The sequence below is a fragment of the Oryza glaberrima genome, chromosome 5 (assembly GCF_000147395.1).
Source record: "Oryza glaberrima chromosome 5, OglaRS2, whole genome shotgun sequence".
NCBI lineage: Eukaryota > Viridiplantae > Streptophyta > Magnoliopsida > Poales > Poaceae > Oryza > Oryza glaberrima.
In genome coordinates this window covers 16,156,805-16,226,365 of record NC_068330.1, presented here as the reverse complement: position 1 = coordinate 16,226,365, position 69,561 = coordinate 16,156,805, and the positions used below count along the sequence as shown (strand labels likewise).

The following is a 69,561-nucleotide window of genomic DNA, read 5'->3' as shown; positions in this document are numbered from 1 at the left end:
GTTTTGTGAAATTTACTCTCAGAAAATGTATGTTAGGCAATGTAGATGATTGTTGTGGAAAATGTTATAAGAGTCGGCATGTTTCTCATGTTAGAATTTGGTACTTCACAATGACAAGGAAGCTACGACCGGGATTCTTCGGTGATATACAAATACAATAGAGCACAACTAGTAGTTCTAATTTAGATTTACAAATAGGAGAGATCATGTGATTTCATAAAGATTTTAGAATAGTATCCAACAAAAAAAATGATAGACATGTCCAACAGTCAAGAAGTGAGCAGCTAACATTTGAGCTACCCTTTTCATCAGGTAAAATGAACAGATATTTATATTCGTGGGAATTAATGTATAAACAAATATATGTGTTACCTGAGGTTACTGGAAACGGCCATGTATACACCATAGGCAACACTAGTTGATACAATTGGAATATCCTCGCTTTCCCCTTCAAAATCCTTACTAACAGCCTTTCGTGCTTTTATCAGTGCATTGGTCACACCAGTTCCAATCTGAAAATTAAATTGGATACACAGTGTAAGCTTTCCTAGTAGTCTTGGAAAGCAGATGAATAAAAGTGACAAATGACCCAAAAGTTGTGTTAAGACAAAGTAGTACAATGTATCATCAATAAATCATACATTTTAATGTCTGAAGTGCCATCTACCTTTAAAAATATATATATGGCATTCTGGAAGGCATAATTGCTCTTTCCTTTCTTTTAACATTAACAAAAAGAACAGTGATATTCCAATGCCCTGGAGTCATTACATTTGTACAGCCAACTTAACAGCATCAACAAACTAATTGAGTCGTACATTCCAGGCCTTAAGGTTTTCGAATAAACAACTAGGCGGCACTTTGAATATGCATGAAAAGGACCAAGCAGATCCTACAGTCTCCTATATATTACTTTATTGTATTATTTTATCAATGAAACATTACTTCTCACACATCACAAACAAGTCGAGAATCTAAGCAATTTGTTCTACTAATGCCAATTAATAATAAGGAAAATAGACTGTCGTTTTTTTGTCTGAAATCACAACTATGACAAACTTACCAGGGATGCACTAGTTCCCACTGCAAAAAGTTTTGCACCATTCCTCTGAAAGAAGCAAAATTGTTAGATAATAGGAACAACCTGCTAAAATAATGCAATTTCAACTGTGAGGGCCACAATATGGCCCAGAAAGATACCATAATAGCTCCTACGCGCTGCAAAAGGGAGTATGATGTACCAGCCAAAGCAACCTGCAGGAGAAGTTACTAAGTTCATTTTCAAGTTTTAAATAAAGGGTAAACATTTTTCCTTCTGAAAAGGAAAATTTACATCTATGCCGAAAGGAAAAGGAGGAAATAAGCTTAAAACATGCCCAGATCAATGTGAGGTTATTGTTATGTCACCTGGAAGGCATTATCTGGGCAATTGTGGAAGAATTTAGCAATAGATCCTGCATTTACTGCTAGTGGTGGCTGCAGAGACACTGTTGGAGCAGGAAGCCAAACCAACATAAAGTCTGCAACTATTGCCATGACCTGGAAAGTATTAAAACTACAGATTAGGACTCTAGTGACTAATTGCAAGTAATAACAATTCAGCTTGAAATGACTTGGATAACATTGGCATAGTTTATATAATCACAAGGGGTGAATAAGAAAAAAGTAGTAAGAAACTAAGAGTCACCATTTATATAATTTACCATGCGCATATTTTGGAGAACATCTACAATTGAAGTGGAAAAAATCAATTGGTGGTAGTAAGAAATGGAATTATTTGTTGTTGATTAGTACTATTTCGGAAATTAAATGTGACAAGACTTTCTAACATTGTTGTAGTAGTTCGTGGCACAACTGGTACAAAGTAGGCATGAACGTTTTCCTACATTTAAGAAACTTATAACACCTTCTCTGTATGCAACATAAATGATCATGTAGTGTGAAGGTTGAGAACAGCACAATATGTTTAACTAAACAGAAACTTATCCAGCCACAACAGTTAGCTAAGTTGTAACATTTGATTGTAAGATACATATCCAGTGCTAGACCTTGACTCAGTACTAACATTCTAACTCAATTAGTTTGGGCAATCTACTTGCAAAATTCAAAGGAAAAAAAGGTGGAGGTATCACTTAGAATCATCTGCAAAATGTCATGTTCATACTTAATTATGCTTTAAGATAAACAAAAGGAAAAAAATATGAAATGAAAATAGGCCATTATCCAAAGAGGGGAAAAAAAAACATTTTCCCTGTTTCTCAGCATGCATATAATGTACAGTTGAGATTGAAATTTTACATGATTGACCATTGGACCTAGCCAAAGACTTTGCAGCTACTTTTACCTTTCCTTTCTTGCAAATATCCAAGTTCACTAATACCAGTTTAAAATTTTATATGATTGATCTTGTTGAATACTTTGCAGGCAACTTTTACGGGTTTCCTTCCAAGTATAAACATATTTGCACCAAGAGTTACCACTAGACATGACGCCATAAAAGAAAAGATATTTTCTTTCTTTCAGACAACTGTTGTCCATGCTTTTATAAATTAAGCAACAATGAATCATATATTGGTTGCATTTGAAATGTTAATTTGACCTTGTAAGTGCAGATGAAACAGGGAGGCAAGAGGGTGCTTAATTATCTCCCCAAAAAATTACATGTTTACGATTTTTTCCACAATCTGAAACCATCTTGCTGCACCCTTGGACAGTGAACCCTCTAGTTCTGAAGGCACAGCGGCAAGCAACTCGACAGAATAAACTAGCTTCTAGAATTGCAGAAGAAAAAGAATGGCAATATCCAAAATGATAATAGAAGCATACCACATCTGCAATCACAAAGTCAAGCTCTTTGACAAAGTTTTCCCTCCTTCGCTCATACTCTGCTGCAGTCTACAAGAATTAGAGAGGATATACCAAATCAGCAGTAAGAAATCTGTACAAGCATTGTGAACTGAATCACAGAGCCATAAAATGTATTCATGGTAAAAGGAAGAACTCCAAGAGAAACAATTTCAGACAAAGAAAGTAGGGGGGTAGAAAGGTGCGGTACTGTAAAGTCCAAGTGAAAATATCACACTGTCTCTAAAAACAATGTATTCAATTCAAGTGATATACCCCTGCATGGCATGTACTTTCTCTTCTGCCAGCAGATGGGCAAGTTTCTTCATATCTCGAAGTAACTCAAGTTCTCCATGCGCTTGCTAGTGGATTGTCTGAAGGATAGGACCACATATAGCCAACAGAAGGTGACCATTCCATATTGGCCAGTGGTCCATGTAAAGCAGAAGAATGCCACTCTAGTCATTTGCATAAATACTTTTATTTCCAGCAACAGAAATGCTCTTTTATTCCACTCTAATCTAATAAACCTTTTTTAAAATATCTTTTCTGAAAGGTTATATTCACCATTTTTTTATATGGTAATCCAGCATCTGCTTTGTTTGTTGAATAAATCCTTCTGATCAGGCATCTAAACCAAGCATAAATATTCCAGGTCCATTCATCGCAGAAGCTTCCAGCCAAACACAGCCAGTTGTGAGCAAACAACCTTACCATCTCGGAAGCGACGGAGCAATGCAAGAGTTAGACACGCATCGCCATCAAACCAAACCCCGACTACTAAAACAATCTAAGCCAGGGAATCAGTCGGAATCTCATCTCTAAGACAGCTAGCTAGACCACAGAAGATTTGACAGTAAAGGTAGTCAAATCCACAGCGAACCAAACCAAACCAAACCACCACATCTGTATGATCCGAAGTACGAGCCACATAATAACACAACCAAAAACTAAAAAAACTAAAAAATGGTAATGTTGGAATAATTCCTCACGGACCTTGGTGAAGATTCCGACGCCGCACTCCATGGCGACCTTGGCGAGGAAGAGGTCGTCGGCGAGGAGGCGCTCCTTGAAGCCGCCGAACTGGAGCAGCCAGCGGAAGAGTCCCGACTTCTCGAGGTCGGCGAACCGCTGCACGATCTCCCCGGGGACGCGGCCGCCCTCGATGGCCGCGGCGAGGTCGGCCGGGAGGCTCTCGAGCTTCCGCCCCAGCTGCGCCAGCACGAACAGCGCCTCCCTCCTGTTGACCGACGCGTCGTCGTCGCCGCCGTCTCCTCCGCCCGCGTTGTCGCGACCCTCGTCGTCATCGCCTCCGCCGCCGATGCCGATGCCGCCGCTTCCGGAGGAGGCTAGCGGGGCGGGAGGGAGGAGGGGGCGGGCGAGGCGGAGGACGGGGAGGTTGAGCGGGAGGGAGCGCGGGAAGGGGAGGTGGGGGACGGGTTGCTGCAGCTGCAGGTGGAGGTGGAAGAAGGAGGAGGAGGAGGACGTAGGGTGGGACGCCGCGGAGAGGGAGTTCGGCGACGGGAACGCCATGGCCGCCGGGAGGGAGAAGGGTTTTGGGCGGCGGCGGCGGCGGGTGGTGGTGGAGGGCGTGGACCGGAGTGTGGTGGTGGGTTGGTTGCTTGGTTGGTTTGAGGTTGGTGGCGAACAACCGCGCGAGACCACCGCGATGAGTAAACAAACACAAGTAGTGGTACAGCCTCGCGCGACGGAGGGGAAACGGCAGGTGGGGCCATTGACGCTGCGAGGCTGCGATGGAGGTGGGTCGACGAATCGACGGCTCAAAATCGCTGGAAGAAAAAATATTTGGACTTTGGAGGTTGGGAAACCTCTCCAACGAAGTCGGAAAGTGTTCGGCGGCGAATGGGTACGCATGGCGTGGTGCACGGTTCACTTCCCAACCGAATTCTACGCTACTACTCAGGGAGTATAAAACACAGCTCTTGACTCGACTCGATCGAGTCGGAAAGTTAATGAGTCAAGTTAAGTCTAAATTTTTCTTGTCTACTCACCGAGTTAGCTCGAGCTAGCTCGTGAGTTGCTCACTTAAAGCAAGTTTAGATGGTGTTTGGTTTATGGCCATACTTTACCACACTACATTTTTTTTAGCCACAGTTTATTAGGTATTTGTTTGGTTCACTATCACAGTGGTGGTTTGCCACACTTTTTCAATATTATATTCTACATGTAATAAACTTAATTTTCTTGTCAACTTTGTCACACTTTGTAGCTAGAAATTTGTCCACCACAATTTTGTGGCTGCCACAACTTGCATAACGTTAGTTGTGGCAAAGTGTGGCCGCTAACCAAACACACCAATAATATAGCCTACTACCAGCTCCAAAATTTAGAACATCATCTATAATCAATTTAATAGCTCACTCATACAATAATTAGCTATAGAAATATAGTACATCATTAATGCGTAATCCACCCATCTCTCTCACATAGTTTATTGGAGCTCGTGCTGCAGCTGGCTAAAAATTTGTAGCCCGCTTTTGTTCTCTCTCCTCTCATCTCTCCTCCACACAAGCACAAATCTGATGTGGCAACTTGTATAGCCCACTTATGTCACTTTATTGCACTCGCTCTTAGGCTGGAGGTGTGGTTGGAAACTCACCTCCCGCGCACGCAAAACGAAGCGACACATTTTCTTACGATTAATTAAGCATTTACTAATTTTTGTTTGAAAAATAGACTAACATGATTTTTAAAGCAACTTTCGTATAAAAATTTCTTGAAAAAAAAAAAGATTGTTTAACAGTTTGAAAAGTGTGCGTGTGAAAATTGAGTGACATGAGTTATAAAAATTGGGGAGAGAGGTTAGCCTAAAGCTCATTTAGCTCACGATGCATTAAAATTTAAGTCTATTATCCATACTTTTTAGACTTATTAAAGAATGTAACTCCATAATTATATGCTGTAACGTAATCTTTTAATCCAAGATGCATATAGATTTTAAACCATATATTATATCATAACAAATTTAGTGAATTTAGAGTAACTCCCGCTTTCGTTAACTTAATGAGTTTTTACGGGTTGCTTATTGCTCATCCCTTAATCTGGTGTGACGGTGTGTCCCGCAGCACATGGTTACGTGCAACCATCGATCAAATAAGATTAACTCTATACATGATACAAGATAAATATTTTAATAAATATATAAGTGGGAGAAATATAGGTAAAAACAACCTTATAACTAATTTGTTGTACGTGGCTTATAGCTAGTATAACTCCTATTAAAGTCGTTGTTGTAAGATACTTAACTGTTCCAGTGATTCTCCGCTTTTGTACATGTGGTCGTTAAAGCTTGGTCAAGTGGTTCTTTTCTATCAGTATGCTATCGGTTGACTTTCTGTTTTGTACTTTTGTTGATGTAAGCATCAATTTACTGTTCATTGTTAACCAAAGGCCAAGTTGTTCTTAACTTATTCATCGGACTATTAAAATATTTATTCCACGCTTTGAAATACATGTTTCTTTTAAAAAAAACTTTTTTCTACAGTATTGTTTAGATTAGACTACTTATCTCAATTTTTAAGTTTATTTGCACATATTAAATTTATCACTATAATTAAATCAATAATCCGTAAACCAAACGAGATATTTATCATCGTAGTTCTATATTCCCACTAATAACAATCGCTCTGATATTAAATTTCTAATGAATGTAAACATGGACGTTGAATCTAGTTGGCAACAAATCTATACGCATACGTGTCCAGATTCATTATACTAGATTGTATCCCATCCCAACTAGGTTAGCCACTATCTAGATTAATCATATTAGATTAGGCAACATATCCTATGCACACATGCCCTCACGTGTACACACGTGCACACCAACTAAAAAATGTCACCAAAAAATCTAGAAAAAATCATACACATACTTTCAATTGTATTACACCTAGGGTTAAAATCTTAACGTCAAATTCATTATATTTTAGCCGTAACAAAAAAAACAAAAAATCTGACAGTTTTAAGGTTACAATTTTGTCAGAATTTTATCTTTTTTGTTATTCTCTATGTAGAATGAATTTGAAGATGCGACTTTGCACGTAGATGTAATACTATTGAAAGTATATGTATGAATTTTCCTAGAATTTTTTGTGATAATTTTTAGTTGGTGTACATGGTGTGTACACGCGAGGGCCTGTATGCATAGGATACGCTCCCATTAGATTATGTCTCATCCCTAACTAGGTTGGATTTTTTTTAGACATCCCAACCGAATGGAGTAGACTATAGTTATGTTAGACTATTAGTACTACTTGTTTTTAAGATGGAAGACAGTAATATTTTGAAACTAAGAAAATACAGAGTACTCCGTATCGAAATCATTAGCATCATATCCTAGTTTCCGCTATACGACTGCCTCCGTTTTAAAATGTAGCAGGTTAATACTAAATGAAACATATTTTATTCTTTTTTAAAATATAGCAAGTTAATACTACATAAAACATTTTATCGTACCATTAATATAGATATCTATATTTATATTGCTATGGTAAGATAGTACTTCCTCCGTTTGAGTGTCTAATACATTAACATCTATATAAACGGAGGTAGTAGTAGATTCTAGTCCCGAATGTGCTCGAGTGATACATAGCTTGCTTTCAGAAAATTTTCATAAGAGCTTCAGATAGTACTTGTATTACTATTCTCGCATAAATCGAACCGCTGCTGCTATCATTCAAAAATGGCACAATGCAAACTTGCAACGATTCAGGAACCGCAAGTACTGGTGAGAATAAACTGCTGTCGTAAGCTCAAGGATGACTATGGACAAAATATTGATCATTACAACAAACATCTCAGAAAACACATCTATAAGTCCGTAAATAATTTGCTCGTAAGTACAAATGACCAACAAGATCACCCCTTCGTCGACTTGGGCATCGTGTAACTGCTGGATGGATGCAGGTGAGACTGAAAAAAAAAACTGTACCTAAGCACCTCCCTTGCCTTCCCCCACCATGTTTCCCGGTTCATTTATCGCTAAGGGTGGATGGTTAATTTTGTGAAGGTGGTAGCAAACACCAGATTTCTTAACTGGTGCTTTTCGTGGCATTTAGTCTGATGATTCTGAGCCATAGTCAAGCATTTCTTTGATGTTTAACTTGATTGAAGGCCCCATTGATGAGCATAAGTATGCCGTTTTCCAGTATATCCCCTTTGCACCAGATGGTTTGTTCCTTTCGACAGAGCGCTGTAAAGATATAGCAGAAGGCAGGTCAGCATAGGTTTTAAGTTACATCAATAAAGATGCTTATAGGAGCAGATATCTTACAACAACAGCCATGAAGTTTGCAATAAGGTCTTCTTCAGGAAAATCAACCTTCCCAAAGGGAATGTGAACAATCCCTGTCTTGTCAACTCTGTATTCAACTTTACCTTTCTTGAACTCTTCGATAGCCTGAAACCATTTCCACAGTTAACATAATTAACATAATCAATCTCTAGGGGCGGAGCTAGCACAAAATGAAGGGGGGTTCCACTTGCTTGCTTTACTCTAGTTTGAATCAAATTTAGCTTGATACGGGTGTCTAAATTTGAACTGACAGAGTATATATATGGTGAAAATGGACAAACTATAGCTAAAAAAAATTTTCAACCGGGTTCCTGGGCACCCCCCTAGCTCTATGTAGCTCCGCCCCTGTCAATCTCCATTTACAACTTAATACTTCAAGCAAAATGTTCAAATACTTCAGTTTTGTACTGGTACAACAATCACAAATGACATTATATGACATCCTTTTACATGTGTGTCAATGGCAAAAGTTAGAATTTCTCTACATGTAGAAACATGAATAGAACAAGATGACTGGTACACAACTTCAACCATTGTTGGCATTAGGCAGACTTGATTTGAAGAACAATTTATAGAGACAACGAGGATTGACAAGATTTAGAGGTTCCCATGTTCATTTGAAAATAGCTGTATGAGCATTAATCAATTATTGTAGTCATGGCTGATGCTAAGGTTACATTTGTATATTGCAGCCTTGAATCTATCTACTGAAGTATTAAATTAGAGAAATTGGGCCCTTTTCATAGATATATGAGCACAATATAGCCCAGTTCATTACCTAAAGGGCTAGATTTTTCACAAATGCTCCCACTCCTGTCCTTCAGTTAACCGTTATAAATGATGGTTGTTCCTAACAATCAAGTAGCCTACTTTACCTGTTTTCTCTATTTTGCAGATTTGTTGTGATGCTTTACATAACTGTTACGGAGGCACTATGCAGGCTAAGTAGCAGATTACCATCATCATCAGTCATTACACGATCATTTGCTCTATGGCTGATAAGCCGTGGAAAAATGACGAAGCAACCAAAAATAACTTTTGAGTAAAACGTCTATATCTATGTTCTTAGCGATTCAAAAGCCAGCACTGGAGAAAAAAGCACAATAAAAAAAACCCCTCAAAATCAATTCTAAATTAAGTTTCAAAATCCAGATTTTGGCTGCCGTTGATAAGCCAACAAACGAACGATGGAGCTATGCATCCATGCATATCCTCAAATTCAGTTGGCACAAACAAAATTTCAAACCTTCTATCTACGAATACCAAGGTTAAAAAAATGTCTATCAACATGTCTGAAAATCGAACCACTGAAATATATTGCACACACAATGAAGACTACTAAACAAGGTAGCAATATATCAGTAGGTTTTCTCCCAGAAGTGCATCTATGAGGTAAGTACTGAGATGACGTAAATGGACAACTTCTTTGAACAAAAGGGCAGGAGTTCTGCCTATTGCATTGAACGAGGATGAAACAGAAGTTCACCAAGGATCAAAGAAGGTAAATGGACAGTTACCCACCTTTCACTCAGGGTCACAATAACCAAGCAAATGGGAGAGAAAACCACAAGCAACAGTGTCAATACATATAGTAATCTGTAGAATTTCCATTGTACCTGAGTTATGTTTGGAGAAACAGTCCCAGCTTTGGGGTTAGGCATAAGTCCTCTCGGTCCTAGAATCTTTCCCAATCCGGCGACCTGTGAAGCAAAAGACCAAAATCAACAACATAATATGCCGAGCCAGTAGCACACCTTTAAAACTTCCATGCAGGTCTTGCATGGAGCTCAACACTTATTGCAGAACTGCATCCAAACTTCCGAAGAATGTACCAATTCAAAACAGTAGAACCTTATTTGCTTATCGAATCTATTTTCTCTGAGTGAACCAAATTTGCATATCTCCATTATGGCTCAAATCATAATCGTAAATGCTAGACACTTGTAATATGAAGGGATGGATCAGATATGGCAGGTAATGATAAGAAAACAATATCTGATCAATACAACTAAATGTTGCCTGGTTTTGTGGTTCCTAATAACACTGAAACATAACGTGTTCATTTGGATGTGGGATACACTATGTCAGAGACATGCAAAAAGACAAGTCTTCATAATGCTTGGAATTGTTTTAGACATGAGTTATGCAGCTAATGCCATACCTTAGGCATCATATCAGGTGATGCAATCAACTTGTCAAATTCCATAAATCCTCCTTTTATTTGGTCAATCAGGTCATCTCCACCGACAATATCAGCTCCTGCAGCTCTTGCTTGATCTATCTTCTCACCTGCAAGGATATTTGACAATAGCCATTACATAGTGCTAGTGATTAGTGCACCACTTTAGTGACTAGCGCGCATTCATATACTTCCATTTCAATTCACTATATAACAGCGTGCTTCCAATTTAATGAACCGTAAATAACCACATGATCAAGCAGGCAAACCACACCTAAAAGACACAACTAGCAGTGACCTAATCAATCCATGCACCAAAGATTGCAATTGGCATTGGTGCTGCGATAACAATCTCCAAAATGTAATTGCAACCCACCTTGTGTGAGGACCGCAATCTTCACCGACTGGCCCGTCCCCTTGGGCAAATTAACCTGCACATCATCACCAAAACCGATCCAATATCATCAAAAACGATTGATAAAACACAAGCCAGAACAGAACGTACGTAACAATGGCAACAGCAGAGAGAAAGAGCAATAACCGTGGCGCGGAGCTGCTGGTCGTTGTACTTGGGGTCGAGGTTCATGCGGAAGTGCGCCTCAGCGGACTCGACGAATCGGGCGCTGGCCATCTGCTTCACCAGCGAGATGGCCGTGGGCACGTCGTGCTCCTTCTTGCTCTCCCTCAGCTTCTGTATCTCCAGGAATCGCTTCGACCTCGTCTGCAAACCCATCAAAAAAAAGGCGAACGCGGCGTCAGCGTCAATCCAAAAATCAACACGAATGGATGAACACGCGGGGGGGAGGCTGGATTCGGGGGGGGGGCATACGCGGTCGCGCTTGAGCGGAAGGGCGGCCTTGCCGGTGCGCGGGCGGGTGGGGGGCGTGAACGCGGGGCCGCGTCCGCCCTCGTACCCGTCGTCGTAGTCGTCGTCGTCGTACTGCTCCTGCCCCTCGTCCTGCTGCTCCCCCTGCTCCTCCTCGAGCACGGCGCCCTGCGGGTCTGCGACGGCGGCGACGGCGGGGCGGCGGAACGCGAGGAGCAGGCGCGGGTAGTAGGCGCGCAGCGACGGGACGGGGGTGGGGAACAGCGCGGTGGACGAGGAGGAGCAGCACTGCGCCGCCGCGGCGCCGGTGGTGGCGGGGGCGGGGGCGAGGAGGGAGGAGGCGGTGGCGGAGAGGGAAGCGGCTGTGGCCATGGTGGTGGTGGTGGTGGGGAAGGGGGAGGAGATAAGCCGAGGTGGAGGATAGAAAGGGGAGGAAAAGGCGAAGTGGCAGCGCGAGAGTGTTATAATAGCCGGTGAGGCGAGGGCGAGGCGAGCGGGCGAAGCGCGCAGCGGATAGGGCTCTCTCTCGCTCGCGCGTCGCGGGGGACGGGGGAGGACTCGTGCGATTTGGGCTATTTTGGATTAGCCGAGCCGTGTGTGCCCGCGCGCGCGGGGGAGACGGTTGGGGGAGGGTGGTGCGCTGCGGCGCCGCGGGCGTCGGATTGGGCCCAAAAGCTCACGATTTCGCCGTTACTGGGTACGGTCCCAAAGAACCACCGATAATGTAGTGCTATTTACTTTTTAAAAATACTACGAACCATTACCCATAATCTGTTAGTTGCGAGAGTACCAGAAATGTCTGGCCGTACCATCACAGTACCTACACTCCCTGTCCCAAAAGATACAACTTCTAAGAGTGTTCACAGTAGAAGGATGTGACGTTCAGCCCCATAGCCAAGAACTGAATATTCGGCGCCGCATTGACAGTACGCAGAGCCAAATGAGGTTCTCGTACCCAAATATGGATACTCGTTCTTCAAACGAAGAAAGCAGGGAGAAAGGTGAGTTGTCGTGTTGTGGAGGGCGGAGCCTCACACGAGTGGCTTCGCACAGCGTCGACAGCGAGCGCATTGTCGCCACAGCCACGGGGAGAGAGAGAGAGAGAGGAAGGCGCCATCGACGATGAGGCTGCGACTGCCAATGTATCCAATGATGAGGATGGGAGCTCGCCGTCCGGCACCGTCGCAGCTCGGGCTGCCCTGAAAGCCGCCGCCGCTCAGCCCCAGCGCCTCGGATGCCCTGGTGAGAAAAGAAATAGAGTGAGAGATTGGGAGATGAAAGATTTCGGATGAGAAAAGAAACAGAGGAGAGAGAGAGATTGAGAGATGAAAATTGAAAAAACTGTACTGGTGGGACCCACTACTAGTACTTGCATTGTAGAGGACGAAGCTTAACAGGTTCTTCGTCTACGTGGCATATGAGGAACGGCAAAAATATGTGGCGCACTGTGAATGTCCTAAGAATGTTGTCCGGATTCATTCCTAGAAATTGATTTTTTATGGGACGAAGGAAATAGGAACCAATACGAGAGTCTGATAATGTGATATTAATGGATATCGTGTCTGGTAGTACCAGATCCAGTGCACACAAATATGATACCTACGATCCTGTGCTGATGTTAGCACCATAAGCTATTCTGTTGTAACATTATAGTGTTATGTAGTAGTTCTTTTTTTTTTGTCACATGCAAACTTTACAAGATCTCTTTTAGAAAGAATATTGGAAGAAACTGGACTGAATGTCTGAATCTTATGCAATTCCTGGGTTCTGAGAGCATCAACAATGCGTGTCTCTAGGGCGTCCCCCCACCCGACGCCGTCTCCTTCCGTTTGAAAAAGCAAACAAAGTGTTCTCTCGCAAGACCGCATGATGCCTCGCTGGGGGACGCACCCCAGCTCGTTTTCACCCAGGCGTCGGTCGAAGCGTTGCGTGGGTACGGTTGCTTCAGGCGACACGCTCTAGCGAGGATTTCCTCTTCCACCCCTTTCCCCTCTCTCTTGCGCCCGTCCCCTAAATCCTCGAGGTCGTTGGCGGCTATTTGGGCCGAGACACCCACTGTGGTATGCGTGTCTTCAACTGGTGCCTTTAAATTTCCTTAGATTTTGAAGCTATTAGGTATGGGTATCCTCCACTGTGAGGACAGATCTCCAGAGTTAGTCTATGGATGTCTTTAGTTAGTGAGGGTATTCTAGTAGTGTCTTTGATTGTCGATGTCCTGAAGGAGAGCCTACTTGCGGCAGGATTGCAGGAAGGAAAGAACGGCTGGTTCGGCTGGACAAAGCAGCGCGCCGAGGGGCGCGGCCTCGGCGCGGGGAAGCCGGACAAGTATGTGGAGGGTGAGACGGGGAGACGGTGTGGCTGCAGCTGAGAGCCATATGTAATAGCAATCAGGGCAAGTTTTATAGTAGGAGTAGTTGTTACATCTAATTTTATCCATGTAAGATAAGAGGTAACATATACAACACACCATATCTACACCACCTCTATCATACCAACCCAAATAATTATATTTTATTTGTTTGTCCAATCCCCTCTTTCTTTCATCTCCTTTTTCTTGGGGTTTATATGGAGGTTGCTCCTTGCATGAGAGGTAGCTCACCTTCTCTTTCCTCACTTGTTACTTCCACCTCATCATTCAATTCTATATGGCATTTTTAGGGGCAACACATCAAGCATCATAATAGTACTTGCCCTCATGCGTTGCTCGTTCTGGAACTCTCCTTACGAATGTTCTGTACCTTGGCAGGTACTTGCTCGTTTGGTTTTTTTCAACGCCAGGAGTGACTAGTGTCTAGTGAGAGCGTGACAGACAGATTCAGACATATATCTCTCCGTTTCAAGGGGAAGAAATTGTGGTTTTGGAGCGGACCTTATCCGTGGTCGTTTCTTTTTTTATTGTGGAGTTTGTAGACGGTGTCAGTTCTCGGTTTCACCATTTTCGTGTGATGCAGAGCAGTTGGTAGTAGCACCGCTCTCCAGCTCGAGAGGCGTTCAGTTCAGTTCAGCATCGCATTCGCACGTGATAGGCAGGAGGCAGCGTGGTAATCGTGAACGTTTTGTTTACTAGCGTTAGGCAGCCGCGATCAGGTCTGGCCATTTACGATTTAGACTGCGTGTGATACGTACTTCTGGAGAAATTTTGCATGGCACAAGGGACGTCACTACACGGGTATTCCCTGATCATTAGGCATCAACAGTTCAGCACCACAGAATTACAAAAATGGTTATTGCACGTCTGCGTTAATACATTAATCTATGGAGAAGATTTAATTTATTTATTCATATATTTTTGTGAAGAAGAAAATAGCAGTGAAGAAGTCTGCTCAATTGCTTCTTGTACAAAGACTCTTCATCATGTAAAAGCGCTTTACATGGACATGGTGGGCATGCCTTTGGACTCTGCACAGACCTATAAGCCCAAAATATACTAGAAACAGTACAAATCTTGTGTACAGAGAATGGTAAAGGAGATGATCTGTTAGACAATTAACGGCATAACTGACGTAGGTACATACATCTGATTAGGGTTATTTTTTTTTCTCTTTCTCTTGGACTGTTGAGGAGATGCTTTGAAATACCACATCTACCAATTCAACAGACGCATCGAATTTTCCAGACCAGAAGTTCATTGATCATGCAACAGGGCCATCAAACGACTGGCTCTTCCTCAGGTTCCAGTGGAGGCCCTCATGGATGCTTCGCAGGAAGTCAGTTGTTGAGTCCACCAGGCAGGCAGTGGGCACAGGCCATGGAGAAATGCTGCAGATGAGTGCATCACCTGGCCCTAGCTGCTTCCTGCCCTTGCCGTCGAAGGATGCCCATGCCTGCCCTCTGCTATTGATTGGCACTTGCACACGCAATGTCACATATTCAGGTAGTATCAAAGGCCTGAATGATAATGAATGGGGACAGATTGGCGTGAAAAGGATCCCTGGGACCTGAGCATGGTAGCAAAACGTAGCATCAAAATTACAGATAACTTAAATGAGAAACAATCGGAAGAACTAATCCTTGCTTAAATACACCTCAGGGGGGGGGGGGGGGGGGGGGGTTGAAAATATGATAAGATCATTGACCAGGAAGTAACAAAAAGTGCACATTAATACACCTTTCTTATTTTCTTTCAAAAAATTAAGCCAATTCTGGATATTTATTCATGTTAACTACATTTCATCAGATATGATGAGCTTTGCAACAGTTTTGGTCATCTGTTCAGGCATGTTGCCCTCAGTAGAGGGGGGCAAGTAGTACTCAAAGTCACTTATATTTGTTGACAAATGGAGAGGTTCAAAGTCCCTTTGTGGTTGGAGGAAGTAGGTCAATTTACACATAGTACAGAACATGACATGAATAATTTCACTTCAAAACCTTTGGAGTAACTAAAAACGAAATATTTTAGTTCCAAAGACAAGAGACCTAGTGTAGAGTGGAGATGTACCTGTGGATGAACCATCGATCCCCCAGCTGCCAATGAATAAGCTGTGCTTCCAGATGTTGTTGATATTATTAACCCATCTCCTTGAACACGTGTGACAAAAGAACTGTCACAATAGCATTCTAAGTAGGTAAGGTACGATGACATCCCACGGTCAATTGTAACCTCATTCAGCACTAGAATTGGCTCCTCCGTATCAACTTCATTTTTAGCTGAATCGTAGATTACATGACACTGCAGACGACTCCTTAGTGTGATGCCAAATGGCCTTTTCAGCACATGGTCCAAACACTCACGATACAGCTCACTTGCTTAGCTTAAGTCAAGGGCATCAACATGGCTCCATGGACAAAAAGATATTGTTAATCGACAATGTGCTCCAGCATGAAATATGTAAATGATCTTGCTATCAAGAGAGTTTTAATTATTTTGAACATTTGATACCAAACACGGCCACCCAGCTAAGACCAGTTGCAGACTGATCAAATATGTCATGCATATCCTATGCCACATTGACAGAGAGAGAAGTGTGGCCAGAGAGAGAAGTGTGGCACTCGGGCACTTTTCAAACTTGGATCTCTAATGTCTAGTATATTAATCAAGTGCATAAAGTTATGCCATTGGATTTTTCGTGAAAAATACTTTCAAAATACATAAGTTCTATTATTTTGGTTAGTGTAATATTTTCTTTCAAAGAAGTCATATCCAATGTGTTGTAGTGGCGACTGTGAAAAGACAGATGGCACACATTTGTGGACTGGGTATAATAAGTAACATGCGAAACTGCCATATAGTTTAGCAACATGATTACCAAGATTCCAACACCAACGATTAAGGATACAGAAGGGGGTCATGAATCCCAATGATCCAAGAGAGAACGCAACAACAGGGGGTACTGGTCCTTTGAACAATGATGCTGCCTGTTGAGAGATAATTAACGCATTGTCTAGCTCAAGAACATTACAAAAGAGACAAGCCATAAATATGATACATAGAGAGCAACAAAACAAGGACAGCAGTTATTTAAATATCACATAGAAGAAAAACATGATATTATTTGTTATAAACAACCATAATAACTAGGTACTAGGTCTATGTGATCACTGCAACGAAAGTTTGTCCATGCATTAATCTTAGAAAGGACATTTCAAATATCTGTTTACTCAAAAGACGTTTCCAAGAACTTGATGCTACTGACAGCAGAACTATACTTTGCTAACTATCCCAAAAAAGCGGCAAAGTATTACGTTCAAAAAAAGAAAGATACCCAATCCCTGTTGTCAATTTGAACTTTGAAGTGGAGCTACTAATCTTCTTTCAGCCAAGCAATATTTATTAGTGTGGTACACTTCTTGTGCATAACACTATTCAACCAATCAACTGCATTCCACAATCTATATTCTAGGTCTATCACTTTGCACACATATAGCCTGTTTATCTGTACGTATATCTGACAATTAATCAGCTTCCAGCATTTTATATGCTACTGGTTCCAATTTTGGGTGTTATACTAATAGGCCCCGGAAAATGAGTAAATTTCTTGAAACTGCACAGACTTTCCGGAATTATCAGAAAACTACATTGTTAGGAAACTTTTTAAAAAAGTTACAAATTGTTTGACATATATATATCACAAAAAAAAAACACCTTTAACAATTCCTAACCTAGTGAATGAACTGTGGTAAACTTGGATCCACAAGTAGGTGAGACACTAGTTTCAACTTTGCATCGACAAAATGCATTAGACCATCAGCATTTCTTGGATGGCATTTCATCTCTTTGTATACCATCAGAGTGTTAGTTATTTCCAAACTCATATTTATAGCTTAAATTTCAAAATTAACCACACAGTATTCAGATTCAGTAAATTGTCATGTAGTTTGGACCACATACCCATAAAACTGTTCCATCACCTCCAAGAGTTACAATGAGATCAACCTTCGTGTGTAATGTCTTCATTTCCTCATCTGTCAAAGATTTCCAGTAAGTTGGACACCAAAAACAAAGGGGCATATTTCTAAGGGCATAGGTTAACAAAACAAGTATATTATGGAATGGGGACATTTTAAACCACAGAGAGACAGTGCAAGGGAACTCTATTGACAGAACTCATCAACAGAAAAGGAGCTATTTAATGATAGACGATCCATTCGAGCACTAATAGAAACTCAAGCAACTGTTGAGAGTTGAGACACTAGACTGTTTTTTTTTAGTATTTTATCGGTAAAGGAAATTAACATTAACCAACTTAATGTATAATGCTAAAGGAAAGGATACATTTCTCGTAGTAGATATTAGACCACTGTAATGAATTTATCACATTAACAAACACACAGCCACCAGCAGCAGCATGTCATTAGGTATGAAAGAAGAACTTCATTGCAAGGGTTATTAGGTATGAAAGAAGAACTTCATTGCAAGGGCCAATGAGAAGAAATTTAGCAGGTTACTTAAAAGTAGAGGAGAATGTCTATTGGTTGTCCATGAGTTAAATGAACCAATGTAGTCCTTAAATTATGAAATTATCACAGCATACTGCTTTTCATTCTCATAAACAGTGACCATAACCATTTATTTCAGTGCCAGATTATTGATATTTAAAAAAATAAATCAGATATCAGGTTATCTAGGTTGTGACAAGATATTCTTCACACCCTGACGTTCCAAGATACAAAGTCTAATGATTCTAATATAGGCAAAAATAATTACCATTATCCCATGTTTGGATAAAGTTGAAGTATGAATCTTCAGTCGCTAGTTCCTTGCTAACTCGTGGCTCTACAAAGATATTTATATTATTGTGCTCTTTAAGCCATCTGTGGAGAACGGCAGACATTAGCACAAGTGAAACAACGATATTGAATGAAAAATATACAATTCCATGCAACATTATTTATCAACAAAATCTGCTTAACATAAGTAAATTAGGAGAGGACAAGTTCCAGAAACAAAAAAGAAGCTATTTTTAATGCCGAACTCAGATGATTGATAAAATATAAAACCTTTGACATACCTGACCATGTTGGCACACAGAGCAGAAAGAAAACATACCTAACCATTTCAGCACAGAGAGCGTGCACGGAGTTGGAATTAGGTTTAGTCACGAAAAGAACAGTTTGTGGAGGGGATTCCCACTTTAGCAAAATCTGAGGCACGGTAATTTTTTGCCATTAAAAAAATACGGCAGCAATGGAATTATCCAACAATCATTTCCAACTAGTTAAGACAATTTTTTTTAAAAATGGATCATATAGCTCAAACCTCAAATAGCTACCTGCTTATTGCTGCGTTCAGCTGTTGTTATATCCCCTTTTTCGAAGGATACAAAATCATGCTTGTGCTGACCATTATTATCCCCATTGCATCCCCATGAAAGTTTAAATGGTGCCTGCAAAAAAAAGGTGTTTCTTAATAAATTGGCTATGATTGGAAGATATTCCTCTTTTCGGTGTAACAAAATAAAATAAAACGCCATAATAGACTACTTGTGCTCATGAAGAAATTTCTCTCCAACTTGAAGATATTGAGTGCATATAGAATAAGAAGTCAAGCAAATGATATAAAAATATCTAATTTTGCAAATTCAACATTGCATCGTAAATGTTCAAAAAAGGCCCACAGATTTTTCATGAACTAAATATATAATATACAAAGAGACAAAAGGCCATCCAAACATGGTTCCATTACAGTGTAAGTACCAACCTCAGTCCTCACCAAGGATGGTACTCACCACGTCCATATTAGTTGAGTCTTGAATATGTGAATCAAGCTATACAAGCAATTGTCTTTTGATATTAGTTGAGCTGCCAATACTAAGTTCAGGAAATAAGGAGATCAAGATAACAGAGTAGGCAGACATACTGAAACAGATATGTTACAGCAAAACAACGACCAACCTACGGACAGAACAAGACCAGATTTTCTTTCCAGCAATTTGACTTATTTCATCCTTCAATACATTTTTATCAGTTCCTTTTCATTATTCTAGGCATTAACAGAAGGATGGAAGCCTGGGTGTGAGTTGGTTTCAGCAGCACATCATGTTATATAAAAAAAAACATCTAGCAGGGTTGTAACTATCCGTTGCAGAAAAAATGTATTCGATATTCTTGCCTAAAGGATACCTTTCTTGCAGCAATCTTGTCATGCGAAATTTTATTAGTTCCAGGGCATTCGTCCTGGAGAATTTGACGTGAACAGATCTCATGATTTCCGCAGCAACTTGTTGGATCAACCGACGTGGTCTCCAATGTCAGCTGACTAGCCAACTTCTCTAACTTTTCCTTGTCACAGTTACTGCAGCCTGCACATATTACACTTCATATTTATTGTAGAAATCCATGTGCATGGTAAGAGAAAAAGATCAATTTGCTAATTAGCTGGAGAATAGTACTACTGTATATCCAACCCAATCTTTGATGTAATTTGTAAGGTTGCTCATGTAATATGTTTACTATGTTTAGAATTTTATATGGAGTTAATTACCGCTGAGTTCTTCACTTGTGACTTCTTATTTGAAGATACAAGATTAGAAGGAATTAAAACTCAACTTATATAATCATAAAACCATGTAACAAACGCAAGGACATATATATATACATCCTTGCCTGAGCAACAAATAATACTTGATGGTTGACTATTTCCATGATCACAGATGCAAAATGAATGTAGGGTGGCCAATACCTTTTATTGGGTGGTAAACAGTTAATATAGAGGTCATTTTGAGATTCAGATAGGTTTCAACGAGAACTTCAGTGCTAATGGCAATAACAGAACAAGAACCAAGATGAGATATTTAATATTTATTGTCTTGCTCGCAGAATTGCATGACTGACCTATTTGCAAGTTTCTAGAGCATTTTGCTCACAAAATCATAGTGGTAGAATAGGAACTAGGAAGGCACGTAATGAATTGGTTCATTTTCTGAAAATGATGATCATGATGAATCAAATTTTGAATATTAAATAGTACTGCCGATAACCTGTGCACTGAAACTGATCTCGGATGAACAAACTACTATATCACAAGTTGCATACTCAGAAAACGAATGTGCGGTAGAAATTCTCTAAATATGAAAACTGCATGAGTGATTCGTGCAGTTTCTATGTTAAACAGGATCTTAGCACAAACCACACGCGTGGATGATTCAATCATCCACAGCATGTGCATAAACTTTGTCACAAAAGATTACACCAACTCAATTTTTCAGGGGAGGTGGGAAGACAACCACCACCATCATCATCACAAATTCTAATATCTTAAAAATTGTGTTGAAGGCTATATGTGATGGAGCATTCAGAAGCATAAATGTTGCATGCCACTCTTCATCTAACATTTCAAAATTGTAAACTGCACAATACTCATGTAGAAATGATTCCACAGTAATTTATTTCTTCCCATGTAAACTAGATGTATGCCCATCAAACTCAGATGCATACCGGTATATTACAGGATAGGGATCAGCAATTTATAAATCTTAGGAAAATGAAATGGAGATCATGCTCTTATTTGTTGACAGCTTTTCGAGCAAGATGATATCAAACTAAGAGTCAACCACTTTCTTAGCATATTTATGTCTGGTAACAGCAATGAAGAAATAGTAAAACTGAAGCTTCAATGTGTAAATCAGACCTTTGGTTACAGTATTATGCCTGTGTGCCTTGACTGCCTTTTCTAATTCATACTTGTGCTTCCACTCAGCTGCCTCTGCTTGAGCAGCAGCTTTCCCTTCTGCAACTTGTCGCAATGTTTTCGCAACAGCTTCCACATGCAAATTGTGAGTCATGTTGTGCCCATCAGTATGGTACATGCACGCACAAGTATATTAAACAATAGAGTGAAAAGCTTCAAATGACACCTAAGTGTTTGTATTATCACCTCTCATAGCCTCCGAGAACTCAACGAGGTGTGCATCGGTTGACTTGATTGGAGTTTGGGGAAGAAACGCATAAGCTGCCCTCTCTGATTCCATTGAACTATCTAAGGTCTGATCTGAGGTAGCCACACTAAGGTTTACTCTCCCATCACAATCCTAAAATATACAAAACACCATTAAGAAAACAGGAAATCTGACAAGGAAAACATATATTAATTTGAAATCTTATGTTTTGATTTTATTTTTATTTTTTATTTTTGGGTGAACACTTCACTGTAACTATGAATACTATAGGTAAAACAGAAAATTTCGGGAGAACTTTGCAGGCACGTTTAACTGCATTTTTTAAGTGTACCATCTCCAACAACAACACTACTTTCATCTGCACATTTGGGATTTGGAAGTGATGATGTGATCTACACCGACCCAAGAATCTCCCTTCCACTCCAAGCAGCAATTAAGCAAAGCAAAAGCAGAGGTACCAACCAAGCGCCGGCCATCCATAGCCTCGGGCGGCGACGGGGAGCCTGGAGGTGGATGAGGGAGGGAGGGAGGGACCCTCGACGCGGCCACGCGGGGCCCGCGCTGTCGTGGCTGGTCGAGCGAAGCACCGTACGTCCAGCGACGAGATCACCGCCACCGGAGGAGGGACCGTCGCCGACTGCGGGCTGCGGCACGAGGGGGGCAGTGCGTGCGCGGGCACTGCGGTGGGGCGGGGCGGGGCGGACGGCGGTTCGCCGGCGGCGAGGCGCGCGGATCCGCGACGGGGTCGATCGGCGGCGCTGTGCGGGTGCGGCTGCGCGAGCGTCGGCGAGGATGGGTGGCGCGGTTGGGGATGGATCGAAGGCCCGCAATGGATGGATGGATGGATGGACGCGACAAACTGATGGGCAGGCTGGGCCTTTTAGCTTCCACGGTATATATAGAGTTCATGTAAAATTTGTTGTTTGAAATTACGTTTTTACTCCCTCCGTTTCAATTTATTTACAACAAGACATCTCTAAAAAGAATTATTTAGAATGTTAGAATGGTGTTAACGAAAAAATCGAACACACTGGACTGGGAGATCTGCTTAGCTCCTGTGCAGGTCCAAATCTTGATGAGAAGCGGGCGTGCCAGTCAGTTTGATCCTGCAACTGACAAAATATGCAAATAGTTTATCAAAACAGCCGATCGGCTGATAAGCTGATGGAGTAGTTCCAGCTGATAGCCGATGCCGATACTAGCCAATAGCGATAGGGTTTAAGCAATCGGCTATATGTCCAATGTAGATAATGATATAAAGGCAATCGGCTGATGATGATGTAATAAAATAACAGTATAATCCAGTATAAACCAATCGGCAAATAATGATATGATAAATAAGCATCGATCCGAAGGTTAAAGCACACATCGGCTGGAGGTCCGATGTCATGAAATTCACAAGATTAGATTAAACAGTGAAACATTTGTTGTCATCGGCTAAATTCAACTTATATGTATATGCAATCCTTATGAGCCGATGCAACGTCCAGATAACTCACCGGCTAAAACCCCGATGAAACCCTTATTGGCAATCAAGAAGCAGGCTAAAGATTATGGTTCTAAGCACGATTTAGTAGATCAAACTTAACTGATGTAGCACTAAGTATGAAAAGAAACATAATATCTAGACAATCAAGCCATTGAGTGAGTTTTCAGGGTGGTAGATGTCTAAGCTAATCTAATCTAGCAACGCGATTTAGCCGATACCGGCAGAAACCCTAAAACGAGAAGCAGCCGATAGAGCTAAATTGATATGCTAAGACTAGATTAACAGAGACATATGATAAATAGGTAGGCAAATATATCATCCAAACTAGAGCAATCCAAGAGGTCGAATGTACTGATGCAACCTTGAACGACGCCGACGTAAACGATACAATTGCCCGGGCCGGCGGAACATTGGACTTACCCCTTAGCCGGAGATCGAACACCGATGCAGCCCGCGTCAGGTGCCAAGTCCCGCCGAACGATAAAATAAAATAGAAAAAGTAAAAGGTGGCGATGCGCCGAATTGTATTGATCATAAAGATAGATTACATAGACCCCGGGTGTACATATTTATACCCATGGGTTGATATAAGTCCTTGTTGGACAAGAAAGAAACTTTCCTAAAGATAAAAGGAAAAGATAAAGTCCTTATAGGACACTAAACATACTTTCTTAAAGATAAAAGGAAACTAACAAACTATTTATAATTAATAGATAACTTGCCATGCCGCATTCTCTTTGAACTCGGTCTCTTCTGGATAAGCTTCCTTTAGTAGATCAATTTCCTTAACCGAATATAGCAAGAATCCGACAACTGACGACTTGACAACTCTCAACGGCTAATCTCAGGACTTCGAAGCCGATGCTGACTCTAAGCCGATGACTACTCCGGACTTACCAAATTTCACTGTTAACAAATGGAAAAGTTGTTTGAAACGGAAGAGGCATGTAATCTTCGACTATGTGTAGAAAACATCATTATTTTATCCCATTATACGAATGACGTAAATACATATATACCACCATAACCAGTATTTTGGTTTTATAAGGTCATGTTTTTTGCACGGCCTCATATCTCATATTCTCATTTTATTTGAAGTTTATAAATTAAATTACTATGGTTTAAAATTTCATATTTTCTCTAAAATAAAAATAAGATGATTTACCTAAATATTATCAATAATGAAGATCCAGATCCATACATTTCTAGAGCTAGTAATATCCAATCCAAAAAATTAAAAGATAAGGAGTTGTGCCAAACAAAGACTAAAGTCAGCTTAACTTATAAAAGCCATGTGCGTCGTTACAAAAAAGTCCACATTAGTACGAATAAGGCTTATGGTAGATTTACTTTGTAGCTAGGCGGTTTGACTTTATATGTTTTATTTAATTTATATTTTTGGCCAATCATATAAAAGCTGCAAATAATTAAGCTGATGTAGTCTTATGAGAAATGAAAAGGAAAGATGCAAATGAATAGTACCAGTTGAACTAAAAATATCAAAGATACCGTTGACATGGCAAGAACAGAACCATATATACGAAATATACCAACATAAAAGGTTGCAGTCAGTTTGGCTACCAACACCACTGGATCCACTACATAATTGAGCTGCCAAGAGTGGTCTATTCATGAAAAGGAAATCCATATACCGTGGAACTATAGTGCGATGTCTAAATCAGTAGTAACGTGCATATCCTTTTTGCTACAGGGTCTAGATTGTCCCCGCCCTTTTTTATTCTACATAACAAAATACACCAAACCGGCTGTACAGACAATAATGCGCTCATCTCATGCATGAGAAAGTGATAATTTATATGACATGCATGAGGCTAATTAATTTTCATGGAGAAAATACGATGTAAACGATCATTTAAAGTTTAAATTTTATTTTTCAAATATCAGCGAAAGTAATATAATATCTTCAAATGGATCATACGTTTTAGAGTACCACCTCCATTCTCATATATATAAAAAATAAATTTAAGATTTGATATTTCGAAACAACATCACTAGATAAACGCTGAACATATTTCTATTATTGTCCACCGATGCGCTAAAATGCACTCAGACTGTACAATAGTAACTAAAACACACTATTCATATAGTAAACCTTTTCTTGTGAATTACATCGTTTTCAAATACTTAATCCTAAAAATTTTACAAATAGATTTAATAAGGATATTTCTCGATGATTTCTATTTCAATAAAAATTACTAATGTTGAACGTGTTTTAACTATACCGCTACATAGTATAGTATGTCTAATAAATTAACAAATATATTAATTGTGTTGATACGTGCTCAGTGCATGTGCACCGCGTATATACCGTGTCTCTTAATAAAAGTGATATTTTCAGATTTGTAATCAAAAGTACTACCGTACTACTATTCTATATATTTAGAGCTATTTAATTTTACAACACTTTTTCCAGTGCGGAGGAGAGCCCGGCTTTGATGCCGATGGAAAAAGTACACCGAAGGTCCCTCAACTTGTCATCGAGTTACAAAATCATCCCTCAACCGCAAAACCGGATACAACGCATTCCTTAACTTACAAAACCAGTGTAAAATAGTTCCCTTGGTGGTTTTGACTCCGGTTTTATCCGACGTGGCAACTGACTCAGTATGGGACCCACACGAGCCCCACACGTCAGGGTGTCCCTGTCAGCACCTACTCACTTTTCCCCTCTTCTCCTTCTCTGTTTCTCTCCTTCCTCTCGCTCTCTGCTCTCGCACAGGGACGGCGCTAGGGCTGCCGCCCACAGTGGCGCGCGCCGCCGGAGGGTGGTGCGGCTGGCGCGTGGGCTCAGGGCGGCGCGAGCTAGCCGGCCTTCCCGCTCCCCTCGTGCGGGCCGGCCGGCAGGGCGAGGCAGGAAACAGGCGGCGGGGTGGCGTGGCGACACGGCAGCGACGGGCCGGGCACAGGCAGGCGCCGCGGCGATTGGCGCAGAGGTGGAAGCAAGCGCGGGCGGCGGCCTGCGACGGAGCAGCGGGGCACGGGCGGCAGTGGGAGGAGTCGCGCGCGGGCGTGTCAGGAGCGGCGCTGATGGCGGCGCGGTAGCTAGCTTTATGCCGTCGTTGATCTCATCGATGCGTGGGACACGTTCATGCAACGAGAGACGCATTTTCAGTATTGTAGTTAAAGTATTCAACCATGAAGAATATATGCTCAAATTAAAAGGTATCGCATTTGTGCTTACATGGCATGGGGACGTGCTCCTCGAGGTCACCGCAGACGGGGCGCTCGACGGTGACTGGCGACTACAGCGCGACGATGGTCAGGGAGTCCTTGGTCTCTACGCCCGACATGCCGCGCATGTCCCGACAGCGCATGTCCTGACCTTGCGGGCTGCCACGGTGGCATCGCTCCTCCCGTCAGTCACCTTCATCGCGCTGGGGCCTTCCACGCCGGCGCCGGCGCGGAAGCCATTGCGCCCGGCCTTGGTCGTCGTTGTGCCCTGCATCCCTCCGCTCCCGCTTGGCACGGCACAAACAACCCAAACACACTCGATTCCTTGTGAGAGCTCGTGATCTTGAGAGATCGATGAGATCATACTGGTCTTGAGCTAGCTGCTCGGATCGCCGTCGCCAAGAGCGGCTTCAGGGGAAACCCACCTGAACGAACCACCCTTCTCCTCACCCGCCGCCGCTGAGGGCGGAGCGCGAGGGCGCGCCATCTTCCCACCCCGCGTCGGCCGTGGCGCCGCCTCCTCTCGCCGCCCTATCTCTCTCCCTATCTCCGTTTCCTTCCCCTTCTCCTGTTGTTGAAGTCGTGTGTGTTCTGTGCCTGCTGGGTGCCGTGGTGGCGACAGCGGCGGTGGAGGGAGGAAGCGGAAGGGCGCGGTGGACGGACCGCGACCTCTGCGCGGGGGCAGCATTGTGCGCGCGCGGCGTCGCTGGGACACGTGGACGCGCTTCGGGAGCTTGGGCACTGCCCGCAGGAGGGCTACGGCGTGCGCTGCTTCGTGCTCGACGGTCATCGCCTCCTCATCCAGGGCAACACCCGTGAGCTCGCCGCCACGGTCACCGCATCGGCCTCACTCCTCCGCGCCACCAACAAGCTGGCTGCCTCCCGCGCGGCACTCGTGCCTCCTCTGCGACTTCGGCTGCCACACCGCGGCCAAGGCACCCAGCTGCTCCCCCGTCGCCACCCGTGGAGAGGAGAGGAGAGAGAAGAGAAGAGAGGTAGGGAGGGGGAGGAATAAGAGGCTGACATGTGGGACCCACGTGAGTCCCACGCTGAGTCAGCTGTCATGTCGGATAAAACCGAAGTCAAAATCACCGAGGGACCTAGTTTGCACTAGTTTTATAAGTTAAGGGATGCGTTGTATCCGGTTTTACGGTTAAGGGACGATTTCGTAACTCGATGACAATTGAGGGATCTTCGGTGTACTTTTTCCGATGCCGATTGAAGGCTTTATTGCCGCTTCAGAAAATAATGCTCAAAATTGCTGTAAAGTTTGTGGTTGGATGCGTCCTCAGATTGACGGGCCGGTGCACTTGTGGGCCGTTGCCCATTGAGGCCCACTAGGCCGTACGATGAAGCCTGGAGGCCGTCCTGGCCTTAATCTCGAGTCCGGCAGCCCCTCGGCCAGCCCCAGCCGCCGCCACCGCCGCCGCCGCCGTCCTCCATGGCCGACGACCGAGTAGCCGGCGGCGCAACCCCGCCGCCACCTCCTCCTTCCCCTCCTCTCGAAGCCTCCGCGTTCACGCACACCCCGTACTACTGGTAAGCCCTTCTCTCTCCATACCCGATTCTTTTGTTCCGTGCTTGGCTACTTAGATGCAGGCAGCGAGGCATGAATGACTCTCGCCGTGAATTCTTCACCAAGTGCTGGGTAGATTGCCTCTGGCAAGGTGATGAGGTTGGGAATTGGGATCTGGTTGTTTCTGCTTCCTGGATGGGGACGGAGATGCAGGGTTTATTGTTTCGTTGATGGGGATAGAGATGCACAGAATTTCAGTTGGTAACGGTACAATCTAGACATCAAGTTAGGCGACATAATTGTAATTTATGAATGTTTGAGACTTCGAATGGGTTTTGGTTAGTGATAGTCTGATAGAGAGCAAAGCAACTGATGGTTTCAATCCCATTCTTGAGATTGAACCTATACTAGTTACTAGTATAGTAGTATATACAACATATTAAGCTTCAGATGATTATCATCATCAAGCTATGTATGAGTTTCAATGATCTCGTTCTTTATCTTATAGTTACATTGATTAACCTTCTTTGGCAAAGATCTACGTCATCCAGTGGACATTGTTTTTGAACGAAATTCAGTGGATATTTTTAGTTCAACTACCTTAGAGCCCGTGCATTGCAACGGAAAACAAATTGAGTTTCTAGCTTATTAAATCAATTGATAAGTACTTATTTAGTCTAAGTAATACCATGATTTTTCTTATTGGACAAGTAGGTGATTTTGAAATTTGGGGGAGCCAATAGTGAAATGGAGGAGTACCTGTTGAAAGATGGTGTAATATTATAGATTGTGGGCCTAGATGTTAGTGGTAGGGGTGGTGTGGAAATAGACACTACCACTACTAACATTTTAAGTAGCATAGATTCATTATTTTGCATCAATGCAAGATTGTTTTAACATTTGAACATTCTAACATTATGCTTTGGAATAATCACATACATATCTTGTGAGGATTCCTTTTTAAACCAAAATTAGTATCTTATATTGCTTAGGGCACCTGCATCGTTTATAGAGTAACATGTGACTTTCTGTTTATATTTTTCATCTGTGCTCATTTTTTGCTGTTTACCAGCTTGTGCCGATATTGTTAAATTAGTTTCCTCTAGCTGTAAATAATGCTATCAAAATTGGAAATATTTTCTATTTTTACTCATCAAGTAATGATTGGATTTCATTTCCCACATGTAGTGAAGAAAATGTTCACTTTCTATGTAAGGAACTCATTAGAAGTGGAATTTCTGATCCTGCTGGCACCGACTTATATGCTGTTTTCATATCAAATGAGGAAAAGAAGGTGGTCTTATCATATCTTTTGTATTCGCCTTCTAATCTTTTGCTGTATGTATTTACCTCTTTTCTGTTTTTGATCTTCTTAGTTAGGATTGCATTTATCCCAATATCTGTATATATTTTTATGGTGATGATATTTCCCTTCCATATTCCATTGCCAGGTTCCTCTCTGGTATCAGAAAGCAAGTCATAGCGGTGATGGTTTTGTCCTGTGGGATTATCATGTAATTTGTATCCAGGTAAATGCTAAATTCGTTATTGTGCCAAATTTATTTAGTTCGGTGTTATTATGCACTACCAACATAAAATAGAACATTTTATATCATGGAGCAAGCATTTAGTGTCATCTACTTCTTGATTTGCATATGAAAGTCTAGGCGAAAAAATGGAGAAGTACTTGATCTTGTTTGGGATTTGGACTCCAGCCTTCCTTTCCCATGTTCATTCATCCAGTACTTTTCTGATGCCATACGACCATTATCATTTGGCAACTCTACCTACAGGAGGTAAACACTCTGTTTATTCTGTTCTTACTGGTTCAATTCTTTCACAAAACTTGTTTATGGTACACTTATATGTCATATCTAGATGTTACGAAGTTTATAATATGCTCCTATCTATAGTATGTAGGAGTCAGCGTGCATCTTTTTGCATGTGTAAAGGGGCGTTGAGATGTTGAGATGTACCCAGGTTTAGAATTGTAACAATGTCAGTCCATGCAATACAACTGCATCAATTGTTTAGATGAAGTGGAAGCGACCTCTAACTCTTGATGTACATGCTAGGTTAGTGTTGCTTTCTTTTTCATCTTTGGGGCATTTGTGTGTGAAAGTATATGAGGCAATGCACTGATGCATATTAAGCTTTCATTTTCTTTTCCTTCTTTTGCAGAAGAGTTCTCAAAGGTCTAACAATTTTCCATCTATGTTTACAGGCTTTTCCGTGTGATTCATGCTCCTGTATTTCTTCGATCATTTGCATCTGATAGAAGCCACATGAAGGATCATGCAGGGAATTGGATTCAGTTGCCCCCAAAGTATGAATCAATTGTTGCAGAAGGTATCAGATCATATGGCCAAACCATTTCTTGTGATTTTCATTGTGCTGCCAAAATGAAGATACTGCCAAAATGATAAGTTGAAAACCTGAAATCGCACGTAGAAAATTTCACGGCCGGATAGGTTTGTGATAATTAGTAACAGGGTCACTGGAAATAAACACCATCTTTGGTGGTATGTTGGATTTAGAAGGAATCACTTTAATCCACAGTTTTTTTTTTGTATAATAATTTGAAATTCATTGTGCAGCACGCAGCTCGTTCTTTTATACTTGTTTCCTTAACTGTTTCAGATGGAACCACCAATAATCTTAATGAGTACATTACGATGTCTATGGATGATGTGAAGGACCTGGAAAGTATGGCTGATGATGTCTACTCCAGCAAACATGGTGTGGTGATAAATGAAACTATCCTGCCTGAATTCTTCTCTCGCTTGCCTGGATGACTCAACAGGAGCTATCTATCCCGATTCATGAAGCTATTTTGTTGTCCAATGAGATTTATGAACCAAGTCCAGAGTTAAAATGATGTTGTCCAAGCAATTGTTAACACAATGTTTACACAGTTTTGCTTGCTGAGTAAATCACACTTGCAATGATCAAATTGCCGGCAGAGGCGTTGTCCGAATTATTGAACCGGAGAGTAGTATAAAGTTGTTAGTCAAAAAAGAAAAAGGATTACTTCCTCCATCCCAAAAAAGAGGCAACCTACACCCCTCCTAGTATAACGAATCTGGACTGAGGGTTGTCCAAATTCGTTGGACTAGGAGGGGATCCAGGGGATCCTCCTAGGTTGCCTTTTTTTGATGGAGTATGTTCTTCTTGGGAAAGTGAAAATACTCTTTTCTGGATCGATACCAGCATTTTAGGGCCTGTTTGGATCTAGCAACTAAATTTTAGTCTATGTCATATCGGATGTTTGGACACTAATTAGAAGTATTAAACGTAGCCTAATGACAAAACCCATTCTATAATTCTAGACTAATTCGCGAGACGAATCTATTGAGCTAATTAATCCATGATTATCCTATGTGATGCTATAGTAACACGTGCTAATATGGATTAATTAGGCTTAAAAAATTCACGAATTAGCTCTTATTTATGCAATTAGTTTTATTATTAGTCTACATTTAATATTTCTAATTAGTGTCCAAACATCTAATGTGATAGGAACTAAAATTTAGTCCTTGGATCCAAACACCATCTTAGCAGCTGTGAATTGTCAACCCGTAAGATGTGACACACTAACACTTCAATTCCATCGGAGGTTGAAAGCGGGCTATTTTCTCAACTATTCTACACCAGTTTGTTCTATCTGGTAGTATCTTGGATATGTTCACAACTACAAGGTTGAATTTTCATCAACTTTCCATGAGATAGAATAGGACCCCATAGCGCCATAACTCAGCTACTTCTGCTATGAACAAAGTGTGGAAATCTCTTATGTCGATTGCAAGGTGTTGATCCTAGCATATTATTGGGCCACGTGGCACGAGGCGCATACAAATCGAGCACCCTGTTCCACCAAGTAGATTGGAATTATTTCACTAAGTAGATCAAAAATGTTTCAATCATTTAAAAAAGCTGAAACACAACCAAATCACCTATGAAACATTTCACTACAATGTAAGAAACAAACGCTTTCCAAAAAAAAATCAGGTATTGTTTCACCATATATAAAACAATGTTTCAGCAGATAGCGAAATAATGTTTCAATTCACTACAACATTTGATCTATACATAGTGAAACATTATGAGTACACTTGCTGAAACATTGTTGGTGGAACAAAAATTGAAACGGATTCTCTTAATAGAGCATTTCCATAATATGTGGGTAATTTGTTGTAAAAGAATATTTCAATTCACTGCAACATTTCATCCATACATAATGAAACATCATAAGTACACTAGCTGTAACATTGTTGCTGAAACAAAAAAAATGAAATGGATTCCTTTAATAAAGCGTTTCCATAATATGTGGGGATTCGTTGCAACGGGGCGCAAGTGGTGGAGATGCGTGGGAGGCAGGCGGAGGCGCTTGTGGGGTAGGGGGCGCCTGATTTTTTTTTGGCGGATCAGGCGCTTGATCCCCAGCATTTTCCCACACGGCTGCCTAAAAAAATAGTTAACTATCTGCAAAATTTTGCCAGGTGTCAATCTGGTATAAGTCTGGTATGTCCATGCACATATCAATATGTAAAAAAAAAATTAATGGCCTATTTGAGAAGCTGAACAATCAAGAGACAGCCTGACTCTGTCTCTTGGAGAGTACCACATAGGCTAAGGTCATCGATCTAAAATCTTAATTCCATAGTGCAAGTGGTTTTTAGGGGTGGTTTTAATTTTTATAGTTTGAAATTTTTGTTCCAGTTCTAATATTTTTCGTAATTTGTGTGGAGGTCTAAAATTTACACTAAACACCCTAAAATCAGTTTTAAAAAAAAAACTCCCTACACCGGCAGTCCGGCATCCTCCTTCGGCTACCCCGCCGGCGGCGCCCCTCTCCCCCTCCCCTCCTCTCTTCGCGGGGCGGTGCGGCCGGCGACCCAGTCTCCTCCCACGGCCGGCGGTCCTCATCTTCTCCCCGACCGGCGGCCCTCCTCCCCTGGCCGGCACCCTCAGAGCTCGTCGACGGCTACCAGGAGAAATCAGCACCGGATCTGGCGGCTCGCCGGCGGCGTGGTTGAGTGGCCTCGGCGGCGGAAGGCTCCTCTTCTCCCCCGCTGCTTGTTCTCGCTTCCGCCGCCAACTTGTGCTGCCGCTCTCGTTCTCTACTCACAAATTTCGTTCAGTCCATCTCCGTCACCATCGCTATCCACTTCTGCTACCGCCGCCATCGCCATCCGCTTCCGCCACCGCTGCAGTCTCTCGGTCACATCCACCGGCGCCGCCATCACCATCCACTTCCACCACCGCCGGTATTACTCGTATCCGCTTCTGCTACCGGAGCCATTGCTCCGCCACATCAACCCACCTCCGCCGCCATCGCCATCGGCTTCCGCCACCGCTACCGTCGCTCGGCCACATCCACCGGTGCCGCCATCACCTTCCACTTCCACCGCCACCGGTATTACTCGTCCAGATGCTTGGCAGCTGCTCTGATCCACCTCCAACTCCACAAGCAGCTGTGAAAACTTCTTTTTATTATCAGGTTAGTCAAAACCAATTCCCTTAGAAATCAAATGAATGAATAAAACTGTTCTTAGCTGCAATACTGATGCTTAGTTTGATGTTCTTGGTTTGATGCTGACAAGTAGAAAATGAGAGTTTTTATTTGTTGCATATTTCTCATGGCAAATATCAGATTTTTATTTGTTGTAATTGCTTACTGATCATGTCAAACTTCATGTTTTTTTATGTAATAGTGAGAAGCCAAACATATATTTTTATAGGGTGAGAGAGGAGAGAGGAGAGAGAGACCCGATCAAGATTCCGAGACGCAGCCAGCAAGCGCTGCGATAATGGCGACGGCGGAGAAAAAGAGGCCTCGGAGCAGCAGCAGCAACGGCGGCGTGGGGAAGAGGCTGAGCAGGAAGGAGGTCTTTATATTTCTCTCCTCTCCTCTTGTTGATGGGGCCAGTATCGATAGCTTGTTCGTTTCGCCCTACCCATAGTCGATTACTCATGGCTGATACGATTTGTTTTATATTCCGCGAAACCGAATAGCTGACAAGATTTTGTTTATTTTTTGGTAGATGATGTTTGGCACTTGGTTATGTCAGAGTTCAATTAGCGCGCGCTTCAAACCCTACAAGTGTGTCGATTTCCTTTATTTTCATAAACTGCAAAGCTGCAGTGTCAACTTTATTAGACCCTTGTTTTCTTCTGTAGTACACGTATGCTGCAACATCTAGATTTTTGTCAAAAGTTTTTTTTTTCTTTTTTTACTTATTTGGTGGGTGGTTTGTTACTCCTGTCACTGAGGTAGCATTTGAGGAGTAATAGTGGAGATGTATCTAATATGAGGGTCTCATTCAGATAATCTTCTGCCTTTGCCTAGATATTGGGGAGAAAGAAGGCTGTCGAAGAACTTATAAGGAAAGCTGTAGCCATGAAGGATCATCTAGCGCAATTTCCTGATTTTCACAAGTATCAGAGCAATGGTAGCCTACATTGTCTGTTTGGTGAACAAAATTCACTACCTTAGGACTAGTAATGTTCCATCATGATGTAGAAACTACTAATATTCCCAGCGAAAGTAAAAAACTTCTAATGTCAAATTTACCTCTATAAATTCTGACACTAGGCCCTAACAACTCCTATTCAGTACAGTGCAATTTTCTTTTATGTGTGTTGTGGGCATTATATCAATCTCACCTTTTCTTATACTTAGGTCTTTTGGTCTACTTGGAGTATGGATATGGAAATCAACTTCCATTACCAACAAGGAAGTATATCCAAAATCTTCTCAAGGTCACATATATTCCCCTTTCATTTTGCTCTTAGTGCTGCTGGATATTTTGCATATCTTCCTTTTACAGTTTCCCCATAAATGTAATATTTAGGTTAACATGGAGGGACAATATGGGCTAGAATGGCCTTCAGAAGAGAAAGTTAAGCGCCGGGAAATGGTTGCCCCAGAAGCACGATATATCTTTGTCCGGCAATCTTCAAATGCCATTACCACCCAAAATATTATGAAGCAAGATTCAAGACTAGAATTTACACATGAAGCATGTAATGAAGATCGCTTGATTGGTTTTGTACACTACAGATTTGTTTTGGAAGAAGATGTTCCTGTTGTTTATGTCTATGAGTTACAGATGGAGTCTTCTGCCCAGGGGAAGGGGCTGGGAAAATTTCTAATGGAGTTGGTCGAACTTATAGCCTGTAAGGTAATGTGACTTGTTTAGAAGTTTCTGATGGTATACTATAATGGTCTGCTCAATTTTATGTGCACATATTTCTAGAAATATTATGTGCACATATATTCTGCTATGATACCTTCCGTTCCTTCATCTGTCTTATCATGTAGTACATTTTTTAGCTCAATTGCTATCCTGAAATCTCAGCATGGAGGATCATCTGATTTTGATAGCGTGTACATGCAGAGCCAAATGGGAGCAGTAATGTTAACAGTTCAGAAAGCTAATAACCTTGCTATGGCTTTCTACAAGAAGTTGAGGTGAAGTATTTTTCCTCCACAGCTTATTTATGGTGAATTTGTAACTTATTGTTGGTTGTTAATATTGCGTTGACCGATGGTTGAAACATTTCAATGTAACTCTTCTCCTGCAGATATGTAATATCCAGTACTTCGCCATCGCGAGTAGATCCATTGGTATCATTTTGCCTATAAACTATAGTTTTTATTGATTAAGATGTTCATATCCTGATCCTTCCAGTTTCCACAGATTGGACTTGAAAAAAACTATGAGATTTTATGCAAGGCATTTGAATCTGAAGCAAAGTCCATATTAGAGGTATGCAGCATGTTCAGTATTGCGTAGTTTACTGCTACCTTGTACGCTTGCAATTTCTAAAATGGTTGAATCTGATGAATAGAAAAAACGTCACACAGGCATATTAATCACTCACTACGTCCTTTATGAATTTCCTGTATATTACCTTTTGCTTAGCAACAAATCTTCTTTATTTATTTTTGGCTATAAGCCTATTACTCACTCATGCGTAATGCGGTGAATTAGCGTTAATATGATGTCAATCGAGTCATTGACATGTTCTTGTCAATATTTGCAGGAAGGCAACTGAAAACTCCCAGCGCAATGACCAATCTTGTTACAATGTGATGTGATGATGGATGTTGTTCTTCACTACAGTATTGACACCTTACCGGGTACAGCGCTACAGCTCACGCTTGAGCGGCATATCGTCAGGCTACCGTGTTACTGCAATGCATACAGATTGCACCGTTTTTGTCTGAATGAAGCTGTTCCTGCTAATCCATTCTGGGAAACAAACACGATTGGCTGGCCCATATTCTTTCCTTGCAAAACGCAATTGTACACTGTTCTTGCCTCTCGATCCATGTTCGAATTTTTCTGGGATGAAGAATGCTTGAGCATGCATGGGGCGGCACAGCACCATGGGAACCGTAAAAATGCTCGTCTTACGATTGTTGTGTGTGAGTCAAAGCATGAGTATGCCGCCCTGTGTGCGGCGTTTTGCTTTCCTTTCCTCACGATGAAGACAGCCCAATGTCTCGGTTTTTCGTCGCGCGAGAAAAGAGAGCCAATCGCTCGGGGTTTTCCGGTTGCAACGCCACCAAGCCCATATGATGCCGTGCGTCCGTGCGTGCGCCTCTCTCGTGTTTCTAACATCTCGCAATGGACAGTGCCAGAACGCAGCAACAGAAAGTAAGCGTGGGACGAGAACAAGTCAAACCAGCCAAGCCACGTAGATGTTACGTTAGTCGAAATCGTTCTCCAAATCGTCTTAAGATCTTGTTTGTATTGGTTTTAAAAGTCGAGAGACGCATCATATCTATTGATTAACGATACGATTTAAACTCAACCTCAGCCGAAACCACCCTTCGAACCATCTTGAGAATTGAGATCAGATCTTATTTACACTAATCTTGGGAGTTGAGACATGTCATATACTCATATATGATATTACGGTTCAGACATGAATTTCAAACTCGGTGGTAAATTACGAGAACTAAACTAAACTTATTCCCCCAATTATCTATCCACGACCTCTCACTCTCAGGGAGACCCAATAACCTTATGGGCTGAATCTAGTGTCTATGAATTTCAAGTGTATAAATGTGAGTGAGGTACACTTGTGCCAACTGTTCCTGAGACATACTCTCTCCGTCCCAAAATATAAGAACCTAGGACCGGATGGGATATTTTCTAGTACAACGAATCTGGACAGGCAGCATAGATTCTTATATTTTGAGACGGAGGGAGTAGCAACAGGGCAAAAATCAGATATCTCATATGAGGGGGGAAAACATTGATCTTGCGTTATCCCAACGGGATAACCCTATCTTTATCCTGTCAGGTTGGCAATCAGCACCAACTTTCAGAGTAACAAAACTGACAAAAAAAAGACAAAGCTAATGAATCATCACACCATTCTACTATAATATAAAATGAAATCTCCCAGACAAGTAGGCAACAAGTGTACCAAAACTATCAATCATACATGTAAAAGAAAAAAAAAGAATCAATCATACATGTTGCACAATGCACACACGGCCTGGTCCATGCCTTCCAAAATGATGCTTTCTCCAATGCAACTGGGTGACTCACGGCTTGCATATAGAACCAACTGCAACAATACGATACTCTGACGTGCCCAGGAGAAAGAATCCTATTCGGCAAACGTTTGGAAGGAAGCTATCGTTTTTTTCCTCTCTCATCATTCATCGCTTGACTAAAAAGTTTTTAGAGCATCTCTGAATGTCACCTAGAGCACAGGCACTCAAAGATGCCTTCGATCCAAATTAGCGAAGTTATTAAGTTCCTGTTTGGAATGGGAAAAAAAATATTTTCTGGGAATTTCCTATAGAACTCTTGTCAAGATCCTACGAAATTCATGCGTTCCAAACGACCCTAATAGTGTAGTTTTGCGATAGTTTATGCAGCGACCAAGTGTAGTTTAATGAGATTTAACTCTTGTCAGTTCATGACTGTATCACTACTAGAGAGCAGCAGCTGAGCACGGAAAGAACCAGCGGCAAGCCGACAGTGCAGATCATGAAACCGATGCTCTTGCCAGTAGTGCTATCTGCTCCAGGAAACAAAACACATGTGAGTTAGGGATTACAAAATATTCACAAAAGAGAGAGGTAATTTCAGACTTACATGTCTGTCTGGTACTAGAGTTAAGAATATCCAGATGGTAGGAAAGTGAATTTGTAATTTTGTATGGTCGATTTTTCTCTATTTTTTTGGGTCAAATATGATATACCAAAAAAGGGATTTTCTGTACTTTGGTTTGAAAAATGAAAAAAAAATGTGTATTGTGACAGCAGAACGAAATATTTTAGAACTGAGGCCCCAAAAGAATGTGATACGACTAATTGTCGATGAAGCTTTTGGAACGGCAGCTGCGCATTCTTTTTCAAGCACCTGTTGCATAATAGCCATCATTCTTCCATTATGAACACTGTCGGGTCAGTGCCTCTATCATCTTTATAGATGACACAGCTGAGTTTGTGACAGGTGACAATATCATCAAGAGTGTTGCCTACTATTTTCAGCAGAAGATTAAGTTTGCCGTGGTGGATACAATATCATCACTAACTAGGTGCCCAGTCGTCTTCTCATCAAGTCTCAAAGAAACAGTGCTAAAAAAGCCTCAAAGGAAAACAACTTATTTTTCATGGTATCTTATGATGATCTAGTTTTTGTATACTGCTATTGAAGTGCAACCATCAACTTATCATTTATTAAGTGCCTGTCCTGCAATGTGATTGTATTAGTGGACCAGTTCATGCATGACCTCCATATAATTATCTGGAGGCTCGAGGCAATCAATCATGACCAGTGTTTAATCAGCCTGATCATCTAGAAGTTCTTAGCCGATCCTATCTCTTGGTAGCAATGTCACACTTCTTTTTTTTTCTTAAAAAAACAAATAGTTATGACATTGTTACATCGCATACAAGTGGGTTGAATTTCGTTCCATGACTGCATGACACCCTGTATGTATCAATGTACCATGTCTACAGATTTATGGTGACAGAAGCATCTCATGCCTTGAGTTCCTTCCTACTCCCCATGTTCAGCTTTACCAACTACCGTACCAAATTCCTAACCTTGATTCCTAATGCACTCTCTCTCTTAAAGAAACACATTTCTGATTGGACAGCAATGTGATGCAGATCTTGTAATGACAAATCATGCTGATGGAATGCAATGCTCATACTCTCAAGCTCTAGAGATGATCATGCCACTTGCCAGTATCCCCTTCTAGGTGGCACAACTTAGTTTTACACCCTTACAAGTTAGTACTGTTCTTATGATACTCAAACAAGTGAGTTAACATTTAACATTTTGGGCATTTCCATCCGTTCTCATTTCTCAGTATTTAAATCATGCAGATGTCCCATATCATATTGAAGAATGTATTAAATTCATGGAGACAGTTGGGTTTAAACAATCAGATGGAACGGCAATATGCAGTTCCTCCATACAGTTCATGTGATGAATATATTGGCAATGAATGCGCTTTTGAAATTTAGATAAGGACGATGTGCTAATTGGAGGGACCCTATCAAAATGGTCATTCTCTCGCCAACCTATTGATGGCCAAAAACCTGATCCTGATTATGACAATAATTCTTATGCATTTGTGATGTTTCAACAAGTGAAAAATGACAAGACCCAAATGCATCAGACCCAGGAGGGCTAGATGACTAGCAACATAGGAGTAGAAGAAAAGGGCATAGAATGAAATTTTCTTTATGTACCTCAAGATGAAAATGATAAAATACTTTTTTTCCTTAACATTGCACTTCTGCTTCCTATCTACATACAATCAACAGAACAGTTGGTGATTCTTCTATGCAGATAGGGAAAAAAATGAATCAAAGAAGTTGGGCAAAAGCTACAACAATCTACTTCCAACTAGTGATCATTTTAAAGCTCCAAACTTGAACTGAAGCAGCAAAATGATTACCGGTTGCTTACATGGAGAATGAATTTCATTAAAAAAACTCAAATGCTCAACAATAGGTATTGTTGATCAACCGTGCCTTGCTGCTCGATTACCGGTTGCTTACATGGAGAATGAATTTCATTAACAAATCTCAAATGCTCAACAATAGGTATTGTTGATCAACCGTGCCTTGCTGCTCAGACTTCCAGCCTTCCAGCCTTCCAGCCTTCCTGATCCAGTCAATCTTACAGAGGATTAACCACAGTTTGTGTTGCATTGGTTATCACCGGAGACCTTAGGACTTAAGCCTTGATGACATTACCAGCACAGTACCGATTTCCGAAATGGATGGCCAGGTTGCTGGTAAGTGATTTCCAGGATCTTATCTCTAGAACTAGAAATCTCATCATGACATCGAAGCAATGAGATCCATACATGATGGGCCTTGTCCTCAGATCAACTGCCAAGCAATAATTGATTAAGAACAGTTGCATTATTTTAACTCTTTACACTCATTGGATTTTCTTGGCTTCGTCTTGGATCTTCTCCACTTTGTCTTGGACTACCCTAGCATCATGCTCTTGTTTCTTCTCTGCCGTGTCTTGGATTTTCTTTTCTATGCCAGGATTTTGCCCTGTCTTTTCTTCAGATTTCATTGCTTTATCAAAGATTTCCCCAAGTTTTTCTTGGATTTTCATTTCTTTCTCTTGGTTTTTCTCTACTTTCTCCTGCTCCTTCCCTGCTTCAAGATTGATTCCCACTGCCTTCTCAACATGCCCTTTCCCTGCATCATGCTTGGTTTTCCCTGCCTTCTCTTGCTCTTCCCCTGATTCCTGCTTGATATTTCCTGCCTTCTCTTGCTGCTCTTTCACCAATTCCTGCTTGATATTTCCTGCCTTCTCTTGCTGCTCTTTCACCAATTCATGCTTGATTTTTCCTGCCTCCTCTTGCTGCTCTTTCCCCAATTCATGCTTAATTTTTGCATCCAAACTTGAAAAGATATCAGCTTTAGAAAGGGCCTCCGATCCAAGTACTTTCACAGTTTGATTTCTCCTCAGGAGCAACACAGTCGCATCTTTTTCGATAGATTCACTAGCGGCACGCACTGTTCTTGCCCGAGTTATGCCAAATCTTTGGCCGGCGACACCATCAATCCGAGCCATGAGCTCCAAGAGATTTCTCCTCTCCCTTGCCCCTGGCTCAGAGAACATCTTCCCATTCTTCAATGGCCGGGGTGCTTTCTTCGCACCCACCAATGGCACCTCATCCTCCTCTAACGCACCTGCATTCGGCGCATCCTCCTCCTTCTTCTCATCATCATCAAATGCCAATGCCGAAGTCAGCTCCCGCTGCGACGCGGCTCTATCGCCTGCAGCAGCAGCAGCAGCTCGCTTCGCGATGGTCTTCTGGACATCCACGACAGCGCAGGGGTTCCCAACCACGGCGAGCCCGTTCCACATTTTGCCCGACACGGCCTTGCTGAGAACCACAAGCCGATCAACTATGTCGGCCATCGACGGCCGCCGCTCCCTGCACGACCGCACGCAGCTCGCCGCCAGAGCGGCTAGGTCTCTCCGGGTGACCGGGTCACGCGGCGGCGCCACCCGTGGGTCGAACAGCGAGGCCACCTTCCCCTTCCGCAGCAGGGGCACCGCCCACTCCACCACCGACGGCGGCGAGTGCTGGACGTCGATGGCCTTGCGGCCGCTCATGATCTCGAGCAGCAGGATCCCGAAGCTGAAGACGTCGGTCTTGGTGCTGAGGCTCTCCGGCGTGACGTAGGCCGGGTCGAGGTACCCGAGCGTGCCCGCCGGCGCCGGCGTGGCGGCGGCATTGGCGGCGGCGTCGCCGGGTAGCCGCTTGGGCACGCGGAGGGCGAGGCCGAAGTCGCCGAGGCGCGCGTCGAGGTTGGCGTCGAGCAGGACGTTGGCGGACTTGACGTCGCGGTGGATGACGGGGGGATCGGCGTCGTGGAGCGCGCGGAGCGCGCGCGCCGTCTGGAGCGCGAGGCGGACGCGGCGCGGCCACCCGGGCGGGCGCGGGTTGGAGTGGAGCAGCTCGTAGAGCGTGCCGTTGGGCATGTACTCGACGACGAGCAGGCGCGGGCGGTGCTGCTGCTGCTGCTGGTCGGCGCCGGCGCCGGCGCCGGAGTCGGAGAAGCCGAGGAGGTTGACGAGGCGCGGGCCGCGGACGGAGGAGAGGATGCGGATCTCGTTGTCCACCTCGGGGCGGCGCGGGGAGGGGCGCTTGACGGCGACGGCGCGGCCGGAGGCGAGCACCGCCTTGTACACCGCCCCGTGGCTGCCCCTCCCGAGCAGCGCCGCGTCCGCGAAGTGGGAGGTCGCCGCCTCCAGCTCGTCGTACGCGAACCGCTCGATGGTGGCGGCGGCGGACGACGCCTCCCCACCATCCCCCTCCCTCGCCGCCGCCGGCAGCGCGCGCCGCCTGCCGCCGACCCCCGACCGCCGCGACAGCGGCAGCGGCGAGATGGCGGTGATGGACCGGCACGTCGCCACCGACGAGTCCGCGCGGCAGGAGAGGTACCCCATTTCGGCAGCAGCGGCGACGACAGCGAGACCCGACCCGTCGCCGCCGTGGCGCGCCCGCGGCGAAGGAAGAGAGGAAAGGGGATCCGAGAGAGAGTGTTGGGGGCGGGGCCGGGGCAGCGTCTGCGCGTGTGTTTCTGGTGGTTTTGGGGGCGTTTGGTGCGTGTAGAAATGAAATGGAAGGAGAGAGAGACAGCGAGAGAGAGTGTGTGCTTTGGGCGTCTCGGCGCGGCCGGCTTCAGAGAGAGCGGGGCCCGTCGCGGCGGTGGTGAATTGTGAATTTTTGGGGTTTTGAAGCGGCGCCGCGATGCGTCGGTAAGCGAGGTGGGACAATTCCGTGCTCGTAAAAAATCGTGGGAGATTCAGATTTTAGGCAGGGTGGGTCGTTGACACGAAGAAAGCCTTTTCCCGTTTTCCCTTTCTCTTTTGGAGACGGCGAGTTGCGAACTCTGGTGATTGGATGGATAATTGAGCGTGGACGAACGAAGGAGGCAATCAACCAAATCAACCAGCCGTGGCTCGCTCCGCTGGCATGTGGTCGCCGCCGTGGTCGGGTGGATGGTCTCGCACTCGTCGCCGGAAGGGCAAAGGTTTCGCTGGTGCCATTGGGGTCCACGCCTGTTCGCTCATCTGGTCCCCACTCGACAGGTAGTGTGGTACTCCAGTAGATAGCCACGCCACAGTAGTACAGTACGAGAGTAGTACTAGTAGCAGTGTGTTTATCTGTTCCACTGCTCCCTCTCCCTTTCTCATTCTCAGCCGCCGCTCTCATTCCAGTTTGTTCGTCCATCATCCTTAGCTACAATTCACAAACTTTATTTATCTGCGACCAGCAACAAGATTCGACTCCATGGAACACTGTTTCGTTGGTTTCTTGCAACTCGGGTGACCAACAACACCAAACGGAAATGACGGGGAGTCGCTGTCTGAGTAACAAAGGCTGTCTGAGTCCGGGGGTTGCCATTTCGACCTGAGCCGATCGACCGATAGTAAGTGTGTGTTTATTTTAATCGGGCAATGACAAGCCAGATGATAATTTCATAATCTAACTGCCTGCAGACGGCGCATGTGACAGAAGCCGAAGTAATAATATTTCGGCGTGTCTCCGAGGAGAACAAATTGAAGGGATTTTTAAATTTTGGAGGCAGACGAAGAACAGAAGAAGAAAGAAGAAAGGATTCAGTTTTGTTTTAAGCCCAAATGGCAATTTCTTTAAGCAGGGAGAGGGGATTAGGCGGCACACGAAAGGAATCTGCACGAACCTGTTAATCTGTTATTTTACTTTTTACCCGTCGGCTCCAACCCACGTGCCGTCGCACCGCATACATTTACCTCCATTTATTACATCTACTGATATATGGTGGTGCATTATTCACCGATATTACGAGTAGAGTTGTTCCTGAATTTTTCTAAGCGTGCGGAGATTCTCTGGTGAAATCCAAAGCCGAAGACTTGACTTGAGAGATGATGACGACACCTCACGCCCGCGGAGAACAACGGTAAACAGAAGAAGTTTCTACGGTCGGTAAGATCATTCTACTGTTCAGCAATGTAATAGTCCCATTCTAAGTTCTAACAAGATACATATTTTTTAAAAATTTTATTAGCAAGTTTTTTAAAATACTAAACGTGTGTTTCGTGCGAAAATCTTGTACATAGAAATTACTATAAAAAACCAATAAATCTATTTTTATTTTTTTATTTAATTAATCATGTTGATGAGTTTTGACCACTTTGTTGTGGTTGAGAACGGGAGGTGTGCACTGATCAGCAACGCCGAACCAATGCACCTACGCGCGCTAGTGGACGGCGTAACCGAAATGACACGACACCGTACGCGGGCGACGCTAGAGGGCCATGGACTTGCACAGGGAGGGAAGGGGAAATTGCCAGGGCATCCTTGTTTTCGATGACAATAATAAAGAGAGTACAACTTTCATCCTCATCAATTAAGATTACATAGTTGTATAATGTATAATTCTTAGTGGATGAAGTCTTGAAGTCACAACTAGAGTTTACAAAATCTAGTATTTCCTCCGTTTCACAATATAAGTCATTCTAGTATTTTCTATATTTATATTGATGTTAATAAATTTAGACATACATATCTATCTAGATTCATTAACATTAATATGAATGTGGGAAATGCTAGAATGACTTACATTGTGAAACGGATGAAATATCTAGCAGGATCACCACATTTCACAAAATCCAACAAAATTTGATAAAGACTGAACAAATCTAGAAAACCAAAAGTTGAATTTAAAATGCTTGGTTTGAGTACCGATTGGTTTTGTCGATTTTTCAATCGAAACCACCAAAGTCTAATGGTTTGGAATGAATAAAATTTCAATTGGACTTATTGGGAAATGGACCCATGCGAGCGAGAAACCAGTGATATTTTTTGTTTGCTTAAAGAGAAACGCCTAGGGGTATTCTGGCTAGCTCCACAAGGTGGTGGGCTAGACGACTTAAGTTTGAAGCCTTATCCCTTCTAATTATTTGATATTAGGTCATTCTCTAATATTCACATTTTTTTTTGCTGAAAATAGAAAATAGTGAGAAACCTTGAAAAATAGTTTGAGGTGAGGAATAGTCTGTGAAAAATCATGGAGATTTTTGGAAATGTGAGTAACATATGAAAAAATTGACATGACCTTTCCTATAATTTCGATAACCTCACAAGTCACAAAGTCACATTTAGAGAAACACAATATGTTCATATTTTCATGAAGGGAATAGCATAAAAGACATGTCATTCACAATTCAATATTCATCCCCAACCATATGATAAATATAAGGTCCATCAACATTTCAACTACATAGTCCGTAACTTTAAAGTCCATCGTCAAAATAATAAGGCAAATTTTACTACAAGCCTACAGGTCATCTTGACTTTAACGGTTTTAGTGGTACAATACAACGAGAAGTAACTTTTGGGAGAAAACACTCTCAAAAAAAAACTTCTAACAGGTGCGATGTCTAGTAGCAAATTTTCACATTATGAGAGTGTCTTTCCAAAAAGAATCACCTCATGTATGTCCTACAACAGAAACTGCGAAGTTACGATGACTTGTAGCAAAATTTGCCTTAATAATAAAGTGCATTCTTTACATAGTATCTTTTCTATTATTTTATACGCTGCAATTCAAAAACAAGAGGAATACTAACTTCTCTCGGACATTTTTTTTATTCCATTAGGTTCTATAAAATACCGTAGTATTTATAGGTTTTATTATGGATTTTTTTATTTTCCTCAATTCAAATTTAAGTTTGGTGAAATCATTCGAATTTTCCGTTGGAACCAAATATCGATCCATGCCAGGATCTCTAGATTTCACCGGGATTATAAACCCTAGTGAGGACTCTACCACCATACTAATAATGCTTTTCCAGGGAATCGTTGCGTTGTTGTGAAGAGACAGAGTTTGTATGTGCCTCCGTGGTTATGAACCCTTTTGCTGAATAGGGTTGGAAGAATGCAAGACCATGTACATGGGTTAAAGCTGACTCTCTCTCTCTCTCTCTCTCGTCATCCTCATGACCATCTCGTTTCTGATCAGGGACGTCTGATCAGGGACGTCGTTGTTTTGTTTTTCTTGCTATGATGGGTACTAAAGTAGGGGTAGAAACCAAATTTTTGACGAGGACTTGCATTGGCATATTCTGAAGAGATATGCTAGCCTTGGATTTGGAAATGTATCATGTTTTTTACTTGAAGCTTTAAGTTTCAAGCAAGTAGATCTTACTCCCTTCAAAGCAAGTTTAAACCACATCATGAGAACTTCAGAGGGAAATCTTGTTTACTGATATTCAAAGATCCCCCCTCAAAGTAGTATGGGACGAGGTCGTTAAACTGGTGTTTTATTATGCGCGCGGTTAAGCCCTTCTTTTTCCAAGGAAAGTGTTAAACCGATTAAATCTTTAAACCACCATGCCTTAACTCCAAAAACAAAGTACCCGGGATGACGAGACGAAGGCAATTCGAATTGTACCAATGCGAGGATGACGAGTTAAATTGCATCATCACTAGTAGTATTAATTAAGGTCAACTATAAACACCGGCACCATCACTGCAGCGTTCAAAAACCGCCGTTTAATGCAGAATTAAGTTGTACTTGCAAAGCTAAGTTGTCTGCTCGTACTAATCTTATCTATCACATGCTCCAAACACTAAAGAGAAGCCCAGATCGATCGATGTGGCTTGTCCTTAATGGCGTAAAGCGCCGGTGGATTAATTATTCTTACACATCCAGCGACACCGTTCGTACATGCTGTTGTGTACAACAACTAGGGGGTAGTTCGTAGTAATAGGCAAAAGAAGAAAAGAAGAAGAAATCGAATGATCGATCGGGGAAAAATGTCAAACTTGGACCGGACAGGTTTGACAAAGCTCTCCCAATTATTGCACCGGAGTACATGTAATTCATCCCGTAATTTAGTATCCTCGTAAGGCGTAACCTCATTTCAGGCACGCGAATGGCAGATGTCAAAAAGGACTCTCAAATAGCCCTGGCTTTTAAATTCTGAAAAGTTTTTGCCTCACTTTTCCCATGAACAGAAAAAACACACTGCTAAAAAGAGGTGTCCCAAGGCCAAAACTGAAGGTATACGAAGATTTAAAAAAAAAAGAAGAAGAAAAAAAGAGAGCACTTTTGTTCAAGTTTTGAAAGAGCTCGCGTCAGTTCAGACATCAGACGCTTTTTTTTTTTTGGGCGGACGGGCCGGCAAAGCGGCTTTGCCAATTTGCCATGCCACCATGTCTGCTGGGTGCCGCCGACAGTGCATACGCCTTTTGATGAGAAGGGCGAGCGTAAGTACCAATCTCAAAAGCGAGCGGGCAGGAGAGCACTGGTCACCAGCACTGGCCACCACCGGGGAAATCGCCTTCGCCACGGCAGATTCTGAATTTCTGATTAGTATACCGTCGCATCATCGGTTAAATTTTAATTTGCTTTTTAGAAACGCAGTTGATTTCTCTCCTAAACACCTCATTAGCTGAAAAAAATTTAAATTCCCATGCATTAAAATCAAACATCCTAAGGCTGTGTTCAGCAAAAGGAGTTGGGAACCCAATCCCCTCTTTTTCCACGCGAACACTTTTTAAATGGTTAAACGGTGTATTTTTTTTAAAAAAAAATCTATATGAAAGTTGCTTAAAAAATCATAGTTGTCAGGATTATGGATACCATATACATAATAGTAGTTGACTAAATCTCGGTAGGACCTATCACATACCATGTCTTATACGGAAACTGACCTCGGATATGGAGGGAGTTCCGGATAAGAAAAAACAACCAGAGTTCTACATGGAAACGGCAAAGACTACTCGGATTGTATCCATATTGGTTTTCCTAGTTCTACTTGGATAAGGGGACACCTATGGGTATAAATACAAGACCCCCTAGGAGGAGAGGGGACACAAAATAATAGATCAAGACATAAGATCAACATACAAGCCAATATACGCCAAGACAAGCCGCTGGATGTCGACTTCAGATATAAGCATGGCTAGTCCCCTATGTTGTCTACGAATACTGTCAGGAGAGACATAGCGCTGTCTCTGATCTCGCCGGGCACGGATTCGAGGAGGAAGACTACTCCGTTGTCGACTACGGGATGGTTTTATGGCCGCCAAGTCGACAACAGATAGATAGGCTACCCCAAATATTGTACTGGTATGATTATGGTGAATAAGAGCAACGACCGGCTTCCGCCAACAGGAGTAGGGTTATTACCTGACAATTCAGGGGCCCGAACATGTATAAACATGCATCCTTATCTCTGTCCCTTTTATCTAAGTCTCGCATATATCCTAGTACCAACGATCCCCATACCATCCAAATACTATAGTCGTGACATCAAACGTCGACAATATTAATCCATTTTTTTTAAAAAAACTAATACTTAATTAATCACGCGCTAATGGACCGCTTCGTTTTCCGTGCAGAAGGGATTAGTTCCTATCCCTTACTAGCGAACATAGCCTAAAAATATTTATATTGTGTAGTTTTAAATGCTACAAATAGTTACATTTGGCGAAAGGGACTGTAGCCTAGTAGATCCTGGGTTCGACTCCTCATGGGAGCGAATTTTCCTGGATTCGTCAATCTCAAGAATTTGCCGACACAGTCTTCAAAGATGCTCATAGGGGTAGGGTTTGTGCGCGTGTGTTATGAGTGTCTGCGACGTTCTTTTAACGAATGCTCGGAAAGATACATATTATTAGACATATATCTGACTTTAACGTATGCTCCGAAAAATACAGATTAGTAGACATATATCTGATTTTACTAATAATCTGTTTGGTAAGGCTCCAACTCTTATATTTAACTTCAAGAGCTTGAGTTTGGAGTGAAGTTGTGATGTATGCTAAGCACAACTCTTATGAGAACACTCCAGCCAACTCCATTTACAGATTAGTAGACATATCTCTTACTTAACTAATAACCAGTTTGGTAAGGCTCCAACTCTTATATTTAACTTCAAGAGCTGATTTTGGAGGAAGTTGTGACGTATGATAAGCACAACTCTTATGAGAACACTACAGCCAACTCCATTCTTATTGGGTCTATTCGGTAGTGCTGAACTGCCGCTATACAGCCACAGCGCTGCTGCTTCCCCAGTATCTTTTTTGTGGTGGGACTGTAGCTGCTGGCTGCAAGGTAGCCAACTAGTAGTTCTAACGAAAACACCCATTGTGTATGAAACATATATTGTTTGGTTATACTCTAGCTCAAAAAAAAGATAGAATTGGAGTTGAAACTATGTCAACAAACCTTAATGGCCCCTTTGATTCGCATGATAGGAAAAATATAGGAATTGAAGTAGTAGATTTCTCAAATCCTACAGGAATCAGCAAACACAGGATAAACAATAGGAGTCCTTTAATAGTGCTATAGGAAAAATAAATGAAAATTCACAAAGAGGTCATACCTCTTGCTATTTTTCCTATGAAATGTGAAGAATAGGGATACAACCTTATGAAAAGTTTCATTTCTTTCCTATGAATCAAAGGAACATGTAGGAAAAAATTTATAGGAATTTAAATCCTATGAAAATTCTTCGCCAATCCTATAAATCAAAGGGGAGAGACTTTCAACTTGGACGAGAGACCACATGAGGGAGGGAGATTCTGGGAGCCGTTAGCCCCCTTAAACAGGGCCCCCGTCGGCACGCGACGTGGTCCTCGGCCACAACATGGTGGTGAACTCACGAGCCGCATTGCAAGCATTAGCAGAGTACTTTCAGTGCCAAATCCGTGTCCTTCCTCCGCGACTTACGAGCCGCATCGGCTGGCGGGGGCGGCGGCTGCTGCTGCTGCTGCTGTTGCCGTCTTCTCGTCCCCACTGCCTTTACGTGCAATCGTGGCTGTCCCTCTGCCGTGCTGCCCCTGCAACGCCTCTTGCCTGCGTCTGCGTCTGCGTCTGCGTCCGCGTCCGTCCACACCAGCCCGATCCATATGTCCAGGAAAGTCACCAGAGCCAAGGCCCAAGGAAACGAGCTCGTAACGAAAGCCCATAGTAACTTGGGCTGAGATTTGGCCATTTTGACGGTGGGGAAGTCTATGATCTGTGCCTGTGTGGCTCAAGCCAACATCCAATTTTAAGTTGTGAGTAGAAACGCAATTTCAGAAGGGTGGCTTTCCATTGATTTTTATTCTTCAGCCTTAATTTTCGCTAGGAACAAAAGTAGAACAAATCTTACCCTAAGACTATTTTCTGTTAGTTTGATCTCACGTCCTCAGCTTACTTAATATGCCCTAGTCGTATAGCGCTCCAATCTTTTCTCCCTGTAACTTATAAGAAGTTGCAAATTTTAAATTTTAAAACTTTATTTTGAAAATCGATTTAATGTTTTTCGTCAAAGTTTAAATTAAAACTTCTAAATCACTAAAAACATATATAAAAGTTTTACTCATAAATTATTTTTCCTAATAAGCCATTCTACTTATAGTGAGTATCCAACCGATGGCAGCCAAATATCTTGCAAGCAGGCTCGTCGTTGTTTTGAAATGAAAGCTAAGGCTAGCGTGAGTCAAACTGCTAGATATGAATATACTCCACTAAGACCACGTACAATAGCAGGCTAGGACATATTTTAAAGAAAGAGAGGGAAGAGCAGCGGGCTACAGATATATAGCCAGCTGCAGCACGGACTCCAAAATATAATGTGTGTATAACAAGTGAGACCATATATTAATAGTATAGTAAGTAATTATTATATGAATTGACCATTACATTGGCTATAGATAATTTAGAACTAATAGCGAGCTATACTATTAAACTTGCTTTAACAAAGTTATGCTAGGGCTTAATTTAGACCTAGCAGATATACCTTTATTGGGGTTTGGAATTTCGTTCTTTCGATCCGGCCGACAAGTAAGCGGGTCAAGAGTGTTGGTGATTGCTAAGTTGACAAGAGCAGCCGGTACGTCTCCGTTTTTACAACTAGCAAATGGGGCAACTTTAGGCACAACTTGTGAGCTATATGTAGCGTGTCACCAACATCTCCCACTGGAATCACGGCTGTTCCACGCACGGTACACGCTAGTTGGATTTAAGTAATGAAATCAGTGCTAATTCTATGAATCTAGCCCAGCCTCTGTTTTTCTCCGGCCTGAGGGAGAAACGAAATGTGAAGAGCGGAAGCTTCTAGAGTTTAGCTAGATGCATGATGGTTGCATGATACCCTCCCACTCTAGTCGATCGAAGAAGGGTCTCTTCTCGCAGCTGCTATAGCACTTAACAAATTAATCTCATGGTCAAGGATGGCATCATGCATGATGCATGTACACATGTACTCCTTCCATTTAAATTCTTAAGCATATTTTATTTTTCATTTTTTTCAAATAGAATGATCGTATTTGTAGTTTTTATGTGCTAAATTAAATCGCTAATCAAAATTCAAGCAGGAATCTGCCCTATTAAAGTGCATGCATATGGTTTCTTGGCTTTATTATTCTATCTACATCCATTTCAAGATGCAGCTACCTAGTATTAGAATCCTTCTATTTCAGGTTATAAGATATTTTGACTTTGGTTAAAATCAAACTGGTTCAAGTTTAGAGAAAAAATAATAATATTTTTGACCAAAGATAAATTTATTATAAAAATATATTTTACTATTAATTTAATAAAACTAATTTAGAAATATAAATATTATTATATTTGTTTATAGACTTAGTTAAATCAGTTTGACTCAAAGTACGCTGTGCTTTAGAACCGATTGGAACGGAGAGAAGCACGCAATAAGCTCGATCGATCGATCGATCGGATCGATGCAGAAGTAGAACAACTTCCAAGATCGGAAGCGACTGCCAGCCTGGCACATTCATGCATGTGTGCGCGAGGTGATTGATATTCTAGCCGGATACTCCAGACTCCAGTTATGCACTGGCACCTGAGGAGGAGAGGTGATCGAGGCGCCATCCATGAACCTGGCCGAGGTATGTAGTACTATATCCAAAAAAAAAAAAAATTATGTGAGAATATAACCTCTCCTAATACAACTCCTAATACAACGAATTTAGTTAGAAAATTATTCAGATTTGTTGTACTAAAAATGACCACATCCTATATAAGTTAAGTTATTTTGGGACGGTGGAAGCAGGTTCAGTCCGACGGTTTTCTTGCTAGCACAGCCTGGAAAGATTTACGGGCTCATTTGGTTTGTAGCTAATTTATTTATTAAAAAAAATTAATAGTGCCAAAACTATGATAAGTATTTTTACTATTAAATTCAGTGGTGCTAGTATTGAATCTAGCAAAATTCGGTACTAAACCATAAATATACGATATGATATTATTGAAGCTGTTTTTTTTTAAGTTGGCTTCAATCCGACCAAGACATATGAATATATGATTTTTTTTTTCTGTGCTGCGTTTCGGCTTCTAAAGCAGTGAGACGTGCTCTATCCACTTGGAAACGTAAAAGAGCCCAGTAAGCTTACCACATATATATGGCTAGAGTAGACCGGTCATTGTAGTCATGTAGAGAAAAATAACATATAAAGGGCAGATAGAAAAACACAACTACACCAGGTATTAGCTGTAAGATCTTGCCCGGACTTGTGTGCATGCATATACATGTGTAAAGTGTGTTTTCAATATTGAGGATCAGTACATATATCGAATTGAATATACTCATACATTGTCAGAGTACTGCAAACCAATATACCCAATGAAATCCTACTCGATCAAATGTAAACATCACTTCTCTGGCTTTCTCCTATTAATTAAACAAAGACGTGCCTGTAGTGTCTTTATCTAAAAGAATCCTATATCAGAAGAAGGAATCTGGAAAAAATCCTGGATGAAACAAACCTACAAGTTCGAATCACGAATGACTATACAGTTTTTTTTATTATTTTTACATTATGCAAGATTCAGTGGTTGATGGATGACGATGGAGTTAATTTGGCAAGATTCAGAAACTTTAGCAGTCCAGCAGCTGCACCAGATACATCGAATCGGCCACGTCATGCCCGCCAGTCGTCCACTGATCGCCCCGCCGTTGTTTCCTCTTCTGGTACTGCTCACACGGCAGGCAGTACGGCCTTTCCGGCAATCCACTTTAAAAAAAAGTACTAGTAAGTCAGTTTCTCTCGGCTCTAACTCTTGATTTGGTTAGCAATTGATTATCATCCCTCCGTACTATATAACTGAACCAAATATCTTACGTCGAATCACGAAATAGGTTGCAAAAGAAAACACTCCATCCATCCTAAATTATAAGAACCTAAATTATAAGAACCTAAATTTGGATGATACATTTCCTAGTAGTGCTAAGAAATGTCTTAGAGAAAATCTATTCTATACCACTAAGTTTGTTCGAGTTCAACAAATTACCAATGATATTATCGCTTTCTATAATACACCGGTGATTTTAATTATCAATTATTCTACAATACGTCATTGAGTTGAGCCTTTTTTTTTTAAAAATACCCTTACGTACATACAAGGTTAACAATTGATTTATCTCATTAGAAGTTTCGAAAAAAAATATGGCCTCTTTACGCAGCATGGAAATTTGTATAGAAGTTTACATTACTATTTTTCATTAAAAAATAACTTATCCGTTATATGCTATATAAAATACTTGTTTATTATTGTTTTTAATATAAATCATGTTTCATATACTACATAAGATATTTTTGTGATATTATCTCTTGTATTAGCAAATTCTCTCTCATATACCACATAAAAATATTTTTCAAGAAACTAAATATACCAGGAAAAACTTAAAACTTATAGACAAACTTCCATGTTGTGTAAGCCACATAAATTTTTTTCATATTTTTTAAAATCTTCTGATGAGTAAATCAATTGTTAATCTTTTATGTCTCTAAGGATATTTTGGGTATTTTTGAAAAGAAGGTCCAATCCGATGGTGTATCGTAAAACAATTGATAAAGTCACCGGTATATTATAGAAATAGACAATGTCAATGGTAAATTGTTGAACTCGAACAAACTCAGTGGTATAGAATAGATTCTCTCAATGTCTTATCCGATATCAAGGTCTTGTATTTTGGGACAGAGAAAGTATGAAATAGGTAAATTTTCAGATATGAAATTTTATATTGTTTCAAATCCATATAAATGGCAGGCCATATATTATGGATTGATTGACAAGAAATGTTGGACCTTATAATAGAGTCGTGGACCAGAGAAAAGTAAATTTTAGTATATCATAGATTCGACTATCTACATGGGATTAAAACAAATATAAGAATACCTTTTGTGAGGGCAGTTTGTAACACGTTTAGATGGTCTTTTTCGATCAAGTTATAACCAAGAGATACATAAGTGAAAATTCAGCTGCCCCTGAAAACGAATTTTTAGTTTTTTCTAAAAAAAAAACTTGTATTTTAATAGGTATCTATACACGGTCGCTCAATTATATATAAAAGCATTCAACTAAACTTATCTTGCTGAGAACTACAAATTTAATATAGGATATGTCTTCATTCAATATCATTTGGAAAACTAAAGAAACAATTTAAGAAATAGATCTCATAATAAAAAAAAATTTAAACCCTTAAAATATCTATTTGAAAGAAAAGTTCCAACTAAAAAGATGTAAACCTCATCGAGAGCTATAATTTATATATAAATTTTGATCTGACTTTATTTCGATTTTTTTTCATATTTTAGTGGTGCTCTTATTTTTAAGTGTGGTTTTCTTACATAGAGGATAGAACCGGCTACGAAAATAAAAAATAGGAACCTGTAAATAATCTTAAATGAAAAAACTTTCAACAATATTTATATATATCATCGAAAGATATAATTTTTTCTATAAAGTTTCTAATATCCGACTTTATACGAAAGAGTTATGATTTTTCTATATTTTAAGGGTGAAAACTGATTTTTTTTTTACCAAATCTATGACCTGAGATGGACTCAACCATTTTCACAAATGCGAATTTTCTTGCGTCTGAAAAAATATTTTCAACCATTAGATTGAAGAAATAATGGTTGAAAATATTTTTGACCGGAAATAAAAATCGATTTATAAGAGTGGTTCTGGAAAAATGTTTTTTTTCCTAGTGAACAATTGGGTCATATAGAGACGACGATCAAATTTACCTTATTTTAAAAATTGAAGAAAATATATTTTACCACTCAATCTAAATATCGATGGAGAAAAATAACCTAAGCCAGGTACTCCCTCCGTCCCAAACTGTAGGGCACATTTTTTTTAAAAAAGGAAAATCAAACTCGGTAATATTTGGGACGGAGTCACGGAGGGAGTTGTAAATAATTGTGGAACGAAAAAATATCTTAAATAAAACCCCGCGTGAGAACGATTGAGATCTCTAACTAAAGTCTGGTGACTAGAATCAAAGCAAAGATAGGCTATATGTCGCTCAAATTCAGAGAATCCCCCCAACCCACCTGCGCGCGCCGAAGCTTTTTCCATTCCAGGTTCGGCATCCACAGTCACGCGCCCGAAAAACCGCGGGCTTCCCCACCACCCCCCCCCCCCCCCCCCCCCCCCCTCCCCCCGCGCGCCTCGACCAACCAACCTGTCTATCTGCTTCCTCGACCAGACGCCACGCCGCCACTTGACTCTACTGCAGGAGTACTGCTCCTGCTGCATGCTCCTCGCTCTCGCGCCAACCAAACCACCATTAGAATTTAGAGCACCATGTCAATGTCACGTATATATGGTCCATGTCGCCGTACGTGACACCGGCCGCGAAATGCTAGCTAGGCTAGCTAGCTAGTGACTAGAGCTTCTGCTCTCTATATCACCTGGGCTAGTTGATCTGCCGCGAGATGCAAGAAGAAGCGTCGTCGTCGGCGTCGCCGGTGATGGACGGGGGCAAGGCGATGGCGGTGCTGCTGGCGGTGGCGGCCGCGGTGCTGCTGCTGCTCCCGCTCGTGCTGCCGCCGCTGCCGCCGCCGCCGTCGCTGCTGCTGCTCCTCCCCGTGGTGCTGCTCCTGCTGGTGGTTTCCCTCGCCTTCTTCCCCGCCGCCGGCAGCGACGGCGTCGTCGCCGCCGCCGCAGTCGCCGGCACCTACCAGCCGCCGCCGCCTCCGCCTGCTCGGTCGTCACCGCCGCCGTCGTCGTCGTCGTCATCGTCGTCGCGGCAGCTGTGAAATCTTGATCGACTGTTCGATCGAGTGCCCGGCCGCCGGAACGTCGATTTGCGAGAGGCGAATCGCGGCGAGACGACGATGCCTGAGGCCGTCAGATCGAGATGGAAATTTAGCCTCTGTTAATTGTCTCGCGCATCGACCTGGCAGGAAGGCAGGTCAAGAACATGTACAGAAATTAGGTAGCTCTGATCAACGAGATCATTCCATTTTGGAGTAATTTATCCATGGTCCCGTTCTTAATTCCGTGCTCTGCACTTGTTGCTGTATTTCGATTTACGCATGAAAAACTTTGGGTAGAAATAGAATGTTACCGACCCCTGACGATGAGAGAGTTTTCACCGACTAACTTTTGCTCGAATTTGCTGTTTTAAGTTTGAATTTCTCGAAAATTATTTGAAAACAGAAACTTTAATTTCTCAAAAATGATTTGAAAATTACCTCGAAATCTGCTTTCAACGTTCGCGGTTTTTGACCGAATTTTGACGGAAACGTGAACACTATTATCAAGCTATGGCCCCACAAGCACTAGGTGTCGCGTTGCGTAGAGCCGTAAGCCCAGGAGACCTCATAAAGACCACACCTCCACCTGGCCTAGATAAGAGGCCCAAGAAACAATATCATATCTTCCTAGGTGGAATAAGTCTGCCTGATGTCTCTCATCTTACCGTTGAGTTTAATAAATCGTATCTCTAAACCACAATACCAAAAATCTTGACCTCTCAACTTGTAAAGCCAGATTAAATTAGATCTTATGTAGTATGGATGATTGGTTTCACTAACACGAGTGATATGGCATCCTATTTTCTTTTCGCTGAATAGGAGAGGGGAAGTAGAGGAAAAAAACGAGGTGGCCACTTACACGTAGGTCTCATAAGTTTTTTTTTTTCTTGCTAACTAGGATGCGACGTCAGTGAAACCAACCACCATACTACCATGAGACCTAATTTAATCCAGATATGCAAGTTGGGGAGGGGGGGACAATGTTTTCCATATGATGGTTTAGGGACACAATTTAAACTCAAAAGATGAGGGTCAACAAGTGGACTTATTCCTATATACGTTCTCGGTCGGTCATGAATTCTCTATATTTATCAATTCAACAATTTAGGGACGACATCTGCGACGTTCATTGAAATTTGAAAAAATCAAATTATCTTTAGAATCGAAAACAGTACCACCTTTACGGAAGTACCACATTTACAGTATCCAATCAGATGTGAATTTCTACCACCGCTTTATTCCTATGGTAGAACTGTCAGTTGGAAAATGTTTTCGCGATATTACTATTTTATAAGTTCAATTAACAATAAAAGAAATTAGTGGTATGTATGGTGTTATTACACCATCTTCAGTTCGAAAACACTCAAAAAAAAAAAAAGGCTCAAATACCCCCCTGCATCCTGGATACCCATTTGCTGATCAAGAGCTGGATAAAAGTTTACAACAGAAATACAGAATGAATCCCCTTCGATCAGATTGCAGCATCTATTCGTGAGGAAGAACAAAAAAGAAATCTAACACCGTAACCACACCCACTACAACGTGCATTATACTAAACGCACATAATTATTGCATTACTACACACCAAATTTATAATGTCAATGTCACGGTTGACATTATACCCCGCCATGGCAAAACCAGCCTCCTCTTAGACGGACACCGTCTTCGGCTTCGCCCCCATCTTCTTCCACGACACGCTGGGCATGATCTGCGCCGTGTCGACCCTGTCCTTGTACTGGACTGCGAAGTTGAGCAGCGAGTCGAGGAGCGAGTCCGACAGCAGGTGGGGCTCCAGGCCGAGCTCCATGAGCTTGGTGTGCTTGGCGTTGTAGTAGTGTTCCTCCGCTTCCACCCGCGGGTTGGGCACCGACTTGGTCTGCACCTCCAGCCCAAGCTTTGCACCGGCGGCCGTAACCAGCTTTGCCAGCTCGTTGACCGAGAACTGCTCGGTGAACTGGTTGAAGACCCTGAACTCACCTGGTTTGGCTGGGTTGGCGATTGCGAGCTCTACGCATTGCACTGTATCCCTGATGTCCAGATATCCACGGGTCTGCGGAGCAGGGAGGAAGAATCTTGGTCAGTACATATATGCTACTGAACTGAAAATTTATCTGATGTGGTAACTATCAAGATAGAAATTCCAAAACGTCATAGACCAGTGTTCAGCAGTTCATAAGATTGTTTCATTTCTATGTCCTAGACAACCGTTTGTTTTGTGATGAACTGAGTAGCACTTTGCAATGGTCTGAAGAAAAATGGAAAGATTTTAGGGACTCATAAAATATCTAAACTATCGGCAAAGGAACAATTGACATAAGAACGAAATTTACTTTCTGTAGTATGTTAAATTTCAGTACTTGCTGCCATAAGCTACAGCCTGCATTGTTCACAACCATGTTTTGTGTCAGACAAATTTATGAAATAGTGACAATAACGTCTCACATCCTGAGGTTCCATGGTAACAGAAGTTAACTGGTATGTTAACGTACAAGATTATATGATGCATACTGACAATTTTAACCATTTATTTTTTGGGGGGAATACAACAATGACAGCAACTGGAAGTATATTATGAACCACAGTTAGTAATGCTGCAAACCTGCCTTATGATAGAAAAAAGAGCATAGAGGGAAGAAAAAAACAAATGACAGTTTAGATGGCACTATGAGCCAGAGAATAAAGACATACCTGACCACCTTTTCCATAAACTGTAAGTGGATGACCTACAGCAGCCTGAACACAGAACCTATTCAGTGCTGTCCCAAAGACGCCATCATAATCAAACCTGTTGGATAGTTCTTCATGCATTGCAGTTTCATCTGTTCTCACTCCATATACAACACCTTGGTTAAGATCCGTGGCCCTTATACCCCAGGCCTTGCATGTAAATGCTATATTGTGCGAGTCATGCACTTTGCTTAGATGGTAGAAGGAGCTCGCTTGCTTTGGGTAAGGCAAGGTATCAGTTCTTCCATTGTGGGTAATAGTGATGAACCCTTCTTCAATGTCAATATTTGGAGTTCCATACTCACCCATGGTTCCTAGTTTGACCAGATGGCATTCTTCACTGAACTCCTTAATGGCAAATAATACATTAAGAGTTCCGATAACATTGTTATGCTGAGTGAATACCGCACGGGAACGATCAATCATAGAATATGGCGCTGATCTCTGCTCACCAAAGTGGACAGCAGAATCCGGCTCGAAAGACTTGAAGGCTTCTGAAAGGAAATCAAAGTCACATATATCACCAACATAGAGCTGAATCATCTTTCCGGTTAGAGCCTTCCACCGACGGATGCGATTCTGGATGGAGGCTATGGGTGTGAGGGAATCCAGGCCAAGTTGGTGATCAAAAAGGCGCCGCACAAGATTGTCAACAATGGCAACCTCGTATCCTTTATTGGAGAGATGAAGTGCGGTTGCCCAGCCGCAGTAGCCATCTCCGCCGATAACCATGACCTTTTTGGGTTTAGAGGATGAGTGCCCAGATGCTTGCTGACTTCCAGTAAGGGGTGTTTGTGTCTGTCCTTGTACAGCAGCGCTAGCACGAGCGACAAATGGCCTGTTCGGTCTCGTCGCAGTACATGATTTGAGCACTAGATTGGAACATTTTGAGCTCTGGAATTGGGTCACATTGCAGCAATAACCAGGAGATTTCGAGTACGTCTTAACTGCAGGCGAAGGGCTGAAACTACAGTTAGTTACCATATGTGCCATTTTCATGTCCTTTATCTTCCACTACGGTTAGCTATGTCGATGGCCTGCAGAGATAACCCATACAAATTCAAGTTCAGTGAAAAAAAGGCCAGCATAATTCTTTAGAGGTTACAGCACATAAATTTCATTACAACTTACAAGGTAAGCACAGAATGACAAATAAAGCAGGTGCAAGAACGGCGATAGCTAATCCAGATTGTTTCGCTTACAGTAAATCCGGGCGCATGGCTTTCGTCCAAACCAAAAAAACGAAAAACACGAATAGCTAATAAAGCAGGATTGAGCTGAAAATCCTCTTCTTCTTTTTCTTTGAGGGGAACGAACTACTACTGCTTACACAGTACTCCTCCGCCACGCAGTAAACAGAGAAGAAGGGAACGCTCGGAACGATCCAAGCAAGCGAAAACCAGCTATCCATTCTACTCTACGCCTGCTCACTGTTCACTAGCGCGTAGTAGGCCGGAGGAGGAGAGAAGAATACCTCGCAGGAGGAGGCCGGAGCGGAGCGGGCTCGGACGCCGGTGGGGTTGGGGGGTGGCGACCAGGTGGGTGAGGGGGAGGAGGAACGAACGAGCGGAAGCGAGGTGGAGAGGAGAGGATGGATAGCAGCAGCAGCAGGCAGCAGCGCGGCGGATATTCGGCGGAGCCGCGGAGGGATCCGGATCAACCTGCGATGGCCCCCGTTGATTCCATCTTAACCGTTCATCCATCGATGAGCACTGCTCTATCCTCCCGGTCTCAGGGGCTCGCGGCTGTGCAAGACAGGAGCAGAGAGCATAGGAAAGAATGGAGCAGCTAGCTTGGCTCCTACCTAACGCTAGCTCGCGAGAGGATACGGAGTTGAAGCGGCGGCAGCGCGTGTCCTGCCTGCGAGAGAAAAACAAAAGAAAGATGATTTTTTTTTTGAGAAAGAGTGGACAATTTATTTATTACCATCCACATTTATATTCCTATTCATATTACAAGGAGGATTTGAAAACCAAGATAACACCCCTCCTGTAAAGTAGAAGCAAACTTAGCTAAGTTGTAAGCATCAAAATTACAAGTCCGATTTTCATGACGAAACTCTACTTTTGCAAAATGCTTCCTTTTGCCTCAATATCATTTAGAACTGCTAAATATTGGCACCTTAGTTTCTCTTAGATGCTCCTAATGACCTCAAAGCAATCTGAGGCTATACAGACCTTTGGCATATTACAGTCCATAGCTATTGCCAAGCCTTCATTGCATCCAAGTGCTTCCAAAGTTGCCGAGTCAGAGAGCCCTTCCCAGACCATAGCACTGGCTGCCACAAATTCTCCAGATACAGTACGACACACTGCCCCAACAGCTCCCTTGTTACCCGATCGTGATATTGCTGCATCCACATTTATCTTTACGTAATCTTCTGGAGGTGGCATCCATACTGGCACTTTAGGATAAGTCAAGTGCTTCTTATCCTGTAGGCATAGAGGAATATTAATCAAATCCATATCAGCTAAATATGATTTAATGAAATGCATTGTTGTTAAAGGGCTTTCATAAAATTTGTCACGCAAAACTCTCCGTCTAGCTCGCCAAATTGCCCAACATGATACAAGTAGCTTCGTCCTGTCTTCAGGTTTTAAAACATCAAGCATGTGAAAGAGCCAATCCTTGGGATCTTTAATATTCGTGGTTGCAATTAGTTCTGCAAGATCATTATCCATCAAAGCCCACACACATTTTGACATAGTACAATGAAGAAGTGCATGATCCCAAGTATCCTCTGCAGCACCACAAACTTTACATATATCAGTTGTACTCATATTTCGTTGCTTACGCACCTTCTCAGTTGGGATGGAATTCTGTGATAATCTCCAAGCAAAAATTTTCACCTTAGATGGCATTTTAATCCCCCATAAAATTTTCCAGGACTTGGCAACAGAATAACTATTTGATATACTCCCTGTATTATCCAACCAGTCCTCCATTCGCCTTTTAGTCTGAATAAGCATTCGATAAGCAGATCTAACCGAGAAAATTCCGGAACGTTCATAATGCCATGCCCAAGAGTCAGATTGATCTGTTGATCCAATTGGAATGTTCAAAATAATTTCCTTATCCATGTCAAAGAAAAATCTATCTAGTAAATCATGCCTCCACCTTCTGAGAGTAGTATCAATAAGTTCACTTACTCTTTGCGGCGGGAGTGGTTCTTTAGCATAAATTGGTCTTAACATCCAATCCCTCGGGATCCAGTTATGTGCCCATATGAGAGTATCTTCTCCATTCCCAATTCGTTGAATGATCCCCTGTTTAAGAACATCACGCTCCTCAAGGATTGCTCGCCAAGTCTGTGATGGCCTACTTCCCAGCTCTGCATATAAGAAATCACCATTAGGATAGTATACTGCTTTCAAAATCCTAGCTACCAAAGAGTTTGGATGTTGCAGCATCCTCCATCCCTGCTTAGCTAACAGAGCTAAATTGAATATATTTATGTCTCTAAAACCTAGCCCACCAAGAAACTTTGGTATTGTCATCTTGTCCCAAGCCACCCAACTAGCTTTCCTCGATCCATTACCACTTCCCCACCAAAACTGTCGAATCAGAGAATTTAAATGATTACATAACCCAATGGGTAGACGGAAGCAACTCATTGAGTAAGTTGGAATAGCTTGGGCTACTGATTTAATCAGCACTTCTTTACCACCAACTGAAAGTATCTTCTTGGGCTAAGGTTGGAATCAGAGAATTTAAAAGAAAGATGATTTTGGGATAAGGTTGGGAGTACTAAGGTTTTTCTTGGGCTTTTGGTGGGCTTGTTTTAGAATGGGCTATCATCTATCATCTACATGTATACTACTATGTTTGGAATAAGTTCGCTATGACCCCCTAAAAATGGACCGAATCTAATTCATGACCCTCAATCGCAATATCAGATATGTTAACCCCTTAACTCTTAAAACCGGTGCAACATGACTTCTAGGGCAATATTGATAGTGGTATTTGCTGACATGGCATCCACGTGACATCCTAGTCATCAAAGAAAAATAAAAATTAAAGTGGGACCCAACTATCATACTTCTTCCTCCTCTACCCCCACACGCTCTCTCTATCTACCCCATGTTTCACGGCGGCAGAGGGGGTGCACGGCGCGGCGAGCAACAGGGGGCGCGCAACGGGCAACGGCGGACGGGACGATTCCGACAGCGAGGGTGCGGCGGTGACTAGCGGGACGATTCGCCGCGGCGGGCAGGGAGCAAGCCAAGCACGGTGGTGGACGGGACGATTCTGGCGGCGGAGACGGCAATAGTTCGACGGAATGCGTCGGGGGAGATGGGAGCACGCTCCCAGTCGCGGTTTCGCCCGCCACGCCGTGTACCCTCTCTACCGTCGTGAAACATGGGGGTAGAAACAGAGAAGGGTAGAGGAGGAAAGAGTATGACAGGTGGGTCCCACTTTAAATTTTTATTTTTCTTTGATGACTAGGATGCCACGTGGACGCCATGTCAGCAAATACTACTATCAATACTGCACTGGGAGTTAATTTGCACCGGCTTTAAGAGTTAAGGGGTTAACATATCTAGTATGCAAATGAGGGTCATGAAATAGATTTGGTCCATTTTTCAGGGAGTCAAAGTGAACTTAAGGCTGTGTTGAAGGAGAAGGAGATAGAGAAGATTGGGAAGATACGCAAAACGAGGTGAGCCATTAGCGCATAATTAATTAAGTATTAACTATTTTAAACATTAAAATAGATTAATATGATTTTTGAAAGCAACTTTCCTATAGAAAATTTTTACAAAAAACACACCGTTTAGTAGTTCGGGAAGCGTGCGCGCGGAAAACGAAACAAACTCAATCACAATCACCCGGGAAAGAACACAGGTGAGAATTGAAACCCGTCACCGCCCCCATGGACCTACGGGTGCAAATTTTGCCCTTGCCCTGGCCCCGTAGAGGCGGGGACCCGCCCCAAGAAGGAATTGACACCGCTATTCTTTCGTTACTCTCTTCTCTTGCCTTCTGCGGCGGACAGCACAATTGCCCGCGGACACCACTGTCTTCTCTTCCACCTCCACTTTCACGAGAGTATCACCATTAAAAATTTATTAAAAAGTAGAAAAAGAGGAAGAAATCATGAACAAAATGAGAAGACATAGGGTTCTATAACATGAGCCCAACATGACCTTAGAGTGTAAGTTGATTGGCATGTTGGATGACAAGCCTGGTCAGGTTTGCTAAATTTTGACTTGAAGAATAAGATGGATAGGTTGTTGGAGTTGCTTTTTATATGCCATTGGTAAGTAACTTTACTTGGTTTAGAAGTAATTTTTTATACCACGTTACAAGTATTGGTTTCCTGCTTTTTTTATGCAATTTATGTCTTATTATGTTTTTTTCCCACCTATGTGCACAATTTTTATTTTGTACATCCATGCATGTAGTTGCCTCTAATTTTTAAACGGGGAAACTGTTCATTTGACCATCTTTTCAAAACTAACTACCAATTTGACCACATTTTATCAACTTTGCTTATTTGACCCTTCTTTTCAAAATTGAACATACGATATGACCCTATTCTTTTAATGGCATCTAACGGTGTTAACTGAAGCACAAAATGTCTCTTCTGCCCTTACTTATTCGACCCTATTACATGTGGGACCCACCCGTCAGTTCTCTCTTCTCCTCTCCTCCACAGCTCCACTCATAGGGAGAAGGTGGCGAGCGGCGAGAGGGTGAGCCAGTGCCGGCCGACAGCTATGGAGCACCGCCTACACTTCTCGTCGCCGCCGAGCCATCGTCGCCCCTTTCTCACCAGATCCATCCATCACAACTCCATCGCCGAGCCCTCCGCCTTCCTTTCTCCGCGCGCCGGCGGCGCCTCCTCTTCCCTCCACGCGGCGGCCGCTACTGCCGCCTCCTACTGCTGCCTGTGCCGGCGTCGCCGCTTCTTTCCTCTGGCACCGGTCGGCGCCGCAAGCCTGCAACTCGCAAGAAAGAGAAAGAGGGGGGTGTGGATAGGGTTTCTGAGGGTACTTTGGGCATTACGAATATTAATCGCATTTCTTTTTTTTAAAAAAAATCAAACCTTAACGGATGAGTGGAAACAGGGTCAGACGGGAGGTTCGTTTTTGAAAAGGAGGGTCAAATAAGTAAACTACAAAAGGTATATATGGTCAAATTGGTAGTTAGAGTTTAAAACGGGTCAAATAAGCATCCCTTTTTAAACGTAACATTTTCTCTCTTTTATAGGGGACAAGCAGTTAGGTTTTATTAAAATTACTTCCCTGGTTTATGTATGTTACATTCTTCCGGTGTGCAAGTTACTTCTAGAATTTATTGAATTGCTTTTTTCACCTTTTTCGCATAACTAGATACTATTTTCCTTACATCTGAATTAGTGAACGGAAGGATAAGGCAGAACATTGATTTATAGTGTGCCTCAATTTAAAAGCCAAAATATTTCGTAAGTTACTCAGAAGTTATGGGGAGTAACTTCCATATTTATGGAAGTAATTCCAGGAAATAAACTTTTTAAAGTAACTTTCTGTGAAACCTTTTCTGAGATGTAATTTCACCGGTACGTATGACATTTTCTCCTTTCTAACTTTTTTGATACTGTATCGAACCATGTAAATTACTTTTATCTAAAAATAAGGTTACTTATATCTGGAGCCAAAGTTAGTTCTATCTGAACCAAATTACTTATATCGAAAATCAAATTACTTCTATCAAACACTTGAATAGAGAGTTACTTCAATATAGAATCAAAACTACTCCTATCTGAAAACAAGGTTACTAGAACTTACTTCTACTAATTAAGTAAATTATTTTTCAATATTTTAATATATTTAATATTGGACTTGTTCTGTCATATTTTGAGTGAAATTCAATAATTAAACCAAATCTTGAAAATAATATACGGTTTGATATATATAAGTTATTAAAGATTAAAAATAGACTAATAAGTAAGAAGGATTTATATCCAAAGCGCAGAGGTAAAATCTTTTTAAAAAGTGTGCAAAGGGTTTTGGAAACATTATAGAAGTAAGTACGGATTGCTTTGATTGGATGGTATTTAGAGGTGTCGCACCGTAATACTAACTAGATGAATACCCCGCCGCGCTGCTGCGGGAAATTAAGTTGCAAAATATGTATATAAATAAGATGAGATATAAATATTAAAACTAAAACAAATTGATTCTTATAAATTTTGAAGCCTAAATTAAAATGATTGAGATTACTTGGTGTTATTGGTGTTATGAGAGAAGAAAGAAGAGAAAATTTAAGCCATAGATATATCATTCAATTGCTAGAAATAATTAAGGTGACGTGGCTTAATGAGAGAATGGAGAAATAGCATTACCTACATTTAGTGGGGACGAACTAGGATTCGTGCATGTGCACATATCAGATTTTACGAATATTATTATACAGATTTCTCCTAGATTTCACAGGTGTGAACAGTGAAGACATATAAAAGAGAGTGAATATAAAAATCCACTCTCAAATAATCTTTACAATTTGGGCGAAATTTAACCAAGGCCACAACGCAAACTTTATACGACATGACACCACGTATGTTTTTTCTCCCCCACCTTTATTCTCGCGATAATTTGTTAGCCATAGTCTGGATATGATTCTGGAACGATCGATTCACCTCGATCACAGCTTGTTGGTCTTGGCGAGGTAGACGACGGCGCCGGAGGTGGCGACGGGGATGACGACGTCGTCGGAGAAGGACTTGAGGCCAGGGACGACCCTCTTGGCGAGGAGGGCGCAGACGGGGGCGCCGAAGAGGACGACCAGCACGTCCATGGTGGCCTTGCCGAAGGTGAAGCTGTTCACCTTGATCACCTGCCCGGCCAGCTCCATGAACTGCTTCCTGCTCAGGTTCTGCCCCTTCTGGGGGCTCTTGTTCACCCTCTGCGCTACCACCAAACTTAGTTAAATTACATGAGCTCCTTTATTAATCTTGTTGAAGAAATAATATAATATACTTCATCCGTTTTATATTATAAGTTGTTTGATTTTTTTTCTTACTAAATTTATTTTTGTTTGATCGAGTTTATAGAAAAAAAATAGCAACATCTACAACACTAAATTAGTTTGATTAAATTTAACATTGAATACATTTTGATAATATATTTGTTTTATATTAAAAATGTTACTATATTTACAAATTATATCAAACTTAAAGAATTTTGACTAAGGAAAAAGTCGAACGACTCATAATATATGAACGGAGGGAGTAGCAAGCTGATTTTTTTCACCTGAGTAAAGAAAAATCGGCATGTAAGTTGTAAATTAGTGATCTAGTTATAAAAAAGTAATCGATAGACGGTTCTTTTTTCAAAAAAATCTGTCGAATTTAATAGACTGTTTGATTTGCCTTAAGGTTCGTGCTAGATTCCAAAAATCCGTGCACTACCACTGCACTACTACATGTTTTTTGAAATTTAGATGCTAGTTACATACAAATAATTATATATAAGTTACAATGTAATTATATTTTAATTATACTGTAAATATATTTGAAAGATTTTGAAGAAAGTTTCTGTCTAAAGAAATATATTCTCCTATCGGTAGATAAGAAAAAAAACAGGCATTTGACAAATAGATAACCCCTAGAAATAACTTATGCAATATATTGATTGAACGGCACATTATGAATACATGTATACAGTTAGGACATGTTTAGTTGGTGGCTAACTTCACCACACCTCACTTTATCAAAAAAGCGTAGAATGCCATACAAAAGCATGGACAACAATTTATTGTCCATAAATGAATTAAAATTTGATAAGAAATTAAGTGTATACTAACATATATATGGGGCTGAGGCTGAGGACTACCAAAGAATGGCATGCTTACAATCCATGGCATACTTAAGTTTTGGCTGCCAATGCCTTCAATTATGGTGTCTAAACCATTTGCAACAATTCTCGGAGGAAAGGTGAAGCTTCTGTCGAAGAGTTGTACACTGAAGTAAGCAAATTAAACAAGTCAGAGTTGTCTCTAACCTCGTACTGCTTCTGAAGTTCCGCTTTTTCCGGTATCCTGTACTGCAATTGCCCACGTTCCTCACAGAATTTTCTGAAGAGGAAGGCAAAGTAACAGAAACAAATGGTTAGGTAACAATGTCATTGCATGTATCGATGTTTTATATCATATCCTACTGCTTAATATGGCGCCATTGTCTTCTATGAATATAATCCTGCTCTTTATCTTTTAAAAAAATGAATACGATCCTACTGTTCTAACTTTTCTTGTTCCAGTTTTTAGAATTAACAAAAATGCTTAGGCATGAAGTGAGAATTCCATCATTCCTCCAATGGTTCAACTAGACTACCTAACCAACCATGTGTAGCAAAACTGAAAATGAGAAATTAAGCTGGACTCTGAGCTTGGCCAAGACTGGATCAGATCAAAACTTACTCGATGAGCTCGTAGAAGGCATGGTAGAAATCTTCGAATTTTGTCACGTCCTTGATCAAGTCGTAGTTTTTTTCCATGAAGTCGATGAGATCCTTGGCATCCTTAGGTTTCGCAACCTTCTCGTCCTTGCCAGTCTTGTTCTCTGCCTGATCGCCACCTATCAACAAAAAATTAAGGATCAATCCTCCTATACACCTATCATCTGAATTCTTACATACACATGCAAATCACTAAGCAAAATTATACACCAAACTGTTAAATCAAAATTATACACCAAACTGTTAAATCTACCTATCGGTTGACAAAATAACAGTAGGAAATTAATAATCCTAAGCAATTATATGGATCTTTCCATGCAAAAAATAAAATAAATAAATGGATCTTTGTGTTCATAGTACCTTGCTTCGCCTTGGCAGCAGCCTGGCCCATCGATCCTTGCCAAAGACAATAAGAGATGCAAGGTTAGCTCGTGATCACAAGGAAGAAATATGGTGTTTTCTGTGCAGATCCGAGCATGGGCAGAAGCATATATACATGTGTGCGCGCCGGTGTTCGTTGTGTGTGGCAAAGGCAACGGCATTACCGCTGCTGGAAGCAAAGTTGGGAGGGCACCAGAGAAGGAAAGGGTCCAATGGCAGCAGCCACACTGGTTCTTGGATTCTTACTCCAATCGCAAGCGTTTTGGCTGGAATGGAATGAGCCAAAACAGGCGATTCGATCCTGACGCATCAAGCTCCGCAGGTTTGTGTGAAGAAAAATAATAGATATGGAGAGACGAGAAGGTCACAAGGCCCAAAGCCTCGAACTGAAGCTTTATGCTCCAAAATTCACATGATACAGCCGTGAATCCTGATCCCTCTTATATGTAGCCATCTTATCTTGTGCCACTTCATCGTAGTCCTGTGTGTGTCCTGTATGTTTCAGAGAGGCATGCCATATTTAATGCATACTTAGAAAGGTCTACTCATCTCATGTGTTGCATTGCGATGGTAAAGAAAAGCAAGGGATTACCTGAGCATGTTAAATAATTATATACGGAATTACAACTTACAAGTCATCATTAGCACAGTTTTGTGGACACCCAGCAGGCCATCACACATGACAGTTAGAGTTCTTTATGAAAGGAGGTAAAAAGAATAATATTAAACACAATCCAGTGTCAAAAAAAAAAATGCCTACAGGTTAACAAAATTACCATGCTATACATATAGACCAATGAGTTACTACTTGACTCGCTAATATTTGTGGCCACATTCCCTTAAATAGCTACATTCTCACCCTAAGATCTTACTGCTGCCGTATACGTAAAAGATAATGAAATAAAAATAATCATCATGACAACAGGTCGCTCTGAAAGGGGCTTGATGTACAATTAAAAACTACTGCACATATCCAGTTGCTGTATTTTTGTGTGGCGGATGGCAAATCAATCCCACGGTTCCGCAATCCCAACCAGTTAAACACCAGATGCAAAAGTTTGATGCTGTTGCAAGGACAGATGTGGTGTAGCTTTGCCAGCTTGCTCATATTCTACCAAGTGGTGACTCATCACTATGTTCATCGACAAGCCATAGCCCATGATCACGAAACCGTTTTATCTTCTTCTCAAATCCTGTGATATAGTTATTGTGTATGATGACATGCTTGCCCTTTGTTTCCTTTACCCA

The 69,561-nt window shown here is 41.9% G+C and overlaps 8 protein-coding genes across 11 annotated transcripts in view; 2 read left to right on the top strand and 6 right to left on the bottom strand.

The window, feature by feature from the left end:
* Positions 1-4,517, bottom strand: part of LOC127775139 (protein RETICULATA-RELATED 4, chloroplastic-like) — a 5,470-nt gene extending 953 nt beyond the window's left edge. Inside the window, exons 1-6 of the mRNA XM_052301452.1 lie at positions 3,841-4,517; positions 2,827-2,895; positions 1,408-1,539; positions 1,201-1,254; positions 1,064-1,108; positions 373-512 (exon numbers count right to left, since the gene is read on the bottom strand). Of these exons, the coding sequence (XP_052157412.1) occupies positions 373-512; positions 1,064-1,108; positions 1,201-1,254; positions 1,408-1,539; positions 2,827-2,895; positions 3,841-4,377 (977 nt within the window). The 5' untranslated portion in view covers positions 4,378-4,517. The remainder of the gene's footprint in view (positions 1-372; positions 513-1,063; positions 1,109-1,200; positions 1,255-1,407; positions 1,540-2,826; positions 2,896-3,840) is intronic.
* A 3,072-nt stretch (positions 4,518-7,589) lies between these two features.
* LOC127774441 (50S ribosomal protein L1, chloroplastic) lies at positions 7,590-11,606 on the bottom strand. The gene is made up of 7 exons (XM_052300694.1): positions 11,164-11,606; positions 10,876-11,055; positions 10,711-10,765; positions 10,317-10,444; positions 9,772-9,855; positions 8,135-8,260; positions 7,590-8,053 (listed from the first exon to the last, which is right to left on the bottom strand). Exons 1-7 carry the CDS (start codon positions 11,530-11,532, stop codon positions 7,916-7,918), a joined length of 1,080 nt encoding a protein of 359 aa, XP_052156654.1. The 5' UTR covers positions 11,533-11,606; the 3' UTR covers positions 7,590-7,915.
* A 2,808-nt stretch (positions 11,607-14,414) lies between these two features.
* LOC127773998 (putative NAD kinase 3) lies at positions 14,415-22,358 on the bottom strand. Of its 2 annotated transcripts, XM_052300257.1 has the most exons (11): positions 21,957-22,358; positions 21,473-21,626; positions 21,227-21,355; positions 19,720-19,898; positions 18,870-18,983; positions 18,647-18,741; positions 18,305-18,411; positions 17,489-17,562; positions 16,437-16,515; positions 15,599-15,906; positions 14,415-15,098 (listed from the first exon to the last, which is right to left on the bottom strand). In XM_052300257.1, exons 1-11 carry the CDS (start codon positions 21,972-21,974, stop codon positions 14,793-14,795), a joined length of 1,563 nt encoding a protein of 520 aa, XP_052156217.1. In that variant the 5' UTR covers positions 21,975-22,358; the 3' UTR covers positions 14,415-14,792. The 2 variants fall into 2 exon arrangements, with proteins under 2 accessions (XP_052156217.1, XP_052156218.1); XM_052300258.1 differs by lacking the exon at positions 14,415-15,098 and having other exon boundaries at positions 15,827-15,935; positions 16,407-16,515.
* Positions 22,359-27,559: 5,201 nt separating this feature from the next.
* Positions 27,560-31,099, top strand: LOC127772935 (protein N-terminal glutamine amidohydrolase). The gene is made up of 6 exons (XM_052298931.1): positions 27,560-27,714; positions 28,880-28,985; positions 29,143-29,220; positions 29,354-29,487; positions 29,916-30,040; positions 30,332-31,099. Exons 1-6 carry the CDS (start codon positions 27,617-27,619, stop codon positions 30,484-30,486), a joined length of 696 nt encoding a protein of 231 aa, XP_052154891.1. The 5' UTR covers positions 27,560-27,616; the 3' UTR covers positions 30,487-31,099.
* Positions 31,100-32,484: 1,385 nt separating this feature from the next.
* Positions 32,485-35,943, top strand: LOC127772601 (uncharacterized). Of its 3 annotated transcripts, none has more exons than XM_052298545.1 (9): positions 32,485-33,191; positions 33,433-33,579; positions 34,041-34,143; positions 34,374-34,453; positions 34,546-34,875; positions 35,092-35,165; positions 35,279-35,321; positions 35,395-35,463; positions 35,741-35,943. In XM_052298545.1, the coding sequence occupies exons 1-9, from the start codon at positions 33,123-33,125 to the stop codon at positions 35,750-35,752; spliced, it is 927 nt and encodes a 308-aa protein (XP_052154505.1). In that variant the 5' UTR covers positions 32,485-33,122; the 3' UTR covers positions 35,753-35,943. The 3 variants fall into 3 exon arrangements, with proteins under 3 accessions (XP_052154505.1, XP_052154507.1, XP_052154506.1); XM_052298547.1 differs by having other exon boundaries at positions 33,406-33,579; XM_052298546.1 differs by lacking the exon at positions 33,433-33,579.
* A 3,443-nt stretch (positions 35,944-39,386) lies between these two features.
* On the bottom strand, positions 39,387-42,504 carry LOC127774689 (serine/threonine-protein kinase-like protein At3g51990). Its single transcript, XM_052300975.1, has one exon. It carries the CDS (start codon positions 42,160-42,162, stop codon positions 40,126-40,128), a length of 2,037 nt encoding a protein of 678 aa, XP_052156935.1. The 5' UTR covers positions 42,163-42,504; the 3' UTR covers positions 39,387-40,125.
* A 14,634-nt stretch (positions 42,505-57,138) lies between these two features.
* LOC127775064 (UDP-sulfoquinovose synthase, chloroplastic) lies at positions 57,139-60,148 on the bottom strand. The gene is made up of 3 exons (XM_052301378.1): positions 59,970-60,148; positions 58,457-59,532; positions 57,139-57,818 (listed from the first exon to the last, which is right to left on the bottom strand). The coding sequence occupies exons 2-3, from the start codon at positions 59,492-59,494 to the stop codon at positions 57,417-57,419; spliced, it is 1,440 nt and encodes a 479-aa protein (XP_052157338.1). The 5' UTR covers positions 59,495-59,532; positions 59,970-60,148; the 3' UTR covers positions 57,139-57,416.
* Positions 60,149-65,843: 5,695 nt separating this feature from the next.
* LOC127774216 (UDP-D-xylose:L-fucose alpha-1,3-D-xylosyltransferase MGP4-like) overlaps positions 65,844-69,561 on the bottom strand; it is a 6,561-nt gene continuing 2,843 nt past the window's right edge. The window contains exons 4-8 of the mRNA XM_052300480.1: positions 69,421-69,561; positions 68,293-68,353; positions 67,895-68,051; positions 67,480-67,552; positions 65,844-66,382 (exon numbers count right to left, since the gene is read on the bottom strand). The exon at positions 69,421-69,561 is cut by the window's right edge and continues 66 nt beyond it. Coding sequence (XP_052156440.1) covers positions 66,122-66,382; positions 67,480-67,552; positions 67,895-68,051; positions 68,293-68,353; positions 69,421-69,561 — 693 coding nt within the window. The 3' untranslated portion in view covers positions 65,844-66,121. The remainder of the gene's footprint in view (positions 66,383-67,479; positions 67,553-67,894; positions 68,052-68,292; positions 68,354-69,420) is intronic.

What these genes read in the sequence shown, in the direction of transcription:
- LOC127774441 (XM_052300694.1), bottom strand. Translation starts at nt 11,532, where the DNA reads ATGGCCACAGCCGCTTCCCTCTCCGCCACCGCCTCCTCCCTCCTCGCC. An exon ending in TTCCGCTCAAGCGCGACCGC is followed by an intron (nt 11,056 to 11,163) that starts GTATGCCCCCCC and finishes ATGGGTTTGCAG; the next exon opens with ACGAGGTCGAAGCGATTCCT. An exon ending in ACCAGCAGCTCCGCGCCACG is followed by an intron (nt 10,766 to 10,875) that starts GTTATTGCTCTT and finishes GATGATGTGCAG; the next exon opens with GTTAATTTGCCCAAGGGGAC.
- LOC127773998 (XM_052300257.1), bottom strand. An exon ending in GTTCTCGGAGGCTATGAGAG is followed by an intron (nt 21,356 to 21,472) that starts GTGATAATACAA and finishes TGCATGTGGAAG; the next exon opens with CTGTTGCGAAAACATTGCGA. An exon ending in GGGATTCATGACCCCCTTCT is followed by an intron (nt 15,907 to 16,436) that starts GTATCCTTAATC and finishes ACTTAAGCTAAG; the next exon opens with CAAGTGAGCTGTATCGTGAG.
- LOC127772935 (XM_052298931.1), top strand. Translation starts at nt 27,617, where the DNA reads ATGGCCGACGACCGAGTAGCCGGCGGCGCAACCCCGCCGCCACCTCCT. An exon ending in ATCATGTAATTTGTATCCAG is followed by an intron (nt 29,221 to 29,353) that starts GTAAATGCTAAA and finishes TGCATATGAAAG; the next exon opens with TCTAGGCGAAAAAATGGAGA. An exon ending in TGAATCAATTGTTGCAGAAG is followed by an intron (nt 30,041 to 30,331) that starts GTATCAGATCAT and finishes TAACTGTTTCAG; the next exon opens with ATGGAACCACCAATAATCTT.
- LOC127772601 (XM_052298545.1), top strand. Translation starts at nt 33,123, where the DNA reads ATGCTTGGCAGCTGCTCTGATCCACCTCCAACTCCACAAGCAGCTGTG. An exon ending in AAACTTCTTTTTATTATCAG is followed by an intron (nt 33,192 to 33,432) that starts GTTAGTCAAAAC and finishes ATATTTTTATAG; the next exon opens with GGTGAGAGAGGAGAGAGGAG. An exon ending in AGAGGCTGAGCAGGAAGGAG is followed by an intron (nt 33,580 to 34,040) that starts GTCTTTATATTT and finishes GCCTTTGCCTAG; the next exon opens with ATATTGGGGAGAAAGAAGGC.
- LOC127774689 (XM_052300975.1), bottom strand. Translation starts at nt 42,162, where the DNA reads ATGGGGTACCTCTCCTGCCGCGCGGACTCGTCGGTGGCGACGTGCCGG.
- LOC127775064 (XM_052301378.1), bottom strand. Translation starts at nt 59,494, where the DNA reads ATGAAAATGGCACATATGGTAACTAACTGTAGTTTCAGCCCTTCGCCT. An exon ending in TTTATGGAAAAGGTGGTCAG is followed by an intron (nt 57,819 to 58,456) that starts GTATGTCTTTAT and finishes CCTGCTCCGCAG; the next exon opens with ACCCGTGGATATCTGGACAT.